The following is a 71,915-nucleotide window of genomic DNA, read 5'->3' as shown; positions in this document are numbered from 1 at the left end:
CCCGTCCTGTCTTGTAGTACCACTTGTAACCTGTTAGGCGATAGTGAGTCACTGAAGCGTCCAGTCTGTCCTCAGTCCAACATGAGAGGACAAGACAAACAGCTGAGAGCTTGTCAATCACGCTCAAAGAACGTTTTTCTGGTGCGTTTATTTGATAAAAATCCCCAAAATCCAAACTCCCCCCATCGCCAGGAGAGAACTTCACCAGAAGGGCAGCGGGTTCAAACCCCAGCGCCGGGGGTTACAGCGGGCAGTGTAACGGCAGCAACAGAGAGGGAGTCAGACCTCCGGTACCGGGATTGGCACTGGTTGAGTTTGAGTTTCTACAGCTACCTGAAGGTCTGTCGCCCTGAGCTTCTGCACGCTCTCCTCCCTTCCGCCAGAAGAGTCTCCTAAAGTCATCAATGCATGTTGTTTTACCGTTACTTCCACTTTGGATTCAATCCAGATAAACTATGAAAACATACTCGGACCGAAGAACCAACGTGAGTGACTCAGAGTGTCGACGCCTCACATGAAGATTAGAAGACAGACGGTTATTTGGACTTTTGTGGATTTCTTTTCTGAGGTTTTATTGATTTTTAATAACCAATTACTGTAAATTTAGATTACCTGGACCCAGAGACAGAGGTGAGAGGCTGCCCCCTATTGGTTAAGAGCATGTGGACAAGTATTACACATGCTAACAGAACATCAGACAGGTGAACCATCAGACAGGTGAACCATCAGACAGGTGAACCATCAGACAGGTACGCTTACTTTGTTTCCATTCATATACATTTCCATCATTTTATGGATGAAAAAATAATATTGATGACAAACTGAAACAAAGTGTTTCTATTGGTCGACTGCTAACATCACTGAGCATCAGTGTTATCTATTGGTGGGTTAAATTTGCCCAGACAGGTTTCAATAGATGTGAATGGGAATCTAATGAATATTAGTTGGACAGAAGTGTAATGTGTGCGTACCTTTACCTGTACAGGTATTGCTAAATACCTCACCTGGGTGTCAGCGGGCTGAGTGCTGCAGGTCCTCCAAGTAAACTCCACCCACTCTTGGGCTTGTTCTGTTTAGCCAACAAGGAGCCAGCTGACGCCATGGAAACCGAGTTACCCAATAGGGAGCCGGTCTCAGGGGAGATTAGGGAGGAGTCAATGTAGGAAACCGACAAATCAGACATCAGCTTTCCGTTAGACGATTCTAGATTCAGGCGATTCAACTCCTGGGGAGAGAAAAACAACATATTACAACACTGATGATATTATTAGTCTGATCAATTAATCTGATTATCAGACTACAACCTCCTCAACGATGCTATTATTTGATTACATGACTAGGTGTGTTCAGAGAGTAGTGGAGGTGTGTTTTACGTACCAGAGTGTCCTGGGGCGTCTCCATGAGGGCGGTGTCTAGGCGGTGGGAGGGGTTCTGGGCGGGGCTAACGGATGGAGGGAGCGGTGCTATAGAGGAGTTGTGTAGAGAGGACAACCTAAAGACTTGATCTGGATCTGGTTTCTCTCCTGGAACACAGACCACAACAAGTAAATCCAATGATCACATGATGAGGTTAAACAGTGGGAAGACTCACCTGGTCAGTGTGTGTGTGTGTGTGTGTGTGTGTGTGTGTGTGTGTGTGTGTGTGTGTGTGTGTGTGTGTGTGTGTGTGTGTTACCTGGTGACAGAGGTTCTGGTGACAGGTTCTGGAAAGGCGACCAGAGGAACGGGTTGAGAGTTAAACTTCTCTGGAAACACTCTGCACCTTTAGCAACACGATCTGTCTTACTGCTCAGACAGACAGACAGACAGACAGACAGACAGACAGACAGACAGACAGACAGAGTCGGGTCAGTAAGCAGTGTGTCTCATTTACACCATTAGCAGACTGGTTGAACTGTTAGCTGATGACAGACAGCTCCGTCATGTAAACATAGAAATGTGAGTAGGAGGCATTGATCTCTTAACGTGATCGATTGAACAGTGCAAAGGATAATGGAGAATGTTTATAGTTGTCATGGTGACGCCACACGTCAATGTGGTTTGGAGCTCGCCGTTGTTGCGTTTCTACTCCACTGCTCGTCTAAGTCGTTCTGCTAAACCTCACCTCCCCTACAGTCGGGGTAGTTTATATCAAAGATAGCCCCCTACAACGGTCGCCATGGTAACGGTTCACGTGAATATGGCCGCCGCTCTGACCGTATAGCACTGTTGAGTTGAAAGGGAATCTTTTTATTTCTATGGTTAACACCAGTAACAAACTGTTACTGGTGATCTGGTTTTAACAATTAATGAATTCATTCATACGATTTTAATATTAACTTCTATTAATTACATAGGACTTAAATTAGATATCGGTGACTATATAAGTCAATATATATGAACAATTAGAGTTGTGTTAATGAATTATGGTTGGAACGACGAGTGTAGACACGCCCCTTTAACAATCAGCTGATATTAGAGCGGAGCTGTTTTCCGTGTGTGTGTGTGTGTGAGTGTGTGTGTGTGCGTGAGTGTGCGTGTGTGTGAGAGAGTGTGTGAGTGTGTCTGCGTTTGTGAGTGTGTCTGTGTGAGTGTGTGCGTGAGTGTGCATATTGGTAATAGTCTGGCGGCTCCAGATACCAGCCCAAAGTTGTTTTTTTACCAGTAAATGTGTCCCAGTAACGAAAGTGTGAAGGGGGCAGAGTCTCCAAACTCTGTGATGATGTCATCCTGACTCTTCTGTTTGTTCAGCACTCCACCAATCAGGACCTGTTCTCCTTCAGCCAGCCTGAGAGACAGACAGGTAGATAGAAAGGAAGACATTTTGTTTCAATTTCAAATGCGTAAGAATTACGAGCTCTTTTGAAAGACATAATAAATGTCAGTTTCTACTGGTATGAAATGGGTTAGTTAAAAGGTTTACTGGTTTACATGAGTTCTTACTTGCTAAGTTCGACGCAGCACTTTGCCAACAAGAATCGAACCTGCGGCGTGGAGCAACTGTGAGCCTTCAGCAGCCAGTACGCTTTATATGGCTTCCCCGAGCGGTAGTAGCATGTAGCCAACAGGTACAGGGCCTCCTCGGACCTCACTGAGAGACAGACAGGTAGACAGACAGGTAGATTGTTAGGTCAGCTTGTAGCCAACAGATAGATGGCCTCCTCGGACCTCACCGAGAGACAGACAGACGGACGTAGGGATCGAGGCGTAGGGATAGGGGCGTATGGATCAAGGCGTGGGGATAGGGGCTTATGGATCAAGGCGTAGGGATAGGGGCGTATGGATCAAGGCGTAGGGATAGGGGCGTATGGATCAAGGCGTGGGGATAGGGGCGTATGGATCAAGGCGTGGGGATAGGGGCGTATGGATCAAGGCGTAGGGATAGGGGCGTATGGATCAAGGCGTGGGGATAGGGGCGTATGGATCAAGGCGTGGGGATAGGGGCGTATGGATCAAGGCGTGGGATAGGGGCGTGGATCAAGGCGTAGGGATAGGGGCGTATGGATCAAGGCGTGGGGATAGGGCGTATGGATCAAGGCGTGGGATATATGGATCAAGGCGTGGGGATAGGGGCGTATGGATCAAGGCGTAGGGATAGGGGCGTATGGATCAAGGCGTAGGGATCGGGGCGTATGGATCAATGCGTAGGGATCGGGGCGTATGGATCGGGGAGTAGGGATCGAGGCGTAGGGATCGGGGCGTATGGATCGGGGAGTAGGGATCGAGGCGTAGGGATCGGGCGTATGGATCAAGGCGTAGGGATCGGGAAATGACCCTGAAACCTGTTGTAGTTGTTCCGGTGTACTGCAAATAAGTGTAAACTGCAGATCGGTGCATAGACGTATTTAAGGATGGATTGTAGACATTTCCCATACTGGTGTCGGTATGAGAACAACTCTACAGATAGACAGACAGACAGGTAGAGGGCATCTGTATGAGGGTTACCTTCAGCGTAGAGTCTCTCAGCGAGGAAGACAGCATCCAGGTAGGCGTAGTGGTTTAGAGCCTGCCAGACTGCAGCCTGAACACAAACAGAAACATGCTTTATTCAAACTCCACAGAACCTAAGTTTAACTCACCTAAACACCAACACTTGGTTGAAATAAACCCCTAGTTAATTTGGTCAGCTGTGAGAAACAAACACAGAGGATGAATCAATCTGAAAACAGGTACAATAAAGTAGAGCATAGATATTTATTCGGTGGAAAAGTCACAAGTGGAGCTTACAAGGTTATTAATTGTCATTGTGCAACAGGGCTGTTAAACCAAATGCAGTTTGTTGTCCCATTTTGTACAAAAGAAAAACACACAAAAAAGATCCTATGTGGAGGATGAACGAAGAGGAGAGAAGCTGCTCTGGTTTGCTGTTTTTTTATCCAGACCTCATCAGGTGAACAGCTTGTCTTTTAATATCTTTGAGATCTTCTCACCAACATCACCAAGGGCGGCTGTGGCGTAGTGGAGAGCAAGATAGTTCTCCAATCAGAGGATCGGCGGTTTGATACCCAGCTTCGGCAGTCCATGTTGATGTGTCCTTGGGCAAGACACTTAACCCCAAGTTGCTCCTGAAGGCCATCGGTGTGGACTGGATGATGAATGTTAGTTAGAGTCTGATGGTGGCACCTTGATGGTAGCCTGTCATCAGTGTGTGAATGGGTGAATGATATGTAACATACTACTGACTGTAAGTCGCTTTGGATAAAAGCGTCTGCTAAATGACTGTAATGTAATGTAACCACTAATGAACCAATGATGTTCTGGATTAAATCCCCTGCTGTAGAGCTCTCTGTCTCATGTTTGTACAGTTTGTATTGCTCTTCTTCAGTTTCCTTCAGAAGTAAAGCCATTGATGACCTTTCTTCAGCAGGATGGAGTTGTGAGGACCCTGTCAGGTTGTTGGTGATGCTGATTCTCAGGTCTATTGATGTAGACATGGGTGTGTGTCTTCATCTCCTTCCTCTCCTTGGTTTTACTGACGTTTAGCAGCTGGTTGTTGTCTGAGCTCAACTCTGAAGACTGATGATTGGCTCTCTAGAGGATATGTATTCCTCTCTGCACAGAGCGCTGCTATGTTAATTCAAAGTGCATAAATATTAAACGTAGGTCGGATTAACTGTTCTCCAGACAAATGACCGGTCTACACAGGCAGAAAGAGATTCCTTGCTTCATAGTTTGATTGTGTCATTGATGAAAGACATTCATTAGGCTTGATGTCCTATGAAAGCCAAAGTATAGAAAAACCCACGTCATTCTGGTGCACATAAAGTAGCACAACAGTCTACTGTGCCTCTTTGGAGTGAGTTCCATCTACAGTCCAAACACACAGACTTCTGCTTGTATAAAAGCTTGTTATTACATTGACATGTCTGAAGTTATGCCTGAGCATTCCAATTCAGAGATAAAGTAATCAAAAAGTGTGAGTTTTTATATAGATTTTACAAGAAAAAAGAAATGACCATTTTAAGTGTAAGAACAGTTCTTTGCTTTTGTGATGTCATCTTTGTGTACAGATGTTGATATATTCTTTCTGCATAGAAACATGGTGACTAAAACATATGCATGAAACACATCTTCACCCGTGATCACCTGGTTAGTGTTCAGCTGATCAGTCAGCAGAGACCAGTGACCAGAGACCAGAGACCAGTGAGCAGAGACCAGTGAGCAGAGACCAGAGACCAGAGAGCAGAGACCAGTGATCAGAGACCAGTGAGCAGAGACCAGAGACCAGTGAGCAGAGACCAGTGAGCAGAGACCAGTGATCAGAGACCAGAGACCAGTGACCAGAGACCAGTGAGCAGAGACCAGTGATCAGAGACCAGTGAGCAGAGACCAGTGAGCAGAGACCAGTGAGCAGAGACCAGTGATCAGAGAGCAGAGACCAGTGAGCAGAGACCAGTGAGCAGAGACCAGTGATCAGAGACCAGTGAGCAGAGACCAGTGAGCAGAGACCAGTGAGCAGAGACCAGTGAGCAGAGACCAGTGATCAGAGACCAGTGAGCAGAGACCAGTCAGCAGAGACCAGTCAGCAGAGACCAGTCAGCAGAGACCAGTCAGTGTTCGTGAATCTATCGATCATTCAGTTTGATCAAAGGAATCACATTTATGGACTCTAGTTAACTCATCACAGTGTATGAAGCAGCAGCCATGTTACTGAAGCCTGCTTCTGATGACGTCACAGTAAACAGTGGTGTATGTATACTGATGATGTCACAGTAAACAGTGGTATATGTATACTGATGATGTCACAGTAAACAGTGGTATATGTATACTGATGATGTCACAGTAAACAGTGGTATATGTATACTGATGATGTCACAGTAACCAGTGGTATATGTATACTGATGATGTCACAGTAAACAGTGGTATATGTATACTGATGATGTCACAGTAAACAGTGGTATATGTATACTGATGATGTCACAGTAAACAGTGGTATATGTATACTGATGATGTCACAGTAAACAGTGGTATATGTATACTGATGATGTCACAGTAACCAGTGGTATATGTACACTGATGATGTCACAGTAAACAGTGGTATATGTATACTGATGATGTCACAGTAAACAGTGGTATATGTATACTGATGATGTCACAGTAAACAGTGGTATATGTATACTGATGATGTCACAGTAACCAGTGGTATATGTATACTGATGATGTCACAGTAACCAGTGGTATATGTACACTGATGATGTCACAGTAAACAGTGGTATATGTATACTGATGATGTCACAGTAAACAGTGGTATATGTACACTGATGATGTCACAGTAAACAGTGGTATATGTATACTGATGATGTCACAGTAAACAGTGGTATATGTATACTGATGATGTCACAGTAAACAGTGGTATATGTATACTGATGATGTCACAGTAACCAGTGGTATATGTACACTGATGATGTCACAGTAAACAGTGGTATATGTATACTGATGATGTCACAGTAAACAGTGGTATATGTATACTGATGATGTCACAGTAAACAGTGGTATATGTATACTGATGATGTCACAGTAAACAGTGGTATATGTACACTGATGATGTCACAGTAACCAGTGGTATATGTACACTGATGATGTCACAGTAAACAGTGGTATATGTATACTGATGATGTCACAGTAAACAGTGGTATATGTACACTGATGATGTCACAGTAAACAGTGGTATATGTATACTATGATGTCACAGTAACCAGTATACTGATGATGTCACAGTAACCAGTGGTATATGTACACTGATGATGTCACAGTAAACAGTGGTATATGTATACTGATGATGTCACAGTAACCAGTGGTATATGTATACTGATGATGTCACAGTAAACAGTGGTATATGTATACTGATGATGTCACAGTAAACAGTGGTATATGTATACTGATGATGTCACAGTAAACAGTGGTATATGTATACTGATGATGTCACAGTAACCAGTGGTATATGTATACTGATGATGTCACAGTAAACAGTGGTATATGTATACTGATGATGTCACAGTAAACAGTGGTATATGTATACTGATGATGTCACAGTAAACAGTGGTATATGTATACTGATGATGTCACAGTAAACAGTGGTATATGTATACTGATGATGTCACAGTAAACAGTGGTATATGTATACTGATGATGTCACAGTAACCAGTGGTATATGTATACTGATGATGTCACAGTAAACAGTGGTATATGTACACTGATGATGTCACAGTAAACAGTGGTATATGTATACTGATGATGTCACAGTAACCCTAACCCTGGAGTCCCCCTTTAACTGAACCCTGATGAGGTTTATGTTCACATGTGGACTTTAGAGGGACGTATGCTGACGGACCCGCTCCGCTAGCCGCGGTGTTAGAACTGTTAGCATTGTTAGCCTGGTTAGAACTGTTAGCATTGTTAGAACTGTTAGCCTGGTTAGCATTGTTAGCATTGTTAGCCTGGTTAGAACTGTTAGCCCGGTTAGCATTGTTAGCCTGGTTAGCATTGTTAGCCTGGTTAGAACTGTTAGCCTGGTTAGAACTGTTAGCCTGGTTAGAACTGTTAGCCTGGTTAGCATTGTTAGCCTGGTTAGCATTGTTAGCCTGGTTAGCATTGTTAGCCTGGTTAGAACTGTTAGCCTGGTTAGAACTGTTAGCCTGGTTAGCATTGTTAGCCTGGTTAGAACTGTTAGCCTGGTTAGCATTGTTAGCCTGGTTAGAACTGTTAGCCTGGTTAGCATTGTTAGCCTGGTTAGAACTGTTAGCCTGGTTAGAACTGTTAGCCTGGTTTGGTTAGAACTGTTAGCCTGGTTAGCATTGTTAGCATGGTTAGCCTGGTTAGAACTGTTAGCCTGGTTTGGTTAGAACTGTTAGCCTGGTTAGCCTGGTTAGAACTGTTAGCCTGGTTTGGTTAGAACTGTTAGCCTGGTTAGCCTGGTTTGGTTAGAACTGTTAGCCTGGTTAGCCTGGTTAGAACTGTTAGCCTGGTTAGCATTGTTAGCCTGGTTAGAACTGTTAGCCTGGTTAGAACTGTTAGCCTGGTTTGGTTAGAACTGTTAGCCTGGTTAGCATGGTTAGCCTGGTTAGAACTGTTAGCCTGGTTTGGTTAGAACTGTTAGCCTGGTTTGGTTAGAACTGTTAGCCTGGTTAGCATGGTTAGCATTAGCGGAGCGGACAGTGCTTCACTCTGAAGACTTTTAACCAGAGAACTCATCCAGTCACACTAAACACAGACCAGGACCAGGACCAGGACCTGGACCAGGACCAGGACCAGGACCTGGACCAGAGTCTGTAGCGACGACACAGTGAGCAGAACCCAACAACAGACCAGCAGCCTGTGAAGCCACCGACGGCCCGGAGCTCCTGTAGCCCGGTTACCCTGCTGTCCCGGGTCAGAGCCGAGGCCTGGCCGGGCTGTCTGAGGCCGCAGCCCGGCTCCGGGTCCGGGTCCGGGTCAGGGTCAGGGTTCACCCGCAGTGTTTACCTGCACAGGTTCCTGCAGCACCGTCATTCCTCCGCTTCTTCTTCTCTTCCTTCTCTTCGTCTCCAGGAGGAGCTGCGGCCGAAGATTTGAACACACCGACCGTTACCAACCGAAAACACCCGAAGAATCCCGAGGAATCCCGAGGACGGGTTCGGCTTCTTCTTCTGCTGCCACAGAACGGTAGTCGATCCCATCGGGTGCGTTACTGCCATCTTCCGGTCAGTCCCGTTAGTGTTTAGTCCTCCTCCTCTCTCCTCCAGTGTTACCTCCATCATGGTCCTCCTCTCTCCTCTAGTGTTACCTCCATCATGGTCCTCCTCTCTCCTCTAGTGTTACCTCCATCATGGTCCTCCTCTCTCCTCTAGTGTTACCTCCATCATGGTCCTCCTCCTCTCTCCTCCAGTGTTACCTCCATCATGGTCCTCCTCTCTCCTCTAGTGTTACCTCCATCATGGTCCTCCTCTCTCCTCTAGTGTTACCTCCAGTGTTACCTCCATCATGGTCCTCCTCTCTCCAGTCTCTCCTCTAGTGTTACCTCCATCATGGTCCTCCTCTCTCCTCCAGTGTTACCTCCATCATGGTCCTCCTCTCTCCTCTAGTGTTACCTCCATCATGGTCCTCCTCTCTCCTCTAGTGTTACCTCCATCATGGTCCTCCTCCTCTCTCCTCTAGTGTTACCTCCATCATGGTCCTCCTCTCTCCTCTAGTGTTACCTCCATCATGGTCCTCCTCTCTCCTCTAGTGTTACCTCCATCATGGTCCTCCTCTCTCCAGTGTTACCTCCATCATGGTCCTCCTCTCTCCTCTAGTGTTACCTCCATCATGGTCCTCCTCCTCTAGTGTTACCTCCATCATGGTCCTCCTCCTCTAGTGTTACCTCCATCATGGTCCTCCTCTCTCCTCTAGTGTTACCTCCATCATGGTCCTCCTCCTCTCTCCTCTAGTGTTACCTCCATCATGGTCCTCCTCCTCTAGTGTTACCTCCATCATGGTCCTCCTCTCTCCTCTAGTGTTACCTCCATCATGGTCCTCCTCCTCTAGTGTTACCTCCATCATGGTCCTCCTCTGTGTTACCTCCATCATGGTCCTCCTCTCTCCTCTAGTGTTACCTCCATCATGGTCCTCCTCCTCTCTCCTCTAGTGTTACCTCCATCATGGTCCTCCTCCTCTCTCCTCTAGTGTTACCTCCATCATGGTCCTCCTCCTCTAGTGTTACCTCCATCATGGTCCTCCTCTCTCCAGTGTTACCTCCATCATGGTCCTCCTCCTCTCTCCTCTAGTGTTACCTCCATCATGGTCCTCCTCCTCTCTCCTCTAGTGTTAACTCCATCATGGTCCTCCTCCTCTAGTGTTACCTCCATCATGGTCCTCCTCTCTCCTCTAGTGTTACCTCCATCATGGTCCTCCTCCTCTAGTGTTACCTCCATCATGGTCCTCCTCCTCTCTCCTCTAGTGTTACCTCCATCATGGTCCTCCTCCTCTCTCCTCTAGTGTTACCTCCATCATGGTCCTCCTCCTCTCTCCAGTGTTACCTCCATCATGGTCCTCCTCCTCTCTCCAGTGTTACCTCCATCATGGTCCTCCTCTCTCTCCTCTAGTGTTACCTCCATCATGGTCCTCCTCTCTCCAGTGTTACCTCCATCATGGTCCTCCTCTCTCCTCTAGTGTTACCTCCATCATGGTCCTCCTCTCTCCTCTAGTGTTACTCCATCATGGTCCTCCTCCTCTCTCCTCTAGTGTTACCTCCATCATGGTCCTCCTCTCTCCTCTAGTGTTACCTCCATCATGGTCCTCCTCTCTCCTCTAGTGTTACCTCCATCATGGTCCTCCTCTCTCCTCTAGTGTTACCTCCATCATGGTCCTCCTCTCTCCAGTGTTACCTCCATCATGGTCCTCCTCTCTCCTCTAGTGTTACATCCATCATGGTCCTCCTCCTCTAGTGTTACCTCCATCATGGTCCTCCTCCTCTCTAGTGTTACCTCCATCATGGTCCTCCTCTCTCCAGTGTTACCTCCATCATGGTCCTCCTCCTCTCTCCTCTAGTGTTACCTCCATCATGGTCCTCCTCCTCTAGTGTTACCTCCATCATGGTCCTCCTCTCTCCAGTGTTACCTCCATCATGGTCCTCCTCCTCTAGTGTTACCTCCATCATGGTCCTCCTCTCTCCAGTGTTACCTCCATCATGGTCCTCCTCTCTCCTCTAGTGTTACCTCCATCATGGTCCTCTCCTCTCTCCTCTAGTGTTACTCCATCATGGTCCTCCTCCTCTCTCCTCTAGTGTTACCTCCATCATGGTCCTCCTCCTCTAGTGTTACCTCCATCATGGTCCTCCTCTCTCCAGTGTTACCTCCATCATGGTCCTCCTCTCTCCTCTAGTGTTACCTCCATCATGGTCCTCCTCCTCTCTCCTCTAGTGTTAACTCCATCATGGTCCTCCTCCTCTAGTGTTACCTCCATCATGGTCCTCCTCTCTCCAGTGTTACCTCCATCATGGTCCTCCTCCTCTAGTGTTACCTCCATCATGGTCCTCCTCCTCTCTCCTCTAGTGTTACTCCATCATGGTCCTCCTCCTCTCTCCTCTAGTGTTACCTCCATCATGGTCCTCTCTCCTCTCTCCTCTAGTGTTACCTCCATCATGGTCCTCCTCCTCTAGTGTTACCTCCATCATGGTCCTCCTCTCTCCTCTAGTGTTACCTCCATCATGGTCCTCTCTCCTCTAGTGTTACCTCCATCATGGTCCTCCTCCTCTAGTGTTACCTCCATCATGGTCCTCCTCTCTCCTCTAGTGTTACCTCCATCATGGTCCTCCTCTCTCTCCAGTGTTACCTCCATCATGGTCCTCCTCCTCTCTCCTCTAGTGTTACCTCCATCATGGTCCTCCTCCTCTAGTGTTACCTCCATCATGGTCCTCCTCTCTCCTCTAGTGTTACCTCCATCATGGTCCTCCTCTCTCCTCTAGTGTTACCTCCATCATGGTCCTCCTCCTCTAGTGTTACCTCCATCATGGTCCTCCTCCTCTCTCCTCCAGTGTTACCTCCATCATGGTCCTCCTCCTCTCTCCTCTAGTGTTACCTCCATCATGGTCCTCCTCCTCTCTCCCCTAGTGTTAACTCCATCATGGTCCTCCTCCTCTCTCCTCTAGTGTTACCTCCATCATGGTCCTCCTCCTCTCTCCTCTAGTGTTACCTCCATCATGGTCCTCCTCCTCTAGTGTTACCTCCATCATGGTCCTCCTCTCTCCTCTAGTGTTACCTCCATCATGGTCCTCCTCCTCTAGTGTTACCTCCATCATGGTCCTCCTCCTCTCTCCTCTAGTGTTACCTCCATCATGGTCCTCTCTCCTCCTAGTGTTACCTCCATCATGGTCCTCCTCCTCTCTCCTCTAGTGTTACTCCATCATGGTCCTCCTCCTCTCTCCTCTAGTGTTACCTCCATCATGGTCCTCTCTCCTCTCCTCCATCATGTGTTACCTCCATCATGGTCCTCCTCTCTCCTCTAGTGTTACCTCCATCATGGTCCTCCTCCTCTAGTGTTTCCTCCATCATGGTCCTCCTCCTCTCTCCATCAGTGTTTACCTCCATCATCCTCTCTCCTCTAGTGTTACCTCCATCATGGTCCTCCTCTCTCCAGTGTTACCTCCATCATGGTCCTCCTCCTCTCTCCTCTAGTGTTACCTCCATCATGGTCCTCCTCCTCTAGTGTTACCTCCATCATGGTCCTCCTCTCTCCTCTAGTGTTACCTCCATCATGGTCCTCCTCTCTCCTCTAGTGTTACCTCCATCATGGTCCTCTCCTCTAGTGTTTCCTCCATCATGGTCCTCCTCCTCTCTCCTCCAGTGTTACCTCCATCATGGTCCTCCTCCTCTCTCCTCTAGTGTTACCTCCATCATGGTCCTCCTCCTCTCTCCCCTAGTGTTAACTCCATCATGGTCCTCCTCCTCTCTCCTCTAGTGTTACCTCCATCATGGTCCTCCTCCTCTCTCCTCTAGTGTTACCTCCATCATGGTCCTCCTCCTCTAGTGTTACCTCCATCATGGTCCTCCTCTCTCCTCTAGTGTTACCTCCATCATGGTCCTCCTCCTCTAGTGTTACCTCCATCATGGTCCTCCTCCTCTCTCCTCTAGTGTTACCTCCATCATGGTCCTCCTCTCTCCAGTGTTACCTCCATCATGGTCCTCCTCCTCTAGTGTTACCTCCATCATGGTCCTCCTCCTCTCTCCTCTAGTGTTACCTCCATCATGGTCCTCCTCTCTCCTCTAGTGTTAACTCCATCATGGTCCTCCTCTCTCCTCTAGTGTTACCTCCATCATGGTCCTCCTCCTCTAGTGTTACCTCCATCATGGTCCTCCTCCTCTCTCCTCTAGTGTTACCTCCATCATGGTCCTCCTCTCTCCTCTAGTGTTACCTCCATCATGGTCCTCCTCTCTCCTCTAGTGTTACCTCCATCATGGTCCTCCTCTCTCCAGTGTTACCTCCATCATGGTCCTCCTCCTCTAGTGTTACCTCCATCATGGTCCTCCTCCTCTCTCCTCTAGTGTTACCTCCATCATGGTCCTCCTCTCTCCTCTAGTGTTAACTCCATCATGGTCCTCCTCTCTCCTCTAGTGTTACCTCCATCATGGTCCTCCTCTCTCCAGTGTTACCTCCATCATGGTCCTCCTCCTCTAGTGTTACCTCCATCATGGTCCTCCTCTCTCCAGTGTTACCTCCATCATGGTCCTCCTCTCTCCTCTAGTGTTACCTCCATCATGGTCCTTCTCCTCTCTCCTCTAGTGTTACTCCATCATGGTCCTCCTCCTCTCTCCTCTAGTGTTACCTCCATCATGGTCCTCCTCCTCTAGTGTTACCTCCATCATGGTCCTCCTCTCTCCAGTGTTACCTCCATCATGGTCCTCCTCTCTCCTCTAGTGTTACCTCCATCATGGTCCTCCTCCTCTCTCCTCTAGTGTTACCTCCATCATGGTCCTCCTCTCTCCTCTAGTGTTAACTCCATCATGGTCCTCCTCCTCTAGTGTTACCTCCATCATGGTCCTCCTCTCTCCAGTGTTACCTCCATCATGGTCCTCCTCTCTCCTCTAGTGTTACCTCCATCATGGTCCTCCTCCTCTCTCCTCCAGTGTTACCTCCATCATGGTCCTCCTCTCTCCTCTAGTGTTAACTCCATCATGGTCCTCCTCCTCTAGTGTTACCTCCATCATGGTCCTCCTCTCTCCTCTAGTGTTACCTCCATCATGGTCCTCTCTCCTCTAGTGTTACCTCCATCATGGTCCTCCTCCTCTCTCCTCTAGTGTTACCATCATGGTCCTCCTCCTCTCTCCTCTAGTGTTACCTCCATCATGGTCCTCTCTCCTCTCTCCTCTAGTGTTACCTCCATCATGGTCCTCCTCCTCTAGTGTTACCTCCATCATGGTCCTCCTCTCTCCTCTAGTGTTACCTCCATCATGGTCCTCCTCTCTCCTCTAGTGTTACCTCCATCATGGTCCTCTCTCCTCTCTCCTCTAGTGTTACCTCCATCATGGTCCTCTCTCCTATAGTGTTACCTCCATCATGGTCCTCCTCCTCTAGTGTTACCTCCATCATGGTCCTCCTCTCTCCTCTAGTGTTACCTCCATCATTGTCCTCTCTCCTCTCTCCTCTAGTGTTACCTCCATCATGGTCCTCCTCTCTCTCTAGTGTTACCTCCATCATGGTCCTCTCTCCTCTAGTGTTACCTCCATCATGGTCCTCCTCCTCTAGTGTTACCTCCATCATGGTCCTCCTCTCTCCTCTAGTGTTACCTCCATCATTGTCCTCTCCTCTCTCCTCTAGTGTTACCTCCATCATGGTCCTCCTCTCTCCTCTAGTGTTACCTCCATCATGGTCCTCCTCCTCTAGTGTTACCTCCATCATGGTCCTCCTCTCTCCTCTAGTGTTACCTCCATCATGGTCCTCCTCTCTCCTCTAGTGTTACCTCCATCATGGTCCTCCTCCTCTAGTGTTACCTCCATCATGGTCCTCCTCCTCTCTCCTCCAGTGTTACCTCCATCATGGTCCTCCTCCTCTCTCCTCTAGTGTTACCTCCATCATGGTCCTCCTCCTCTCTCCCCTAGTGTTAACTCCATCATGGTCCTCCTCCTCTCTCTCTAGTGTTACCTCCATCATGGTCCTCCTCCTCTCTCCTCTAGTGTTACCTCCATCATGGTCCTCCTCCTCTAGTGTTACCTCCATCATGGTCCTCCTCTCCTCTAGTGTTACCTCCATCATGGTCCTCCTCCTCTAGTGTTACCTCCATCATGGTCCTCCTCCTCTCTCCTCTAGTGTTACCTCCATCATGGTCCTCCTCTCTCCAGTGTTACTCCATCTGGTCCTCCTCCTCTAGTGTTACCTCCATCATGGTCCTCCTCCTCTCTCCTCTAGTGTTACCTCCATCATGGTCCTCCTCTCTCCCTCTAGTGTTAACTCCATCATGGTCCTCCTCTCTCCTCTAGTGTTACCTCCATCATGGTCCTCCTCTCTCCTCTAGTGTTACTCCATCAGGTCCTCCTCCTCTCTCCTCTAGTTTACCTCCATCATGGTCCTCCTCTCTCCTCCAGTGTTACCTCCATCATGGTCCTCCTCTCTCCTCTAGTGTTACCTCCATCATGGTCCTCCTCCTCTAGTGTTACCTCCATCATGGTCCTCCTCCTCTCTCCTCTAGTGTTACCTCCATCATGGTCCTCCTCCTCTCTCCTCTAGTGTTACCTCCATCATGGTCCTCCTCTCTCCTCCAGTGTTACCTCCATCATGGTCCTCCTCCTCTCTCCAGTGTTACCTCCATCATGGTCCTCCTCTCTCCTCTAGTGTTACCTCCATCATGGTCCTCCTCTCTCCTCTAGTGTTACCTCCATCATGGTCCTCCTCTCTCCTCTAGTGTTACCTCCATCATGGTCCTCCTCTCTCCTCTAGTGTTACTCCATCATGGTCCTCCTCCTCTCTCCTCTAGTGTTACCTCCATCATGGTCCTCCTCTCTCCTCTAGTGTTACCTCCATCATGGTCCTCCTCTCTCCTCTAGTGTTACCTCCATCATGGTCCTCCTCTCTCCTCTAGTGTTACCTCCATCATGGTCCTCCTCTAGTGTTACCTCCATCATGGTCCTCCTCTCTCCTCTAGTGTTACCTCCATCATGGTCCTCCTCCTCTAGTGTTACCTCCATCATGGTCCTCCTCCTCTAGTGTTACCTCCATCATGGTCCTCCTCTCTCCAGTGTTACCTCCATCATGGTCCTCCTCCTCTCTCCTCTAGTGTTACCTCCATCATGGTCCAGTGTTACCTCCATCATGGTCCTCCTCTCTCCAGTGTTACCTCCATCATGGTCCTCCTCCTCTAGTGTTACCTCCATCATGGTCCTCCTCTCTCCAGTGTTACCTCCATCATGGTCCTCCTCTCTCCTCTAGTGTTACCTCCATCATGGTCCTCTCCTCTCTCCTCTAGTGTTACTCCATCATGGTCCTCCTCCTCTCTCCTCTAGTGTTACCTCCATCATGGTCCTCCTCCTCTAGTGTTACCTCCATCATGGTCCTCCTCTCTCCAGTGTTACCTCCATCATGGTCCTCCTCTCTCCTCTAGTGTTACCTCCATCATGGTCCTCCTCCTCTCTCCTCTAGTGTTACTCCATCATGGTCCTCCTCCTCTAGTGTTACCTCCATCATGGTCCTCCTCTCTCCTCTAGTGTTACCTCCATCATGGTCCTCTCTCCTCTAGTGTTACCTCCATCATGGTCCTCCTCCTCTCTCCTCTAGTGTTACTCCATCATGGTCCTCCTCCTCTCTCCTCTAGTGTTACCTCCATCATGGCTCTCTCCTCTCTCCTCTAGTGTTACCTCCATCATGGTCCTCCTCCTCTAGTGTTACCTCCATCATGGTCCTCCTCTCTCCTCTAGTGTTACCTCCATCATGGTCCTCTCTCCTCTAGTGTTACCTCCATCATGGTCCTCCTCCTCTAGTGTTACCTCCATCATGGTCCTCCTCTCTCCTCTAGTGTTACCTCCATCATGGTCCTCCTCTCTCCAGTGTTACCTCCATCATGGTCCTCCTCCTCTCTCCTCTAGTGTTACCTCCATCATGGTGTTACCTCCATCATGGTCCTCCTCTCTCCTCTAGTGTTACCTCCATCATGGTCCTCCTCTCTCCTCTAGTGTTACCTCCATCATGGTCCTCCTCCTCTAGTGTTACCTCCATCATGGTCCTCCTCCTCTCTCCTCCAGTGTTACCTCCATCATGGTCCTCCTCCTCTCTCCTCTAGTGTTACCTCCATCATGGTCCTCCTCCTCTCTCCCCTAGCGACTTAACTCCATCATGGTCCTCCTCCTCTCTCCTCTAGTGTTACCTCCATCATGGTCCTCCTCCTCTCTCCTCTAGTGTTACCTCCATCATGGTCCTCCTCCTCTAGTGTTACCTCCATCATGGTCCTCCTCTCTCCTCTAGTGTTACCTCCATCATGGTCCTCCTCCTCTAGTGTTACCTCCATCATGGTCCTCCTCCTCTCTCCTCTAGTGTTACCTCCATCATGGTCCTCTCTCCTCTAGTGTTACCTCCATCATGGTCCTCCTCCTCTCTCCTCTAGTGTTACTCCATCATGGTCCTCCTCCTCTCTCCTCTAGTGTTACCTCCATCATGGTCCTCTCTCCTCTCTCCTAGTGTTACCTCCATCATGGTCCTCCTCCTCTAGTGTTACCTCCATCATGGTCCTCCTCTCTCCTCTAGTGTTACCTCCATCATGGTCCTCTCTCCTCTAGTGTTACCTCCATCATGGTCCTCCTCCTCTAGTGTTACCTCCATCATGGTCCTCCTCTCTCCTCTAGTGTTACCTCCATCATGGTCCTCTCTCCTCTAGTGTTACCTCCATCATGGTCCTCCTCTCTCCAGTGTTACCTCCATCATGGTCCTCCTCCTCTCTCCTCTAGTGTTACCTCCATCATGGTCCTCCTCCTCTAGTGTTACCTCCATCATGGTCCTCCTCTCTCCTCTAGTGTTACCTCCATCATGGTCCTCCTCTCTCCTCTAGTGTTACCTCCATCATGGTCCTCCTCCTCTAGTGTTACCTCCATCATGGTCCTCCTCCTCTCTCCTCCAGTGTTACCTCCATCATGGTCCTCCTCCTCTCTCCTCTAGTGTTACCTCCATCATGGTCCTCCTCCTCTCTCCCCTAGTGTTAACTCCATCATGGTCCTCCTCCTCTCTCCTCTAGTGTTACCTCCATCATGGTCCTCCTCCTCTCTCCTCTAGTGTTACCTCCATCATGGTCCTCCTCCTCTAGTGTTACCTCCATCATGGTCCTCCTCTCTCCTCTAGTGTTACCTCCATCATGGTCCTCCTCCTCTAGTGTTACCTCCATCATGGTCCTCCTCCTCTCTCCTCTAGTGTTACCTCCATCATGGTCCTCCTCTCTCCAGTGTTACCTCCATCATGGTCCTCCTCCTCTAGTGTTACCTCCATCATGGTCCTCCTCCTCTCTCCTCTAGTGTTACCTCCATCATGGTCCTCCTCTCTCCTCTAGTGTTAACTCCATCATGGTCCTCCTCTCTCCTCTAGTGTTACCTCCATCATGGTCCTCCTCCTCTAGTGTTACCTCCATCATGGTCCTCCTCCTCTCTCCTCTAGTGTTACCTCCATCATGGTCCTCCTCTCTCCTCTAGTGTTACCTCCATCATGGTCCTCCTCTCTCCTCTAGTGTTACCTCCATCATGGTCCTCCTCTCTCCAGTGTTACCTCCATCATGGTCCTCCTCCTCTAGTGTTACCTCCATCATGGTCCTCCTCCTCTCTCCTCTAGTGTTACCTCCATCATGGTCCTCCTCTCTCCTCTAGTGTTAACTCCATCATGGTCCTCCTCTCTCCTCTAGTGTTACCTCCATCATGGTCCTCCTCTCTCCAGTGTTACCTCCATCATGGTCCTCCTCCTCTAGTGTTACCTCCATCATGGTCCTCCTCTCTCCAGTGTTACCTCCATCATGGTCCTCCTCTCTCCTCTAGTGTTACCTCCATCATGGTCCTTCTCCTCTCTCCTCTAGTGTTACTCCATCATGGTCCTCCTCCTCTCTCCTCTAGTGTTACCTCCATCATGGTCCTCCTCCTCTAGTGTTACCTCCATCATGGTCCTCCTCTCCAGTGTTACCTCCATCATGGTCCTCCTCTCTCCTCTAGTGTTACCTCCATCATGGTCCTCCTCCTCTCTCCTCTAGTGTTACCTCCATCATGGTCCTCCTCTCTCCTCTAGTGTTAACTCCATCATGGTCCTCCTCCTCTAGTGTTACCTCCATCATGGTCCTCCTCTCTCCAGTGTTACCTCCATCATGGTCCTCCTCTCTCCTCTAGTGTTACCTCCATCATGGTCCTCCTCCTCTCTCCTCTAGTGTTACCTCCATCATGGTCCTCCTCTCTCCTCTAGTGTTAACTCCATCATGGTCCTCCTCCTCTAGTGTTACCTCCATCATGGTCCTCCTCTCTCCTCTAGTGTTACCTCCATCATGGTCCTCTCTCCTCTAGTGTTACCTCCATCATGGTCCTCCTCCTCTCTCCTCTAGTGTTACTCCATCATGGTCCTCCTCCTCTCTCCTCTAGTGTTACCTCCATCATGGTCCTCTCTCCTCTCTCCTCTAGTGTTACCTCCATCATGGTCCTCCTCCTCTAGTGTTACCTCCATCATGGTCCTCCTCTCTCCTCTAGTGTTACCTCCATCATGGTCCTCCTCTCTCCTCTAGTGTTACCTCCATCATGGTCCTCTCTCCTCTCTCCTCTAGGGTCCTCTCTCCTCTAGTGTTACCTCCATCATGGTCCTCCTCCTCTAGTGTTACCTCCATCATGGTCCTCCTCTCTCCTCTAGTGTTACCTCCATCATGGTCCTCTCCTCTCTCCTCTAGTGTTACCTCCATCATGGTCCTCCTCTCTCCTCTAGTGTTACCTCCATCATGGTCCTCTCTCCTCTAGTGTTACCTCCATCATGGTCCTCCTCCTCTAGTGTTACCTCCATCATGGTCCTCCTCTCTCCTCTAGTGTTACCTCCATCATTGTCCTCTCTCCTCTCTCCTCTAGTGTTACCTCCATCATGGTCCTCCTCTCTCCTCTAGTGTTACCTCCATCATGGTCCTCCTCCTCTAGTGTTACCTCCATCATGGTCCTCCTCTCTCCTCTAGTGTTACCTCCATCATGGTCCTCCTCTCTCCTCTAGTGTTACCTCCATCATGGTCCTCCTCCTCTAGTGTTACCTCCATCATGGTCCTCCTCCTCTCTCCTCCAGTGTTACCTCCATCATGGTCCTCCTCCTCTCTCCTCTAGTGTTACCTCCATCATGGTCCTCCTCCTCTCTCCCCTAGTGTTAACTCCATCATGGTCCTCCTCCTCTCTCCTCTAGTGTTACCTCCATCATGGTCCTCCTCCTCTCTCCTCTAGTGTTACCTCCATCATGGTCCTCCTCCTCTAGTGTTACCTCCATCAGTCCTCCTCTCTCCTCTAGTTTACCTCCATCATGGTCCTCCTCCTCTAGTGTTACCTCCATCATGGTCCTCCTCCTCTCTCCTCTAGTGTTACCTCCATCATGGTCCTCCTCTCTCCAGTGTTACCTCCATCATGGTCCTCCTCCTCTAGTGTTACCTCCATCATGGTCCTCCTCCTCTCTCCTCTAGTGTTACCTCCATCATGGTCCTCCTCTCTCCTCTAGTGTTAACTCCATCATGGTCCTCCAGTGTTACCTCCATCATGGTCCTCCTCTCTCCTCTAGTGTTACTCCATCATGGTCCTCCTCCTCTCTCCTCTAGTGTTACCTCCATCATGGTCCTCCTCTCTCCTCTAGTGTTACCTCCATCATGGTCCTCCTCTCTCCTCTAGTGTTACCTCCATCATGGTCCTCTCTCCTCTAGTGTTACCTCCATCATGGTCCTCCTCCTCTCTCCTCTAGTGTTACTCCATCATGGTCCTCCTCCTCTCTCCTCTAGTGTTACCTCCATCATGGTCCTCCTCTCTCCTCCAGTGTTACCTCCATCATGGTCCTCCTCCTCTCTCCAGTGTTACCTCCATCATGGTCCTCCTCTCTCCTCTAGTGTTACCTCCATCATGGTCCTCCTCTCTCCAGTGTTACCTCCATCATGGTCCTCCTCTCTCCTCTAGTGTTACCTCCATCATGGTCCTCCTCTCTCCTCTAGTGTTACTCCATCATGGTCCTCCTCCTCTCTCCTCTAGTGTTACCTCCATCATGGTCCTCCTCTCTCCTCTAGTGTTACCTCCATCATGGTCCTCCTCTCTCCTCTAGTGTTACCTCCATCATGGTCCTCCTCTCTCCTCTAGTGTTACCTCCATCATGGTCCTCCTCTCTCCAGTGTTACCTCCATCATGGTCCTCCTCTCTCCTCTAGTGTTACCTCCATCATGGTCCTCCTCCTCTAGTGTTACTCCATCATGGTCCTCCTCCTCTAGTGTTACCTCCATCATGGTCCTCCTCTCTCCAGTGTTACCTCCATCATGGTCCTCCTCCTCTCTCCTCTAGTGTTACCTCCATCATGGTCCTCCTCCTCTAGTGTTACCTCCATCATGGTCCTCCTCTCTCCAGTGTTACCTCCATCATGGTCCTCCTCCTCTAGTGTTACCTCCATCATGGTCCTCCTCTCTCCAGTGTTACCTCCATCATGGTCCTCCTCTCTCCTCTAGTGTTACCTCCATCATGGTCCTTCTCCTCTCTCCTCTAGTGTTACTCCATCATGGTCCTCCTCCTCTCTCCTCTAGTGTTACCTCCATCATGGTCCTCCTCCTCTAGTGTTACCTCCATCATGGTCCTCCTCTCTCCAGTGTTACCTCCATCATGGTCCTCCTCTCTCCTCTAGTGTTACCTCCATCATGGTCCTCCTCCTCTCTCCTCTAGTGTTAACTCCATCATGGTCCTCCTCCTCTAGTGTTACCTCCATCATGGTCCTCCTCTCTCCTCTAGTGTTACCTCCATCATGGTCCTCTCTCCTCTAGTGTTACCTCCATCATGGTCCTCCTCCTCTCTCCTCTAGTGTTACTCCATCATGGTCCTCCTCCTCTCTCCTCTAGTGTTACCTCCATCATGGTCCTCTCTCCTCTCTCCTCTAGTGTTACCTCCATCATGGTCCTCCTCCTCTAGTGTTACCTCCATCATGGTCCTCCTCTCTCCTCTAGTGTTACCTCCATCATGGTCCTCTCTCCTCTAGTGTTACCTCCATCATGGTCCTCCTCCTCTAGTGTTACCTCCATCATGGTCCTCCTCTCTCCTCTAGTGTTACCTCCATCATGGTCCTCCTCTCTCCAGTGTTACCTCCATCATGGTCCTCCTCCTCTCCCTCTAGTGTTACCTCCATCATGGTCCTCCTCCTCTAGTGTTACCTCCATCATGGTCCTCCTCTCTCCTCTAGTGTTACCTCCATCATGGTCCTCCTCTCTCCTCTAGTGTTACCTCCATCATGGTCCTCCTCCTCTAGTGTTTCCTCCATCATGGTCCTCCTCCTCTCTCCTCCAGTGTTACCTCCATCATGGTCCTCCTCCTCTCTCCTCTAGTGTTACCTCCATCATGGTCCTCCTCCTCTCTCCCCTAGTGTTAACTCCATCATGGTCCTCCTCCTCTCTCCTCTAGTGTTACCTCCATCATGGTCCTCCTCCTCTCTCCTCTAGTGTTACCTCCATCATGGTCCTCCTCCTCTAGTGTTACCTCCATCATGGTCCTCCTCTCTCCTCTAGTGTTACCTCCATCATGGTCCTCCTCCTCTAGTGTTACCTCCATCATGGTCCTCCTCCTCTCTCCTCTAGTGTTACCTCCATCATGGTCCTCTCTCCTCTAGTGTTACCTCCATCATGGTCCTCCTCCTCTCTCCTCTAGTGTTACTCCATCATGGTCCTCCTCCTCTCTCCTCTAGTGTTACCTCCATCATGGTCCTCTCTCCTCTCTCCTCTAGTGTTACCTCCATCATGGTCCTCCTCCTCTAGTGTTACCTCCATCATGGTCCTCCTCTCTCCTCTAGTGTTACCTCCATCATGGTCCTCTCTCCTCTAGTGTTACCTCCATCATGGTCCTCCTCCTCTAGTGTTACCTCCATCATGGTCCTCCTCTCTCCTCTAGTGTTACCTCCATCATGGTCCTCTCTCCTCTAGTGTTACCTCCATCATGGTCCTCCTCTCTCCAGTGTTACCTCCATCATGGTCCTCCTCCTCTCTCCTCTAGTGTTACCTCCATCATGGTCCTCCTCCTCTAGTGTTACCTCCATCATGGTCCTCCTCTCTCCTCTAGTGTTACCTCCATCATGGTCCTCCTCTCTCCTCTAGTGTTACCTCCATCATGGTCCTCCTCCTCTAGTGTTTCCTCCATCATGGTCCTCCTCCTCTCTCCTCCAGTGTTACCTCCATCATGGTCCTCCTCCTCTCTCCTCTAGTGTTACCTCCATCATGGTCCTCCTCCTCTCTCCCCTAGTGTTAACTCCATCATGGTCCTCCTCCTCTCTCCTCTAGTGTTACCTCCATCATGGTCCTCCTCCTCTCTCCTCTAGTGTTACCTCCATCATGGTCCTCCTCCTCTAGTGTTACCTCCATCATGGTCCTCCTCTCTCCTCTAGTGTTACCTCCATCATGGTCCTCCTCCTCTAGTGTTACCTCCATCATGGTCCTCCTCCTCTCTCCTCTAGTGTTACCTCCATCATGGTCCTCCTCTCTCCAGTGTTACCTCCATCATGGTCCTCCTCCTCTAGTGTTACCTCCATCATGGTCCTCCTCCTCTCTCCTCTAGTGTTACCTCCATCATGGTCCTCCTCTCTCCTCTAGTGTTAACTCCATCATGGTCCTCCTCTCTCCTCTAGTGTTACCTCCATCATGGTCCTCCTCCTCTAGTGTTACCTCCATCATGGTCCTCCTCCTCTCTCCTCTAGTGTTACCTCCATCATGGTCCTCCTCTCTCCTCTAGTGTTACCTCCATCATGGTCCTCCTCTCTCCTCTAGTGTTACCTCCATCATGGTCCTCCTCTCTCCAGTGTTACCTCCATCATGGTCCTCCTCCTCTAGTGTTACCTCCATCATGGTCCTCCTCCTCTCTCCTCTAGTGTTACCTCCATCATGGTCCTCCTCTCTCCTCTAGTGTTAACTCCATCATGGTCCTCCTCTCTCCTCTAGTGTTACCTCCATCATGGTCCTCCTCTCTCCAGTGTTACCTCCATCATGGTCCTCCTCCTCTAGTGTTACCTCCATCATGGTCCTCCTCTCTCCAGTGTTACCTCCATCATGGTCCTCCTCTCTCCTCTAGTGTTACCTCCATCATGGTCCTTCTCCTCTCTCCTCTAGTGTTACTCCATCATGGTCCTCCTCCTCTCTCCTCTAGTGTTACCTCCATCATGGTCCTCCTCCTCTAGTGTTACCTCCATCATGGTCCTCCTCTCTCCAGTGTTACCTCCATCATGGTCCTCCTCTCTCCTCTAGTGTTACCTCCATCATGGTCCTCCTCCTCTCTCCTCTAGTGTTACCTCCATCATGGTCCTCCTCTCTCCTCTAGTGTTAACTCCATCATGGTCCTCCTCCTCTAGTGTTACCTCCATCATGGTCCTCCTCTCTCCAGTGTTACCTCCATCATGGTCCTCCTCTCTCCTCTAGTGTTACCTCCATCATGGTCCTCCTCCTCTCTCCTCTAGTGTTACCTCCATCATGGTCCTCCTCTCTCCTCTAGTGTTAACTCCATCATGGTCCTCCTCCTCTAGTGTTACCTCCATCATGGTCCTCCTCTCTCCTCTAGTGTTACCTCCATCATGGTCCTCTCTCCTCTAGTGTTACCTCCATCATGGTCCTCCTCCTCTCTCCTCTAGTGTTACTCCATCATGGTCCTCCTCCTCTCTCCTCTAGTGTTACCTCCATCATGGTCCTCTCTCCTCTCTCCTCTAGTGTTACCTCCATCATGGTCCTCCTCCTCTAGTGTTACCTCCATCATGGTCCTCCTCTCTCCTCTAGTGTTACCTCCATCATGGTCCTCCTCTCTCCTCTAGTGTTACCTCCATCATGGTCCTCTCTCCTCTCTCCTCTAGCGTTACCTCCATCATGGTCCTCTCTCCTCTAGTGTTACCTCCATCATGGTCCTCCTCCTCTAGTGTTACCTCCATCATGGTCCTCCTCTCTCCTCTAGTGTTACCTCCATCATTGTCCTCTCTCCTCTCTCCTCTAGTGTTACCTCCATCATGGTCCTCCTCTCTCCTCTAGTGTTACCTCCATCATGGTCCTCTCTCCTCTAGTGTTACCTCCATCATGGTCCTCCTCCTCTAGTGTTACCTCCATCATGGTCCTCTCTCCTCTAGTGTTACCTCCATCATTGTCCTCTCTCCTCTCTCCTCTAGTGTTACCTCCATCATGGTCCTCCTCTCTCCTCTAGTGTTACCTCCATCATGGTCCTCCTCCTCTAGTGTTACCTCCATCATGGTCCTCCTCTCTCCTCTAGTGTTACCTCCATCATGGTCCTCCTCTCTCCTCTAGTGTTACCTCCATCATGGTCCTCCTCCTCTAGTGTTACCTCCATCATGGTCCTCCTCCTCTCCTCCAGTGTTACCTCCATCATGGTCCTCCTCCTCTCTCCTCTAGTGTTACCTCCATCATGGTCCTCCTCCTCTCTCCCCTAGTGTTAACTCCATCATGGTCCTCCTCCTCTCTCCTCTAGTGTTACCTCCATCATGGTCCTCCTCCTCTCTCCTCTAGTGTTACCTCCATCATGGTCCTCCTCCTCTAGTGTTACCTCCATCATGGTCCTCCTCTCTCCCTCTAGTGTTACCTCCATCATGGTCCTCCTCCTCTAGTGTTACCTCCATCATGGTCCTCCTCCTCTCTCTCTAGTGTTACCTCCATCATGGTCCTCCTCTCTCCAGTGTTACCTCCATCATGGTCCTCCTCCTCTAGTGTTACCTCCATCATGGTCCTCCTCCTCTCTCCTCTAGTGTTACCTCCATCATGGTCCTCCTCTCTCCTCTAGTGTTAACTCCATCATGGTCCTCCTCTCTCCTCTAGTGTTACCTCCATCATGGTCCTCCTCCTCTAGTGTTACCTCCATCATGGTCCTCCTCCTCTCTCCTCTAGTGTTACCTCCATCATGGTCCTCCTCTCTCCTCTAGTGTTACCTCCATCATGGTCCTCCTCTCTCCTCTAGTGTTACCTCCATCATGGTCCTCCTCTCTCCAGTGTTACCTCCATCATGGTCCTCCTCCTCTAGTGTTACCTCCATCATGGTCCTCCTCCTCTCTCCTCTAGTGTTACCTCCATCATGGTCCTCCTCTCTCCTCTAGTGTTAACTCCATCATGGTCCTCCTCTCTCCTCTAGTGTTACCTCCATCATGGTCCTCCTCTCTCCAGTGTTACCTCCATCATGGTCCTCCTCCTCTAGTGTTACCTCCATCATGGTCCTCCTCTCTCCAGTGTTACCTCCATCATGGTCCTCCTCTCTCCTCTAGTGTTACCTCCATCATGGTCCTCCTCCTCTCTCCTCTAGTGTTACTCCATCATGGTCCTCCTCCTCTCTCCTCTAGTGTTACCTCCATCATGGTCCTCCTCCTCTAGTGTTACCTCCATCATGGTCCTCCTCTCTCCAGTGTTACCTCCATCATGGTCCTCCTCCTCTCTCCTCTAGTGTTACCTCCATCATGGTCCTCCTCTCTCCTCTAGTGTTAACTCCATCATGGTCCTCCTCCTCTAGTGTTACCTCCATCATGGTCCTCCTCTCTCCTCTAGTGTTACCTCCATCATGGTCCTCTCTCCTCTAGTGTTACCTCCATCATGGTCCTCCTCCTCTCTCCTCTAGTGTTACTCCATCATGGTCCTCCTCCTCTCTCCTCTAGTGTTACCTCCATCATGGTCCTCTCTCTTCTCTCCTCTAGTGTTACCTCCATCATGGTCCTCCTCCTCTAGTGTTACCTCCATCATGGTCCTCCTCTCTCCTCTAGTGTTACCTCCATCATGGTCCTCTCTCCTCTAGTGTTACCTCCATCATGGTCCTCCTCCTCTAGTGTTACCTCCATCATGGTCCTCCTCTCTCCTCTAGTGTTACCTCCATCATGGTCCTCTCTCCTCTCTCCTCTAGTGTTACCTCCATCATGGTCCTCTCTCCTCTAGTGTTACCTCCATCATGGTCCTCCTCTCTCCTCTAGTGTTACCTCCATCATGGTCCTCCTCTCTCCTCTAGTGTTACCTCCATCATTGTCCTCTCTCCTCTCTCCTCTAGTGTTACCTCCATCATGGTCCTCCTCTCTCCTCTAGTGTTAACTCCATCATGGTCCTCCTCCTCTAGTGTTACCTCCATCATGGTCCTCCTCTCTCCTCCAGTTTTACCTCCATCATGGTCCTCCTCCTCTCTCCTCTAGTGTTACCTCCATCATGGTCCTCCTCTCTCCTCCAGTGTTACCTCCATCATGGTCCTCCTCCTCTCTCCTCTAGTGTTACCTCCATCATGGTCCTCTCTCCTCTCTCCTCTAGTGTTACCTCCATCATGGTCCTCCTCTCTCCTCTAGTGTTACCTCCATCATGGTCCTCCTCTCTCCTCTAGTGTTACCTCCATCATGGTCCTCTCTCCTCTCTCCTCTAGTGTTACCTCCATCATGGTCCTCCTCTCTCCTCTAGTGTTAACTCCATCATGGTCCTCCTCCTCTAGTGTTACCTCCATCATGGTCCTCCTCTCTCCTCCAGTGTTACCTCCATCATGGTCCTCCTCCTCTCTCCTCTAGTGTTACCTCCATCATGGTCCTCCTCCTCTCTCCCCTAGTGTTAACTCCATCATGGTCCTCCTCCTCTCTCCTCTAGTGTTACCTCCATCATGGTCCTCCTCCTCTCTCCTCTAGTGTTACCTCCATCATGGTCCTCCTCCTCTAGTGTTACCTCCATCATGGTCCTCCTCTCTCCTCTAGTGTTACCTCCATCATGGTCCTCCTCCTCTAGTGTTACCTCCATCATGGTCCTCCTCCTCTCTCCTCTAGTGTTACCTCCATCATGGTCCTCCTCCTCTAGTGTTACCTCCATCATGGTCCTCCTCTCTCCTCTAGTGTTACCTCCATCATGGTCCTCCTCTCTCTAGTGTTACCTCCATCATGGTCCTCCTCTCTCCTCTAGTGTTACCTCCATCATGGTCCTCCTCCTCTAGTGTTACCTCCATCATGGTCCTCCTCCTCTCTCCTCTAGTGTTACCTCCATCATGGTCCTCCTCCTCTCTCCTCTAGTGTTACCTCCATCATGGTCCTCCTCCTCTCTCCTCTAGTGTTACCTCCATCATGGTCCTCCTCCTCTCTCCTCTAGTGTTACCTCACATGAGACATCCTCTGTCCTTAGACCCTCACATCCTCTGTCCTTACACCCTCACATCCTCTGTCCTTACACCCTCACATCCTCTGTCCCAGAACCCTCACATCCTCTGTCCTTAGACCCTCACATCCTCTGTCCTTACACCCTCACATCCTCTGTCCTTCCCTCACATCGGCACAGGAAAAACTCCCCTAAAAAACCCTTTAACAGGGAGAAAAAAGGAAGAAACCTCTGGGAGAACGACAGAGGAGGGATCCTTCTCCCAGGATGGACAGAATGCAATAGATGTCATGTGTACAGAATGAACAGCATAACAGAGATACAACACATTCAATGTATATGACATAAATGATTCATACAATAAGACTACTTATAATAACAGCAGCAATTATTACAGTAGAATTATAGTTATGAAAATAGGGATAGTAATGTGATTAATAATAATAATCGAAGTAGCAGTGGGTGTCAGCCGGGTCACAGCAGGAGGCACGACTACGGTCCAGGTACCACAACGATTCATGGAAACCTGCAGAGCGAGAAAGCAAAAGGGCTTCAGGGTGGAAGTAAAGCTAAAATGCTTAATGGTACAGGTAATAGTAATAGTAATGTGACTAGTAATAATAATGGTGGTAGCAGTCGGTGTCAGCAGGGCCGTAGCAGGATGCACATCCACGGTCCAGGTACAGCCACGATTTATAGAAGCCTGCGAAGCGAGAAAGCACAAAGACTCCAGGGTAGAAGCAAAGTCAATAAGCGTAATAGTACAGGCAATAATAATAGTAATGTGACTAATAATGATAGTGGTAGTAGTAGTGGGTGTCAGCAGGGCCTCAGCAGGTGGCACGATGACAGTCCAAATATAACCCCGATTCCTGGGAACCTGCGAGGCGAGAAAGCACAAGAACTCCGGGGAAGAAGCAAAATCAGTAATGTGCATAAATAGGAGATTAATACATAAAGATGGAGGGAGAGAAGAGGAGAGAGGAGCTCAGTGTATCCTAGGTAGTCCCCCGGCTGTCTAGGCATATAGCAGCATATCTAGGGGCTGGACCAAGGAGAACCTGAACCAGCCCTAACTATAGACCTGAACCAGTCCTAACTATAAACCTGAACCAGTCCTAACTATAAACCTGAACCAGTCCTAACTATAAACCTGAACCAGTCCTAACTATAAACCTGAACCAGTCCTAACTATAAGCGCTATCAAAAAGGAAGGTCTTAAGCCTGCTCTTAAATGTAGTGAGTGTGTCTGCCCCCCGGACTGAAACTGGAACCTGGTTCCACAGAAGAGGAGGCTGATAACTGAAGGCTCTGGCTCCCATCCTACTTTTAGATACTCTAGGAAGCACAAGTAACCCTGCATTGATGGAGCGCAGCTCTCTAGTTGGGTAATATGGAACTATAAGTTCCTTAAGATAAGACGGTGCCTGGCCAGTTAGAGCTTTGTAGGTAAGTAAAAGAATTTTAAATTCTATTCTTGATTTAACAGGGAGTCCGTGCAGAGAAGCTAATACTGGAGTAATATGATCTCTTTTCTTAGTTTTTTTTTGTTACCTCCATCATGGTCCTCCTCCTCTCTCCCCTAGTGTTACCTCCATCATGGTCCTCCTCCTCTCTCCCCTAGTGTTACCTCCATCATGGTCCTCCTCTCTCCTCTAGTGTTACCTCCATCATGGTCCTCCTCCTCTCTCCTCTAGTGTTACCTCCATCATGGTCCTCCTCCTCTCTCCCCTAGTGTTACCTCCATCATGGTCCTCCTCCTCTCTCCCCTAGTGTTACCTCCATCATGGTCCTCCTCCTCTCTCCCCTAGTGTTTGCGTTACCTCCATCATGGTCCTCCTCCTCTCTCCCCTAGTGTTTGCGTTACCTCCAGCATGGTCCTCCTTTCTTCTCCTTGCAGTGATGGGAACATGTTCTCCGGTTCCTGGTGCCCGGCAGTGCTCACAGAGACCAGTTGGACCAGATGCTCCTCTTGCTGGTGAAACATTCTGGTCTGAGCTCCATGTGTGGGGGTCGCTGGTACCACCAGCCATTATTTAAATCACTTACTATGCATTATTTTATGCAATGAAATGGGTTTAACTTGTTTAAACAACATATTTCGGCAAATAGAAACTTGTTTTCAAGGAGAAGTACAAACATAACCTCTTGTGCATGATAGAATGACTGCTCCTAATCCAAGCCACCAGCTGCACAGCAGACTTATGAGCCAACTTTATATTAATGTGGAGTTATGTTTGTACTCATTATATATAGAATAGAAAGTAGCCCAGTGGTTTCTAGCTACCATGGTCAAAAAGGATTAGGCCTTCTAACCACTTTTCCCTGACCTCTAAGGAAGGGTTAGAATAACAAAAGGAATAAATGTACAAGTAACAAATGTTTATATGATCAATATTGAGTTAAATGTTTCCTTTGCTAAAGGAGATAAGAAAGGAGGCATTGAGGAACCTTTACTGTGCAGTGAGAGGACTCCACCAGCTCCTGTGATGACTTCCTCTTCCTTTCTCTCCGTTAGGAAACCTTCCTGAGCTAAAGACACTTCTCCTCCACAGCCTTTAGATGCGGTGTCATGTGATGTCATGGGGCCATAAAATACTTTCCCCATAGACTTACAATGGGAAAGATCATTTTCTTTGAGGTGCATCAACTTCCTGTATTAACACTTGAATGGCTCTTATTTGAATCATCAGGTCCTAAAAGTAGTAAAATGAGTTATTTTACCTCCTGCGTTCATGTGAATGAGAACTGGGAAGAAGATCCGGGTTATTAACTTTGAGCACCTTTCATAGGAACGAACGGGGTGCTGCCTCCAAGGCTTCACCCACTTCTCTTTATACGTGCAGCCGGCTGGCTCCAAAGACATGCTGAACTAAGAGAAACAAAGATGACATTCATTCTGACGGCCATTTTTTAATGTATACTCTGATAATCCACATTTTAAAGCTGATATTAAAATAATGTGTCTCAATGAAAACTCCACAACCGTGTACACTGTAGTCCAGTTCTGTGGAGTTCTTTTGCCCGATTAATAGTAGGGTATTATTTAGCTCTTTTAGAGGTATTGAAAAGGTCTTAAATGAGTCATCTAATCTGTGCTTAAACATCTGGAGATACCCTGAATGACAGCTGGCACTAGCTTTGGTGCTATGGAGGATGCTAGCTGTGCTAGCTGGGACGGTTCAGAGGAGGAGCAGGATGAGGAGGCCGACGACGGGGCAACCAGGACAGAACCGAGGACCCGGTCAGTGAAGATCCTGGAGAACGGTGATTCTGAAATGAATCCAAGACTCTCCTTCTTTCTAGGAAAAGGTTTGGAACGTGTTTGGCGGATGTCTGGATCCATGAGACGCTGTGGTCAAAAGGATTGCTCATGAACGAGCTGTGAATGAGCAAAGAGCTTCAGAAGAGAGTTTGTTTAAGAGACAGGCTGCTAACACAATTTAAATCATTATGAGACTTAATGAGATGAACGGATCATAAATGCGTGAGCAGCAGAGAAAACAAAGAAATGTAGCTTGTGGCTGCCATTAGATTAAAATGATGGAAAGAAAAAACAGATGTTCATGTGTTTCACAAGTAAACATATAGTAGCACTCTTTATTTGAATCTAAGAATGGCAGAAAATGCCCCAAAGTAATCTGTTCCCTATAATAAAGCAACAAAAAAGCTATTCTATAATAGGTAAGTTGGATAAACTTAATAAACGTGTTTGTAATTCTATAACAATCATAAGAAATATTAAGGTTATTGAGCAGACTATAAGCCGTTAACAAGTGTTTATAAATGTGTTTTGATCTAATGACAAATATGATAATGCTATCATTAACACTTCTAAAAACGATTAACACATGATAATGTTAATAAGTATCTTAGAATGATTTACACAGGCTTTATAATCTATTAATTAGACAGGCTTTATAATCTATTAATTACAAAAGCTTTATAATCTATTAATTAATGCTTTTTACAGGGAGCTTCTTATTTGTGTTTGTTAGGAGGAAGTGTTCTATTAAGGCTAAACGTAAATACAGTACGATTGTTATTCACGTCGCCGAGCGATTATGTCGCTCGGAGGTCACTAAAGTTAACGTGGAATCGGTGTGTTCATACGCAAAGACAATGTCGGACTCCGTAGTGGCCCTCTCCCTAATCTGATCAATGATGAGATGTATAACCTGATCAATGATGAGATGTATAACCTGATCAATGATGAGATGTATAACCTGATCAATGATGAGATGTATAACCTGATCAATGATGAGATCAATTTCAATCAATCAATTTATTATTTAAAGTGCAAAATCACCATGGTACATGGTCTCAATACACTTTACAAAATATCAAGTACAATAATAACAATATTAAAACAATATTAAAACACCACAGGAATATGATAAAACAGTTAAAAATTAGTTTAAACCAAAGTATTGAGTAAAAAGGTATGTTTTAAGACGGGACTTGAAAATTGCAGTGGATGAAGCTTCTTTGATACATAGTGGGAGGCCATTCCATAGAAAAGGAGCACGGTAGGAAAAGGCCCTGCCACCAGCAGACTTTTTATTGATTGGTGGGATGACAAGGAGGTTAGAACTAAGAGAACGGAGTGGACGTGGCGGAATGTAGGGAAAAAGTAGATCAGTTAAATAAGAAGGTGCAAGTCCATTTAATGCCTTATAAGTTAAGAGAAGAACTTTAAAATCGGCTCTAGCCTGAATGGGCAGCCAATGTAATGATGCCAGGACAGGAGTTATGTGACAGTACCTACTTGTTTTTGTTAAGAGTCTGGCGGCTGAATTTTGCACAAGCTGAAGGCTCCTAGTAGAACAGATGGGGAGGCCAGAAAAAAGGACATTACAGTAATCCAAACGGGAAGACACAAGGGCATGGAGAACCACCTCGGCGCTACGCCGGGACAGAGCAGGGAGGATTTTAGCAATGTTGCGCAGATGAAAGAAGGCCGACCTGGTGGTTTCCTTGATGTGAGTCCGGAAAGTCAGGGTTGGGTCAAAAGTAATGCCTAGGTTTCTAATGTGCGTGCTTTCAGAGATTGAACAGCCATCGATATTAAGACAGAGACTCTCAGAGAAGTACTTGTAGTTATTGGGCTTAATCACCAGCAAATCAGTCTTAGCAGTATTAAGCATGAGAAAGTTTTGACTCATCCAGGTCTTGATTCGGCGAACACATGATTCCAGATTTTGTATATGGGAGGGGTCATTAGGCTGTAGTGGGATGTACAGCTGTGTGTCGTCAGCATAGAAATGGAACTTTATACCATATTCGGCAATTATCATACCCAGAGGGAGCATGTAGATACAAAACAGCAGGGGCCCCAGGACAGACCCCTGGGGCACACCAGTGGTAACCGTAGAGCATTCTGACAAAGAGTTATTGAAACTGACACATTGGGATCTACTAGATAAGTAGGACTGGAACCAGGAGAGCGCCAGCCCGTGAATACCAACGTAATGCTCCAGTTGGTGTAGAAGCACACAATGATCTACTGTATCGAAGGCCGAACTTAAGTCAAGAATTAAAAGTAAGGAGGCTGATCCAGAGTCAGCAGTGACAAGTAGGTCGTTAACTACTCTAGTTAGGGCAGTCTCAGTAGAGTGGCAGGAGCGGAAACCAGACTGAAAATTGTCAAAGAGATTATTGGCAGAAAGGTGGAGAGTCAGTTGATCAGCAACAATTCTCTCAAGTATTTTAGATAAGAAAGGCAGAGTGGAAACAGGTCGATAATTTGCAAGAACCAGTGGATCGCTATTGGGTTTCTTGAGGAGTGGTTTAATGATAGCAGATTTATAGGTTAAGGGGACACACCCCTCAGAGAGGGAGATGTATAACCTGATCAATGATGAGATGTATAACCTGATCAATGATGAGATGTATAACCTGATCAATGATGAGATGTATAACCTGATCAATAATGAGATGTATAACCTGATCAATGATGAGATGTATAACCTGATCAATGATGAGATGTATAACCTGATCAATGATGAGATGTATAACCTGATCAATGATGAGATGTATAACCTGATCAATAATGAGATGTATAGCCGCATGTCATCATTCCGCTGGCTGTCGAGGTGGTGTCCTGCAAACAATGTGGGCTTCGTAGACGATTGGCATACTTTCTGGGGAAAGCCTGGTCTGATGAGGAGAGACGGCATCCATCCTACTTTGGATGGAGCGGATCTCATCTCTAGAAATCTGACCCGGTTCATTAGTGGACCTAATCCATGACCCAGAGTTCAGACCAGGAAGCAGAAGCAGAGTCGCAGTCTTTCACACTTCTCTGTGCTTCCACTAGAGCAGTTACCCACCCAGTTACCCACCCAGTTACCACCCAGTTACCCACCCAGTTACCACCCAGTTACCCACCCAGTTACCCACCCAAAACCCTATAGAGACTGTGTCTGCCCCACGGCCACTTCAATTATTTAAAGTCAACAGAAGAGGAGTTATACAAAATAACTTAATAAAAGTTAAGGCAACCAATGCAACAGTGCATCAAAACAGGACAGTTAAATGTGGACTCTTAAATATCAGATCTCTGTCATCTAAGGGTGTACTTGTAAATGATTTAATATCAGATAATCATATTGATTTATTTTGTCTTACTGAAACCTGGCTGTCATGAAGAGTACGTTAGCCTTAATGAATCAACTCCTCCAAGTTATATTAATACTCATATTCCTGGAGGCACAGGCCGAGGAGGTGGAGTAGCCGCCATCTTTAACTCAAGCCTATTAATAAACCCTAAACCTAAATTAAATCACAACTCATTTGAAAGCCTTGTTCTTAGTCTTTCAAACCCGACCTGGAAAGCATTACAGTCAACTCTCTTTGTTATAGTGTACCGCGCACCAGGTCTGTATTCTGAATTCATATCTGAATTCTCAGAGTTTTTATCAAGTTTAGTCCTGAAAACAGATAAAGTTATTATTGTAGGGGATTTTAATATTCATGTGGATGTGGATAATGATAGCCTTAGTACTGCGTTTGGTTCATTACTAGATTCTAGTGGCTTCTGTCAGTGTGTACAGAAACCCACTCACTGTTTTAACCCTCCACCTTGTTCTGGTTTATGGTATTGAAATAGAAAATGTAATTGTCTCTCAACAGAACTCTCTTTTATCGGACCATTATCTGCTGTGGTGCAGTGGAGAGCAAGGTAGTTCTCCAATCAGAGGGTCGGTGGTTCAATACCCGGCTTCAGCAGTCGATGTGTCCTTGGGCAAGACACTTAACCCCAAGTTGCTCCCGAAGGCTTTGCCATCGGTGTGGACTGGATGTTGTATGAATGCTAGTTAGAGTCTGATGGGCAGGTGGCACCTTGCATGCTAGTCCTGTCATCAGTGTGTGAATGTGTGAATGTGTGAATGGGTGAATGATATGTAATGATATGTAATATAAGCTTTGAGCTACTGATTGTAAGTCGCTTTGGAAAAAAGCGTCTGCTAAATGGTTGTAACGTAATAACTTTTGAATTTTTTCTACCAGAGTGTACGCCATTAGGCAAAAGTTTCTACACTAGATGTCTATCTGATAGTGCTGTAGCTAAATTTAAAGAAGCGATTTCTTCAGGGTTTTATTCATTAACATGTCTCCATAACAGAGGACTCCTACTCTAACTTTAGTCCGTCTCAGATTGACCATCTTGTTGATAGTGCTGCATGCTCACTGAATGACACTAGACTCTATAGCTCCTCTAAAAAAGAAGCTAATAAAAGAAAGGAGGTTTGCTCCATGGTATAACCCTCAAACCCGAGAATTAAAGCAAATATCGCGAAAACTTGAAAGGATATGGTGTTCCACCAATGTGGATGAAGCGCGGTTAGTCTGGTGAGACAGTCTTAAAATATATAAGAAGGCACTCCGTAATGCTAGAGCAGCCTATTATTCAGCATTAATAGATTTAAATAAGAACAAGCCCAGGGTTCTCTTCAGCACTGTAGCCAGGCTGACAGAGAGTCACAGCTCTGTTGAGCCGTGTATTCCTGTAAACCTCAGTAGTAGTGACTTCATGAACTTCTTTAATGATAAGATTCTAACTATTAGAGACTAAATGAATAATCTACTGCCCTCAACCAGTACCCATCGATCCACAGCTGTAGAACCTGAAATATATTTAGATGGCTTTTCTCCCATCGACCTTCAACAATTGACTTTAACTATTTCTAAGTCTAAACCTTCCACCTGTCTCTTAGACCCGATCCTGGCTAGGCTGCTTAAGGAAGTTTTACCTTTAATTAGCAATTCTTTATTAGAAATGATCAATCTGTCTTTACTGACGGGCCATGTAGCACAGGCCTTCAAACTAGCTGTAATTAAACCTCTTCTTAAGAAACCTACTCTAGATCCAGAGGTGTTGGCTAACTATAGACTATATCTAACTATAGACTATATCTAACTATAGACCTATATCTAACTATAGACTATATCTAACTATAGACTATATCTAACTATAGACCTATATCTAACTATAGACTATATCTAACTATAGACTATATCTAACTATAGACCTATATCTAACTATAGACCTATATCTAACTATAGACTATATCTAACTATAGACTATATCTAACTATAGACTATATCTAACTATAGACTATATCTAACTATAGACCTATATCTAACTATAGACCTATATCTAACTATAGACTATATCTAACTATAGACTATATCTAACTATAGACCTATATCTAACTATAGACTATATCTAACTATAGACAATATCTAACTATAGACTATATCTAACTATAGACCTATATCTAACTATAGACTATATCTAACTATAGACTATATCTAACTATAGACTATATCTAACTATAGACTATATCTAACTATAGACTATATCTAACCTTAGACCTATATCTAACTATAGACTATATCTAACTATAGACCTATATCTAACTATAGACTATATCTAACCTTAGACCTATATCTAACTATAGACTATATCTAACTATAGACTATATCTAACCTTAGACCTATATCTAACTATAGACTATATCTAACCTTAGACCAATATCTAACTATAGACTATATCTAACTATAGACTATATCTAACTATAGACTATATCTAACTATAGACCTATATCTAACTATAGACTATATCTAACTATAGACTATATCTAACTATAGACTATATCTAACTATAGACCTATATCTAACTATAGACTATATCTAACTATAGACTATATCTAACTATAGACTATATCTAACTATAGACTATATCTAACTATAGACTATATCTAACTATAGACTATATCTAACTATAGACCTATATCTAACTATAGACCTATATCTAACTATAGACTATATCTAACTATAGACTATATCTAACTATAGACTATATCTAACTATAGACTATATCTAACTATAGACTATATCTAACTATAGACTATATCTAACTATAGACTATATCTAACTATAGACTATATCTAACTATAGACTATATCTAACTATCTAATCTAACTAGACTATATCTAACTATAGACCTATATCTAACTATAGACTATATCTAACTATAGACTATATCTAACTATAGACCTATATCTAACTATAGACCTATATCTAACTATAGACCTATATCTAACTATAGACTATATCTAACTATAGACTATATCTAACTATAGACCTATATCTAACCTTCCGTTCCTCTCTAAGATCCTTGAGAAAGCAGTCTCTAATCAGCTGTGTGACTTTCTGCATAACAATAGTTTATTTGAGGATTTTCAGTCAGGATTTAGAGTGAATCATAGCACAGAGACAGCACTGGTGAAAACTACCAATGACCTTCTAATAGCTTCAGACAAAGGACTTGTCTCTGTACTTGTATTGTTAGACCTTAGTGCTGCATTTGATACCATTGACCATCAAATCTTATTACAGAGATTGGAGCATCTTATAGGCATTAAAGGAACCGCACTCAGCTGGTTTAAGTCGTATTTATCAGACCGATCTCAGTTTGTATATGTAAACAATGAAACCTTGATGAAAACCAAAGTCAGTCACGGAGTTCCACAAGGGTCTGTTCTTGGACCAGTTTTATTATCAGAAAACACTCAGTAAACTTTCATTGTTATGCAGATGATACCCAGTTATATCTATCGATTAGGCCAGATGAAACTAACCAGTTCTCTAAACTTCAACGGTGCCTGGCCAGCTCTAACTGGCCAGGCACTGTCTTATCTTAAGGAACTTATAGTTCCATATTACCCAACTAGAGAGCTGCGCTCAATCAATGCAGGGTTACTTGTGGTTCCTAGAGTATATAAAAGTAGGATGGGAGCCAGAGCCTTCAGTTATCAGGCTCCTCTTCTGTGGAACCAGGTTCCAGTTTCAGTCCGGGGGGCCGACACACTCACCACTTTTAAGAGCAGGCTTAAGACCTTCCTTTCTGATAGCGCTTATAGTTAGGGCTGGTTCAGGTCTATAGTTAGGACTGGTTCAGGTTTATAGTTAGGGCTGGTTCAGGTTTATAGTTAGGGCTGGTTCAGGTCTAGTTAGGACTTTCATTTATAGTTAGGGCTGGTTCAGGTTTATAGTTAGGGCTGGTTCAGGTTTATAGTTAGGGCTGGTTCAGGTTCTCCTTGGTCCAGCCCCTAGACACCCACTGCTACTACCATTATTATTATTAATCACATTACTAACCCTATTTCATAATTATAATTCTACTATAATAATTGCTGCTGTTATTATAAGTAGTCTTAATTATTATTATTATTATTAATATTTATTTATTTATTTATTTTTTCCTTCGTTACTCTGCTTACTACTCTTATTATATGGATAATTTATGTCATATACGTTGAATGTGTTGTATCTCTGTTATGCTGTTCATTCTGTACACATGACATCTATTGCATTCTGTCCATCCTGGAGAAGGATCCCTCCTCTGTCGTTCTCCCAAAGGATTCTTCCTTTTTTCTCCCTGTTAAAGGGGTTTTTAGGGGAGTTTTTCCTGTGCTGATGTGAGGGAAGGACAGAGGATGTCTCATGTGTACAGAGCCCTCTGAGGCAAATTTGTAATTTGTGATTCTGGGCTATACAAAATAAACTGAATTGAACCACATAAACCTGAGACGTGAAAAACAGACCATGACCACCAGCAGAGGGAGTTTACAGATCAACAAGAGGCATTGAATGCAACACAGCACACTTTATTTCACATGCTATTATATGACATCACTTCCACAACTGTAATCATAATAACATCAGAAAACAATTCATCATCAGAACAGAGACACTGAACTGAGGCTAATACTAATGCTAACGCTAGTAAACAGAGTCAGATGACATGGAGGCGGGGCTACAGAACACACAGGATTACATCATCCACCCGGGGGCTACAGGGTGCAGTTGGCTTCTGGAGAGAGTCGACATTTAGCCACCGTCAGATAGGTCTCGACCTGTAAACACAAACATCATCATCATTACATCAACATTACATCATGATCATCATCATGACACCAAACATCTCCTCTTCCTCACCTTGTGCATGTCCTTCTTGAAACAGGCCAGTAGTTCGTATGTTCTTCTCAGCGGCTCGTCGGATCCCAGACTTTGATAGTAGTTTCCATAAGGAGCCAGCTGAAGGGCGGAGCTATCAGGGAAGAGCTCTGCTCCGTCCTGATTGGCCTGCAGGGTCAGGTGGTAACTCACACGTATGCTGGTTGTTTAGATCAGATAAATGTTTAATATTTCACCTATCTGTGTGTTCTTACCTTAATCAGCAACAGGATCCCCGTCTTCAGCTCGGACAGTTTGGGGGAAATCTGGATTCTAGGAGCTGAACCTCCAGACAGGGAACGACTGGGGAACTCCCAAGACTCAACCAATCGATAGGAGATAGATAACAGCTTCAACACCTAGAACCAATCAGACAATAGGAGATAGATAACAGCTTCAACACCTAGAACCAATCAGACAATAGGAGATAGATAACAGCTTCAACACCTAGAAGTATAGTGTAGTATTACGTAGTATAGTGTAGAAGTGTATAGTAGTATAGTATAGTATTTTGTCGTGGTATAGTGCAGTATACTGAAGTAGTACAGTGTAGTAGTACTAGTACTCTCACAGAGCTGCGTTGGGTCTCGTGCTTGTCTATGGGGCTGATGATGTAATCAGAGTTGCAGAAATCTTGCAGGAAGATTTTGTTGAGTTGACGTTGCTCTTCGGTTTGCAGAGAAGTCTCCTACCAAACACAAATACACAGTAATACACACAGTAATACACACCTTAATACACACAGTAGTACACACAGTAGTATGCACTCGTATTAGTTGCTGCACTTACTGTATTCGTATCAGTTCGCTGCACTTATTGAATTTGTATTCGTTTACTGCACTTATCCTATTCGTAGTAGTTTGTAGCACTTACTATATTCGGATTAGTCTGTTGCAATTATTGTTTTCGTAGTAATTTGCCTCTGCACTATACTTTTGCTCTGGTTTATGCTTTAAGATGCTTGTTTAAGAAAGGAGATGCACTGATGACTTCTGGTGACTAGTAGTTCTCTTGAATACCTATGTTGAAGACACTTCCTGTAAGTCGCTTTGGATAAAAGCGTCTGCTAAATGACTGTAATGTAATGTAATGTAATGTAGTACACACACTGATAGTTCATATTTCTGTCTCTGTTGTCTCTTTTTGTCCCTGCGAGCTGCTCTTGACTTACAAAGTCAGAGAAGAGTCTCTGAGCGAGCAGGTGGAGGTGCTGAACTCTGCCCACAGCGATGGAGAACAGACGGCCGTCTGTGATTGGCTGAGAGGAGACGCCAAGACACACCAACGACAGCAGGAGGACAACTGAGAGACAGACAGGTAAAAATAAGTGAGGGAGACAGACAGGTAAGACAAACAGGTGAAGGAGACAGACAAGTAAGACAAACAGATGAGACTTATAAAAAGTAAAATAAAACATAACAAAATGAAACAAAATGCGTTCTGTCTCCAAAGCACTAACTACACCTCTCATGTCTTACTTCTGTCCATGGCTGGTCTGGGATCAGTTCTGCTTCAGGTTACGGTTCTGCTGAATCTGATCAAAGGTCAGTTGTTCAATGTGTTCTGATGTTTTCAGCTCAGAGTTTAGTGGTTTTATAGAAGAAAACGTGATGTTTATATTCATCAACAGAAACATGAAACGAACAAACAACTCTGTGTGTGTGTGTGTGTGTGTGTGTGTGTGTGTGTGTGTGTGTGTGTGTGTGTGTGTGTGTGTGTGTGTGTGTGTGTGTGTGTGTGTGTGTGTGTGTGTGTGTGTGTTGACCTCTATTTAACATTAACGCCCTAATAATTAATATTTATTGAACAAAAGAAACTGGGTCGTGACGTCTAATTGATTTTGAGGTGAAAATATTTCAATATAATGAACAAAACAAAGTGTAAAATCATAATAATGATTATTATTATTATTATTATAGTTATAATAATATATTGTAAAATGTAAAAAAAAATGTTTAGCAGACAAGGAAGCCAAAATGATGGTGGAGCTTTCAGGAAAAAAACGATTCAAATACTGGTTATGATTCATTTCTTTAAAAAATGTTCTGGAGAACACTCAGTACTGAGAGTAACAAGTACAATACAGAACAGTAGAGTACAGTAGAGTACAGTAGAGTACAGTAGAGTACAGTAGAGATTGATAAAGTACAGTAGAGTACAATAGAGACCAGTAGAGTACAATATAGTACATTAGGCTACATTAGAGTACAATATAGTACATAAGGCTACAGTAGAGTACAGTAGAGTACAGTAGAGACCAGTAGAGACCAGTAGAGATGGTGCTGGCTTTAGCAGTTTTACAGGAAGCACGTTGCTTTTGTTCAAAAACAAAGTCAGATGTTTTTGTCTTCAGAGATGTGAATTTATTCACAGCTGTCACTGATCTGAGGTCAGACATTTAGCAGAGAGGAGTTACATCACACTGGAAAATGAATGTATTCAACGCTCCGTGAAACGGATACGAGCAGAGAGAGATCATTTCAGATACATGTGGAACAGGAGAGGTGACACAACGAACAGCATGAACAGGTTGATCTTGTTATCCACGTTAACAAGCAGCTTCTTACAAAACACTTGTTAACACAACTGGTTAAAAACAGCTAGTAAACAAACTGCTCGTTAACAAACTGCTTGTTAACATACAGCTAGTAAACAAACTGCTTGTTAACATACAGCTCGCTAACAGACAGCTTGTTAACAAACTGCTCATTAACAGACAGCTTGTTAACAGAGAGCTCGTTAACAAACTGTTTGTTAACAGACAGCTCGTTAACAGACAGCTCGTTAACAAACTGCTCATTAACAGACAGCTCGTTAACAGACAGCTCGTTAACAGACAGCTCGTTAACAAACTGCGCGTTAACAATGGGTATGTGGATAAACGTCTGGTTAGGGTTAGGGTGAAATCGTATTCCAATAGATCTCCCCACGTCGTCCGTCGACTTCACGGTTGAATAGAGACCTAAGGCAGACACGGGCCAGCGCCTGAACTTTGACCCAAGTGTTAGGAGAGAGGGGTCACCATCGACTGCCTCCCACTACACCTCCTATCTCTCACTGAGGCCTTTGGGGTGTATTCCCTCTGGGGTCTGATTGTATGACTGTAGTTTGTACAGCATTCCCTCCTTGGTGTGTGAAGTGTTGGACTAATGGTGTGTGTGTGTGTTTTTCTTTTTCAAACATTAAACCTGTGTTGTGTAAATCTAGTTAATAATGTGTAGTCCACATTGATTGCATTGGATGAGGTAAATACAATTTTTAGACTTGGGGCTGCCTTGGGTTACAGTCTGAAAGACATTTTTGTTATGTTGGTTGTGTAACCATTTTCTGTGTTTGAAGAACTGCCCATGTCCCCTTTCTTTAGGGTAAGTTATGGGACTGAGTTTAGCTTTTACAAGAACATCCTGTAGGTTTTTGTTTCTCCTGTAAGCTGTTTGAATGTTGGTGGTGTGAGTCTTAAAGTTGTTTCTGATCACTCTGACTAACTTGACAGCTGAGGATGAATATGTGATGACAAAAGGGAGGATAGAGGAGGGCACAGTAGGTTTGGTCTGTGTGTATGTCATAGACATTTTCTCAGAAAGGTCCTAGAGCAGCCTCTGCTGGCCAGAGCTGTGAACAGCACTTTGACGGCATGTTTAAAATCCTCATGTCTGGTGCATATTTTGTGATTTCACCAGACCAGCATAAGTGTGTTTCGTAGAGTAGAGCGTGTGTGTAGAGCGTGTGTGAAGACTTTAATGTCCAGTGTGTGTGTCTGTTGGAACAGTGCACCTTTAAAAGTGGTGGTGTCCAGAAGGTCCACAGAGGTCAAGCTGCTCGTGGATTTGAGTTTGATAGAGCTGTTGTGGTTGTTCAGAGTGGTCAGAAACACATCAAAATCCTGTCTCGAATGAGGCCACACCCCCCATATGTCATCCAGAAACCTGTAATAATGTGAGGGTTTCTTTTGACACGCTGCTAAGGCCGAGGCATATGGGTTAGGGTTGGCATATGCAGGGGCGAATTTCTTCCCCATAGCTGTGCGTTTGGTTTGTAGGAAGAATTCAACATTCAACTGGAAGTCATTTTTGGTCAGATTAATGTCCAGTAGTTGTAGTCATTCTTTTTCTGGTCTTTTTTTGTCTGGGTATTTCTGAAACACATATTTCATGGCTTGAATGACTTCTCCAATGTCAGGTATGAAAGTATAAAGGTATTAAAGTATGAAGGTATAAATGTGTGCAGGTATAAAGGTGTACAGGTATAAAGGTGTACAGGTATAAATGTGTGCAGGTATAAAGGTGTACAGGTATAAATGTGTACAGGTATAAATGTGTATAAAGGTGTACAGGTATAAATGTGTACAGGTATAAATGAATACATGTATAAATGTGTACAGGTATAAATGTGTACAGGTATAAATGTGTACAGGTATAAATGTGTACAGGTATAAATGTGTACAGGTATAAATGTGTACAGGTATAAATGTGTACAGGTATAAATGTGTACAGGTATAAATGTGTACAAGGTACATATAAATGTGTACAGGTATAAATGTGTACAGGTATAAATGTGTACAGGTATAAATGTGTACAGGTATAAATGTGTACAGGTATGAATGTGTACATATATAAAGGTGTACAGGTATAAATGTGTACAGGTATAAAGGTGTACAGGTATAAATGTGTACAGGTATAAATGTGTACAGGTATGAATGTGTACAGGTATGAATGTGTACATATATAAAGGTGTACAGGTATGAATGTGTACAGGTATAAATGTGTACAGGTATGAATGTGTACAGGTATAAATGTGTACAGGTATAAATGTGTACAGGTATGAATGTGTACAGGTATGAATGTGTACATATATAAAGGTGAATGTGTACAGGTATAAATGTGTACAGGTATAAATGTGTACAGGTATAAATGTGTACAGGTATGAATGTGTACAGGTATGAATGGTGTACAGGTATAAAGGTGTACAGGTATAAATGTGTACAGGTATAAATGTGTACAGGTATGAATGTGTACAGGTATAAATGTGTACAGGTATGAATGTGTACAGGTATAAATGTGTACAGGTATAAATGTGTACAGGTATGAATGTGTACAGGTATGAATGTGTACAGGTATGAATGTGTACATATATAAAGGTGTACAGGTATAAATGTGTACAGGTATGAATGTGTACAGGTATGAATGTGTACAGGTATGAATGTGTACAGGTATGAATGTGTACATATATAAAGGTGTACAGGTATAAATGTGTACAGGTATAAATGTGTACATGTAGCAGAAACATTTTCAGAATGGTTTGGAGCTTTAATCACTTTATTTTCATTGCAGGTCACAACTGTCACTCATTATCGTCAAACATTCAAAATCTACCAATCAGCAGGCTGATGACGTGACACCCATCCACCAATCACATAAAGCGTTGTTCTTTTATCAACAACAAGCGACAGATTGACAAAGTTAGTGTACAATTGAATTCAATAAAGAAACAAAAGATGGATAAAGATTACTGCACAGATTGAGAAAAATAAATAATAATATAATAATAAACACTGATTTAACACAAATAATAGAAAAATACATGAAATAACAAAGAAAACAAAAAAGTTGATCAAGAAAGAAAGAAAACAAACTGTGGCTCAGTGCAGAAAAGAAGGCTGCAGGTTAATTCGGTCATTAATGGTCAATTTTAATTATTTCAACTTTTTCAACACGTTTCATGGACTTTATTCATTTCTACTTTATTGACAATTGAGTTTGTCTGATTTCGCTCCATTTTTTATTTGGAAGCAGCCGTCCTGATTCACAGACTAGAAACAACACATCGGTCTCACAGTAGCTCCGGTTGAAGCCTGGACTTCAGAAATAACACCACGATATGTTCCACTGTTTAATGATTGTCCTAATACAATCAGGTATTGAGTAGTCATGGCGACCAGCCACGATGAACACATGTGGAATCATGTTATTGTCACAGTTAGAGTTTGTTTGTTTCATGTTTTATGATTGCAGCATTAATTCCTTTGTAGTTCATCAGAAATAATCATCAAATGAAGAGAAAGTGATCTAATGCAGTGGTTCTTGTTAATGTCACGATTTCAATTTGTACCATGAATACCATAGAATTCAAGCTTGAACCCGTAAACACAATACAAAGTAGTTCTTCATATTTGTGTACATTCTAAGTATAACTTAGTAGTATTATGTTGGTTTCTTCTGAACACATGTGAGCTTTCCAACTTCTTGTCCTTGTAAAATGTTTTTTTTGATGTGAACCGAGGGTTCTGGGACACTTTGTGATGTTGAACTGTTTGATTTAAAGTGACTTGACATTTCTTTATTAAAATGACATTATTATTATTGGGTTTTGACTAAGAAGTTAAAGACAATCACAAATCTTGGCGTCATTGATCTGAAGTTCCTTGTGTTTGAATCGTTTCATATCTCTGGACCAGAACGACTGATATTTATGTTTGATTTACTCTGAAAGACTCTTTTAAACCTTTTTATTTGTCTTTGTTATGATTATTATAATTTTTTTACTTTTTATTTGTTATTATTATTCTCTTTTGTTCTTTAATCTTGGCTTTAGCAGCTACGTTTCACTTCCTCATGTAACTATGTTACCATGGCAACAGAGAATCCTACTAGAGCTGTTACTATAAGAAGATATCAGTTTTCATTTTATTGATTAGGGAATTGAACTAACCTTAACCCGAACTTGTGTATCGACCTGAAACAAAGTATTGATCTGATACCGGTGCATCAACAACAAAAGACGACATGTGATAATTCGCTCTCTCATATGTAAAAACTGCATTCATTCAAGTTTCCCACCAAAAAATACATTTTGCAAGATTATATTTAAACACATGATAAAAATGTTATTTACCTTTGCGCAATATTAAATTTTACTCAATGGACTTTGAATGCCTCATAATGTAACTCAATGGAACCTCCATTAACGTTATTTAGTCAATCAGGACTGTGCTGCTAACAGCTAACCGCTAATGTTAACGAGCTCTTCTCTTGACGATTTCAATCCAGATCTGTTGTTCAGAAAGTAGCATTGTAAAAGTAAATTTAAGCTTGCGTGTCTGTTTTTCCTGCAGCGGAGACGTAGTCATCAGTAACGTGTTGTCAGCACTTCACATTCCCCTCCGTGTACACCGGTGGCCTCACTTGCTGATCCTTCAGTTTTATTTCAGAATGCAGCAGAACGTTCCACAAATGCTTGAAAAAATGGGGCTTTTGTTAAGCTGCTGAAAAGCTGGATTCAGGAAACAGCAACGCTACCACTGTGATAGTAATTAAATGTAGTTACACTAGCTACGCTACTGCCCAACACTGATAACATTCTACTAAAGTTGATCTGTAAAGTGTGAAATATGAAAACACAGTGAGAAAACATATGGCGTTAAAAGCCATGAAGAGCCATCTATTGTTCAGGATCCATCAGTCTGCAGTCTTAACAGAAGCTAAGAGAGAGATTAGTGCAAGGCTCCTCGGACAGCTGAGTCCTTACGGTGCAGAGGAAAACAGGAAGGAACAGGAGACACATGTTAAACATCAGACAATAGACTCCCTCAGGTTCTCATCCAGCAGGAAGTTGGAGGTGTTGAGGGGAGGAGCAGCGTGGAGGAGAAACTCGCTCTGAAGCTCCACCCGGGTGGGAGGATCCTCACCTGAAACCCGTGAGACGGGCTCCTCTGTGTCCTCGCTGTCTCCATACAGCTGAGTGATTCGTTCACAGAGAAGTCCTTTTGTCTCAGGCGGCGACTCCTTGTTTCGCTTTCCCTCCGTCTTCTCTCGGTATTTGTAGGATGCCAATTTGAGCGTCCGCTTCAGGAGGTGTTTCCTGTACGCTCTCTGGATCACCGTCGCGGCCACCTCTTCCTGTTTCCTCCTCAGAGTGCTGCTGATTGGTTCATACGACACCTGTAGGTAACAATGGTTATCTGTGACTTCAGTACACGTTGATAAATGAAACAAAATCTGTCTCTTTTAGAACATGACAATAGTTGTATAAAATAACAGAGTAAAACCTTGGAGGGATTGTTGGCCATGAACTTCTCCTCCATGCTGGCTTTGAGAGCATCCATCTCTCCTGAATCACCCAAAACCTACGCACATAAAATACATATAATATAATACAATGTGATTTCATACAACACAACATCCGATGATATGAAACATGTATAATAATAATATCACAAATAATATGTGATCAGCTCATGTTACCTGTGCAGTGAGAGCCAGCAGGATGTCCAGACAGTGGATCTTGTCTCCAGGAACCAGAGGCAAATCCATGTGGATCAGTTTGATGGTGTTTGGTTTAGAGATCCTCAGGGGATCCTTCAGAGTGTCGCAGAAATCTGACAGCTTACTGTGGAACACAGGAGAATCTCTCAGAGCTCCGTAGAGTTGTTGAACACATCGGAGTCAGATTAGGATCCATTACTACCAGATTTAGACTCACCTGTACTGTATGAACTGAGAAGCATCGGGGTCGAACTTCTCCCAGGTTTCATAAAACATCTCAAAGTCGTCCTCACACAGCGGGTCAGCGCTCTCCTCTGTAGCCACGTTGAAGTTCTCCAGGATGATGGCGATGTACATGTTGACCACCACTAGGAAGGACATGATGATGTAGGTGGTGAAGAAGACGATGCCCAACGCCGGGCTGCCACAGTCCCCTCTGACCATGGATCCGGGGTTCTCTACATTGGGGTCGCAGTCCGGCGGCGTGTTCATGATGGGATTCAGCAGACCGTCCCATCCGGCTGACGTGGTGATCATAAACAAACAGATCATGCTGTTCCCAAATGTCTCAAAGTTAAACATGTCGTCTATCATGGCTTCCTTCCTCACGTACGCAAAGTTAGACATGCCAAAGATGGAGAAGATGAACATGATGAGGAAGAGGAGGAGGCCAATGTTAAAGAGGGCAGGAAGTGACATCATCAGGGCGAACAGCAGCGTCCGGATCCCCTTGGCTCCACGAATGAGACGAAGAACTCGGCCGATCCGAGCCAATCGGATGACACGGAACAGTGTTGGAGAAACAAAATATTTCTCTATGATGTCAGCAAGGAGGAGGCCTGAAGGGATGGAAGTAAGGAAGTAAGACAACATGTTTTTCTTCTGGGTTAAAGAGAACATGGCTGTTACATTTAACACAAAACTGCACTTAAATTAACTTCTGATCATATTAAATACCCCATAAAATAAATACCCCAAACCTTAATATGATTAAGGACATTTCTACACTTTGGCACAACAATGAAGGATCAAACTATGACATTATTCGATGAGACAATGACATCAGCAGACACCGATTCGCTGACTCACCTACAATGGAAAGGATGACGACAACAAAGTCAAAGATGTTCCAGCCGACAGCGAAGTAGTGCTGTCGGAGCGCGATCATCTTCAGCGTGCACTCGGTGGTGAAGACGATGATGAAGACCAGGTTGACCCAGTACAGGATCATTTCTTTCTCCTCGCTCTGCTCGTCCGTCTCCACCATCATGGTCACCATGTTGAGGCAGATTAACACCATGATGAAGATGTCGAAAAGCTGAGTAGTCACCAGGTCAAAAACCAGAGCCTGGAACTTGTTCTGTTGAGACAGGATGATGGACTGGACGCTGCATCGGACGGATCTCACCTGAACTTTTCGCACCTGTTTTTAACGAAGTCTGGCAGGAAGTAAGTGAACTTACCTGAGGTCGTGGAACAGGTTTCTGAGGTTTCTTAGAGCCCAGTTTCTTCATGGCGTTGTAATATTTCTTCTGCTCCTCTGTCATGAAAATATCTTTTCCTCCCAAGTGAAGACAAAAAACAGAGGAACAGATTAATATCTTTTATCACCACTGAGTCTGGAGTTTAAGATAATGTCCGAGAATAGAAACATATCTTAGATTTCTGCTGGTTGAAGTTGTCTATGATGACCCCGATGAAGAGATTGAGGGTGAAGAAGGAGCCGAATATGATGAAGATGACAAAGTAAATGTACATGTACAAATTGGACTCGTACAGCGGCTGGGACTCCACCTACACAAAGGCACAAGGTATGGTGATCATGATAGACATGGTAACTACAATCAAGTCACTTTAAAGGTAGTTGTATTTGTATTAAATCCAAAATCCTGGAATTCACACAAATGTCTTCATACAACATGTGACACTCAATAAAATATAAGATTGAACCAGTACCAGCATCTGTCCCACTACAGTATCTGTTAGTACCAGTATTAGTACCAGTACCAGCATCTGTACCACTAAAGTACCTGTTAGTATCAGTATTAGTACCAGTACCAGCATCTGTCCCACTTTAGTACAGTTAGTACCAGTATTAGTACCAGTACCAGCATCTGTCCCACTTTAGTACAGTTAGTACCAGTATTAGTACCAGTACCAGCATCTGTCCCACTTTAGTACAGTTAGTACCAGTATTAGTACCAGTACCAGTATCTGTACTTTAGTACAGTTAGTACCAGTATTAGTACCAGTACCAGTATCTGTACCACCATAGTACCCGTTAGTACCAGTATTAGTACCAGTACCAGCATCTGTCCCACTTTAGTACAGTTAGTACCAGTATTAGTACCAGTACCAGCATCTGTCTCACTATAGTACCTGTGAGTACCAGTATTAGTACCAGTACTAACATCTGTACAACTATGGTACCAGTATCAGTATAAGTATCAGCTTCATGTCCAGAACTAGTACTATTATTAGTTCCAGCATTCGTAATAGTATTAGTAGCAGTGTCAAGTCAAGTGTTAGCACTTGTATTAGTAACAGTATTAGAACCAGGAGCAGTATTAGTACTTGTAAAAGTATCAACTTAAGATATGATAAGATAAGATAAGATAATCCTTTATTAGTCCTGCAGCGGGGAGATTTGCAGGGTTACAGCAGCAGAGAGGATAGTGCAAACAAGAGACATAGTAAAAAAAACAAGATCAAAACAAGTATTATAAATAAGTAAATAAGTAATAACACAGTAAAGAATATTGAACAAGTAAAAAAAAAAGTAAAAGATCCACAATAACTGAAATATTATATATCGAGCAGAATAATTGTAGTACTGTACAGTGTATTGCACATATTTTTACATTGCACTTCATATCCAGTATTAGTAGCAGTATTAGTACCAGTGTCAGGTGCAGTATCAGAACTAGTATTTGTTCCAGTATTAGTACCAGCATCAGTATCTGTCCTTAAACAAGTATGAACTTTTGGTTCAGTAATAATATCAGTATTAGTACCAGTGTCAGTTCATGTATTGAAACTAGTATTAGTTTCAGTATTACTACTCGTATTAGTAGCAGTGTCAGGTCCAGTATTAGCACTAGTATTAGATCCAGTATTAGTACCAGTGTCAGGTCTAGAATAAGTTCCAGTATGAGTTCCAGTATTAGTACCAGTAGCAGAATTAGGACCAGTAGCAGTATTCAGCTTTGGGTCGAGTATTATTATCAGTATTTGTACCAGTGTCAGGTATACTTATAGTTCCAGTATTAGTACTAGTAGTAGTAGCAGTGTATAGAGTAAAAGTATTGGTCGGTGCACTGACGTCTCTGGAGTCCACGGCTGCGTACATGATGTCCATCCAGCCTTTAAAAGTGGCCTGAAAGAGACACATTAACTTGACCTTTAATGGAGACAACTGAATACAAAAAGTCTAGTCGTCTGCATACAGTGAAACAAGAAACAACCAGAAAACAACAGAGAACACAGCTCAGATTAAATCAGCTGTCGTAGCTTTGAAGTGAGATTCAGTTCATAGTAGGGGTTGGGTGGTGTATCGATATGACCGTGGTGTTGGAGGGATTGTTCTGATGATACAAGCCGCCATGTCTGATGGTTTTAATGTTTAATTCATCAGACTGAATCACTGAAGCCGTCACACTCACCACTTGCAGCAGTGACAGGTAGCCCATCCCCACATTGTCGTAGTTGACCTTTATGTTCTTCCAGCGGACCTCAGTGAAGTTGGCCTCAATCAGAGCGAAGCACTCGCTCTTGTTGTTGACGTCTTCAGTTCGAAATTTCTCCTCAGACGTCTCGTTAAAACAGTAATAAAACTTTCCTGCAAACAGATTCACTCCCATGATGCTAAAGATCAGCCAAAAAATCAGACAAACCAGCAGCACGTTAAAGATAGACGGGATCGCTCCAACCAGGGCGTTCACCACCACCTGCAGAAAGACAGACAGGTACAGGGAGAGAGACATGAAGACAGGCAGACAGGTCAATACACTAAATCTACCTAGAACAAGACCTCTAATAAACACTCATGTGGAGCTGTTAAGATTTGTATCATGTGCATTATATTGTTGGATACAGGGAGTCTGGACCAGTTGAAGCTTAGACAGGTTTTACTGACTCAGACTGACATGTAGCTCGTTACAGGATTTAATAAAAGCATGGAAGACAGACTGGACAACAGATATTATAGGAATGTCAAAATAAAGCTTTTTAACAGACATAATTGTACAATAGACCGTTGATAAATATATAAAAAATATCTGAGACAGACTAATAGACAGAGACAGGGAGAGTTAAATAGACGGTTAACACCCTCTGGTGACAGAGAGACAGTTACCTATTGGTAAACCTGTCTGTCTATGTGTCAGTGTTTAAAATGCCTGTCTCACCCTCATGCCCTCGAAGCGAGACAGGGCCCTCAGGGGCCTCAGAGCTCTCAGAGTCCTCAGAGACTTGATGGCTCCCAGCTCAGAGTATCCCAGGATGTTTGCTGTGAGAGACACTAGAGACACCTGGAAGACACAACACACCTGGTGATGACATCACACATTCTCACTCCCGATTGGTCAGAAACAAGAACTATACTATTATGCTACGATATGTTTGTATGACATATGTTTGTCTATCAGAAAAAATCCTACAGAGACACCACTGGAATGTAAATCTACTAATCAAATAATAATAATAATGTTAGTGGAGCAGGATCTTTATCTTAGCTTTTTCTTACAGATGATAAAAGCTGCATCGCTATCGGACGCCACAGACCCAGCATTGGTATTTGATGAGGAGAACAGGTTGTTACACTGTAATCACTTTGCCTATTCACTTAGCTCACTGAAGCGTCATTGCTGTTGCGTTTGTGGCACTGGGTGTTTGAGAAGACAGGGAATTATTAGCCCCCCCCTATTTTGGGGAATTCAGTAAAAGCTAAGGTCTCAGAAACATATACTATTTCTCTGTCACTTACCTGTATCATTCTATCATTGGGTCTTTGACTGGGATTTGTGGTGTTTTTATTTCTGCTAATCCCAACATGGCCAGCAGAGGGCACTGTCTATATTATACTGAGCATCAGCAGCTCACGCCAGTAGAGAAAGAAAGCCGTCAGTACCTGAAGAGCGAAGTGTAATCGGAACCGAGAGCGCTTCTGACCTGATTGGTATTTTCATATATATTTCCAGGAAATTAAATGTTTTGCACCAGAGTGAGCTTCATGTCATTCTTGGTCCTGTAACACGTTACCAGCAGGTATTAATGTTCTTACATCTACGATGAGGAAGTCGAGCCAGCACCAGGCGTTGGTGAAGTAAGTCTTGAATCCATAGGCGACCCATTTGAGAATCATCTCCAGCACAAACACGTAGGTGAACACCTGGTCTGCGTACTCCAGAACCGTCTTTATGACCTGCCTTTGCTCCAGGTAGATGTCCTCAAACGCCTGTTCAGACACAGACTAATGTTACCACATGGACACGGATATTTATCTCATGTTATAATGTATCATGGTGTGTTATTCAATTTCAATTCAATTTAATTTATTTATAAAGCCCAAAATCAAAAATTTGCCTCAGAGGGCTTAGAATCTTGTGTCCCAGGACCCTCACATCAGAACAGGAAATATTCTCCACAAAAAAATTAAACAAGAAACCTCAGAGAGCGTAACAGAGGAGGGCTCCCTCTATCAGGATGGCCTGAAATGAAGCTCTAGCGCAAGTTCAGTCAGGAAGACAATACTCTCGTATGCTTAGTCTTGTAGTCCGTACTATCGAGCTGATCTATTGGACTAAGGCCGTACTATCCAGCTGATCTATTGGACTAAGGCCGTACTATCCAGCTGATCTATTGGACTAAGGCCGTACTATCGAGCTGATCTATTGGACTAAGGCCGTACTATCCAGCTGATCTATTGGACTAAGGCCGCTGATCTATTGGACTAAGGCCGTAGCTGATCTATTGGACTAAGCTGATCTATTGACGGCCGTACTATTGAGCTGATCTATTGGACTAAGGCCGTACTATCCAGCTGATCTATTGGACTAAGGCCGTACTATCGAGCTGATCTATTGGACTAAGGCCGTACTATCGAGCTGATCTATTGGACTAAGGCCGTACTATCGAGCTGATCTATTGGACTAAGGCCGTACTATCGAGCTGATCTATTGGACTAAGGCCGTACTATCCAGCTGATCTATTGGACTAAGGCCGTACTATCCAGCTGATCCATTGGACTAAGGCCGTACTATCCAGCTGATCCATTGGACTAAGGCCGTACTATCCAGCTGATCTATTGGACTAAGGCCGTACTATCCAGCTGATCCATTGGACTAAGGCCGTACTATCCAGCTGATCCATTGGACTAAGGCCGTGGAGGACTAAGGCCGTACTATCAGCTGATCTGTTGGCAAAATGGATGATGGAGGCATCTGTAGTTATGAAAAGTTGGGTTAGTTCTTTTTCTGTTTACTAAGTCACTGTTTATTTTTTTTTTGTACTTTAGTTTTTATTGAGTTTTTAGCACATCTCAACTACACATAGTAAGATCAACTTGCAGATGTTAATTCAGTGCAGATAAAACAAACATACAGTAATGTACAAACAATTATAACAAAAACAAACAAAAATCGGATCCTGTGGTGAAAAATCTTGTTTGTAGATAAAAAGATGAAATACATACCTATGTAAATAAGTCACTGTTTATTAAGGGTTAATAAGAGTTAAAAAGTTCTGAGTTAGGTAAAGATAATCTCACCTGGGTCTCACCATGTTAGTAGTCCTGTAGTCAGTTTATCAGTCTGCTGCTGTCAGCCATGTTGTCTCCACAGGTTAGTAGTCACACAGAATGCGTTTTTGAGAACCAATCAGATCAGATGTGCTCGGCCACGTGATCACATTAAAGAGACCACCCTGCATTCAGCAGTCAGACTTTTGGTGTATTTTAAAACAAATATGACAAAAACCCATCATGTATAAATCAATAATCTACAATGTCAAATAACAATATTTACCAGAGCTCCACTGCTCATCAGGATCATGAAAATGATGAAGGTCTCAAAGTAGTTGTGTTCTACGATGGAGAAACAGGTTCTCCTGATGTTAGACCAGACCTTCCCTCTGCTCTGGGACGTGTCTATGTCCAGGAATGGACAGCGTCTGTAACACTCTGAAATATGCACATGCAACAAATGTTGTATTTGAATCAGCCAATTATATTAGAATGTCTACAGACAGGAACAACATTTCTCCTGCTGTCTTCTTCTTCTGTTAACCTGCTGATATCCTTTCACACTCATCTCCTGTGCACTCATATCCTGCTCTGACACACTGACTCTATTTAAAACACAACCTATCTCTAAACACACTGATTCCCTCCATCCAACACTCAGCTTCTTCATCCGTCTCTTTTCTCAGGGAACAGAAAGATCCTCCAGAAAACTCAAATCTACAACTTTATTACTATTCAAACATTAAATTAGACATAAATGCTGAATGTACATTTATTCCAGTTTATATAAACAGTGGCAACAGCCGACAGTTCAGTCTCCCAGTTAGTTTGTCATTGGTTAATTAATGTTGATAACAATGGGTTTCATACTTCTTCAAAAAGTGGAACGGAGCGGCTCATAGTTTGGGATACATTTATTGATCGACGTACAAACAGGGTCAGCCTCTAAGTGTGAGCTCCTGATTGGCTGCCCAGTCAATCTGTTTGCACCAGTTCACCTGTATCAGATGGAGGTGGAATCAGGAGGAGACTGATGCTGATTAAAGTGTGTGTGTGTGTGTGTGTGTGTGTGTGTGTGTGTGTGTGTTTGTTTTCGTACTTTCACTGAAACAGTCCTCAGGTGTGTTTGCTTCGTGCTCTTCTTCTTCTTCGTCCTCATGAGCTTCAGGAAGTTTCTGTACGGTGCTGCAGACTGACGACTCGTCACACTGAACAAACACATCAAACAGCGTTGATATTCATGTGACAGACAGCCCAGTAGTTCTGTTCACTCTCTGAACATGTTTCATCAGAATTAAGCTCAATTCCAAAATCCATTTTCCAGATGTGGTCTAACTTTTACTGGGACTAAATTATTCTCAGAACAATCCATAGATTTAAGAAATTAATTCATTTTTTAAAGTCTTATTCATACCTGGTAACACGACTTTTAATCAGCAACTGGCTCTAAACATCTCAATACTGTATCCATCTTGCCTTGCTTCTCAAAGTATTTGAGACATTGGTTAATTAACAGCTCACCCACCACCTGGAGTCACAGTATTTTCACCGTACATGCGCTTCTCTCTCCTTTAGAATCGGCCATGGATGTGACTCACAAGATAAGAAAAGAGTATTGTTTGGCCATTTCAATATGCCGTCTCCAACCTTACCTTCTTCTGAATTCTAATAAAACAAAATGCATTGTCTTCCCCCTTACCTTACCTTAAGTGGCCTTCTCCCCTCTAAATTTCCTCCCGAGATGGGTCAGAACTTTAAGGTGTCATCTCCAATAGATACCTGGGTATCTAGCTCTACATTTCACTCTCCTTTCAAACTCACATCAAGACACTATGTTGATTGGCAAACCTCTCCATATCTCTGCACACTACTCATTATCTCCAACAGTAGCCCCAATGTATGTTCTAGCAGAATCCTTGGTATGGTCCTCCCTAAAGTCAGCTCCTCCTGTGATCGTCACATATTCCAGTTTGCAGCTTCTACTGACTGGAAGAGTTGATAAACATAGTCGGCACGTTCATTCCCTGTTACCCTCCTCTTAAAAGTCAGAGGAAGTAATAGTTTCTTATCACTGCACACAGTCCATATGGCTATTGTTGTATATACTGTATGATTTGTGATGTTTTCATGTTGTTTTACTGCGATAGTTGTATTTATGTTCCAATAACTTGTATTGACTTCCCTTCTATTCCTGGCCAGGTCGTCACTGTAAATGTGAAATAGTTCTCAATTGACTGACCTGTTTAAATAAAGGTTAACATAACTGAATAATAATAAATGTTCAGTTTTAGGTGAGATGCCGCAATAGAATAACATAAATTGGAATAGAATAGAATATAGTCGAATAATATTCACATGAGAGTGCTTTTCGTCCTCCTTATCTTCTTCTTCTTCTTCCTCTTCATCATCATTGTCAGGCGTCTCACAGTCGGACTCGGTCTCGGCCTCAGCGATAGGGACCCTCAGGCAGGGAATGTTGTGGTAGTTGCTTGTCAGGTTGTCATGGTTACAGTCGAGGGAGGTGACCTCTGACACCGACTGGTCTGAGGTCACAAAGTTCAAAGCTAAAATCTCCTTCGTCGTCCTATTGTCTTCCTCACTGTCGACTGCTAACGATGAAATTCACAAACATGAAAAATCAGTAAGACACACAAAATACATTCAGTCATAAAATCTGTGATTTACAGAACTTCAACTATTTGAAATCATAGTGAATATTTAATTTGAATATAACTACTCAACACCTGGAACACTGGATAAATACTAAACCTTAACAAATAAAATCAAGAAAAGAACACAGATACATAGTTACATAGGTAAATGGATAAATTCAGTCTTTGCTGTAGTTCCAGGTCTGGTCCTACCAGTGTGGTCTGGGTTGACATTCTTCTTTCCCATGATAATCCAGATTTGTTCCAGGATCAATTTCTTTGCCCAAGCAACAGCCCTACCGATCCTGTTTATGGCGATCTGCAAGTTGTTTTCGCCTTCATCTTCTGGAGCAGCAAGATTATCACCACTGAATGAGCTCAGCAACAAGGCCAGGAACAGATTCAGGACCTGAAGCAAGCCCAGAGACAGATTCAAGACCCGAAACATGATTAGGAACAGATTCAGGAATTGAAACAAGACAAGGAACAAATTCAATACCTAACAGATGACCAGATTTGGGTTGTTAGAGGGCAGAGCAAGATTCAGGACCTGTACCGTGATTGGTCTAGAAATATCAGACTTGGTTTTCAGAGTTACCAATAAAGTCCAGTAAAGGGCTTAGCCTGTTAGAGTTCAGGCTCAGATCAGAGAGTATCTTTGTGCCTGCAGGGACTCACCACCAGGTTTCCGATGACGAGGACCATCATAAAGACAATCAGACACATAGTCTGACCTGAGACCTCCATGCAGTCCCACATGGTCTCAATCCACTCTCCACAGAGGACCCTGAAGATGATGAGGAAGGCGTGGAAGAAGTCGTACATGTGCCACCGGGGAAGTTCGCAGTCAAGTGCGATGCGACAGACGCATTCTTTGTAGTTCTTCCCGAACAGCTGCATGCCGACGACGGCAAAGATGAAGACGATGATGGCCAGGACCAGAGTCAGGTTTCCCAGGGCACCTACCGAGTTTCCAATGATCTTTATCAACATGTTGAGGGTTGGCCACGACTTGGCCAGCTTAAACACTCGCATCTGGACATGAGACAGGCAAGGAGACAGGTGAGAAGACAGACAGATAGACTGACAGGTGGTCAGTAATTTGATTGGTTTTATATAATAAGTGATGAGTTCACACTGACCAATCGGAATGAGCGCAGAACAGATAAGCCCTGAACGTTAGCCAATCCCAGCTCTACCAGACTCATGGTGACAATGATGCTGTCAAAGATGTTCCAGCCCACCTGCAGACATGGCAACAGAACAATCACTGACGAGTGTTACCATGGGAACAGATGTCTATCATCATCACTGAGTTGGGTTCAAAAAAGGACGACAAAAAATGATGTGTTTTCCTGACTCTTTCTTGACTTTGATGTTTAATGTCATGAGGTGAAGGAAAATGTAAATTGGGATTCTTAAGAACTTAGAAAAAGACACTCCCTTTTACAAACAAAAACACTTTTCGACTGCAGCACTGTCAACAAACAGGAAGACTGACCTGGAAGTAGTAGTACGGGTCCATGGCCAGAAGTTTGAGGACCATCTCAGCAGTGAAAATCCCTGTGAAGACCTGAGAGGGGTCAGAGGTCAAGGATCAGGTGTCAGAAGTGAGCAGAATAAGCTTAGCAGCAAGGCTATTGAAAGATAGCTTGGACACAGTCCTGAGCGAAGGGGTTCGACACCTCACAGAACTAGAGCTGGAGGTTTACAGCAGATGGCGGCACAAATAAAGGGATGGTGTCCGCTTTAGGGTGCGCTCGGCCTGACAGAACCTTTGTGTGAGAATGAATGGCGGCGGCTATACAAAAGACCATTTTCAAATGGAAAGCATTTTTTGGTTCAAGATCTTTTTAATAATTGCAGAAATGTAATTCTCAGCCATAAAGTAGGCAGCCACTCCTCTGTTAGCAAGTAACGTCTTACTTATTATTTTAGCTCCATTACATTTGAATACTTTAATTTATGTAATCATTATTTTATGAATTTCTGCACATTAAGAACCTGGTGGTCTGCTGATCCCAGGTCACCTTCATTAATCTGTTCATAGCAGAATAGCAGACGAAGCTGAGGCAGCAGATTCTCTTGAGATTCAGCTACATTATGGCTAGCTTCAGTTCATCAGAGAACTAAAAGCTACAACTCCTTATGTCTATAATGTTCTGTAATAAACTCACAGTTTTAGTGATTGTCAGCCATTAACAAAAGTTCTGTCTTCGACTGGGGGTTGTTCAGGAACCGGTGAAAAGAGACGCAAAATTAAAATGAATAAAAAGGTGTTTTATTTTTCTGACGTGTGATATCATGCAGATGTATCTCAGACGATAATTAAACATCACCTCATCATCTCCTAATGAGCCTGATGGTACAAACATTAGACCGATACAGTAAAGTGATTTGATTGGACAGAACCAGATCGTGATGGGAAACATACTAAGATGATTAAAGACACTGTAACATGCTGACAGTCTTTTATTGACTTTGTGACAGAATAGACACAGAACCCTCTTTGTATTTTATAGAGTATAATACACACATAGGATTTATGGCTTATTTTGTGGTCACACTTTTGAGAAACAGTTATGTAGCAGATAAACTGAGAATAAATAAAGGTGCATGTTCACTTATTCACAAGAAAGATCACCTGTGTATTTTTAGTTACTCGCTCACTATGGAAGTTAGTTTTCTAGTGGATACTTTGGTAGCCCTTTCTAGGACGGTCGTGTCTACGATGATCTATGAACATATGTGTAATGCATTAAAATCTGCCTATAGCACTGTATTATTGTATAGTTATAAGCACCTATTAATATACATAATGATAAATAACAATAATCAAGGTCAAGTATCATAGTACTCCATAATTGCTGGGGACTCATTAATATCTTTTGCAAGGATCATAGTGTATTATGATTTTCATAGATGTAATACGTTATGATCTATTTATAATATATTACAATCATCATAAGCTACTCAAAGAGGTGATTGGGTGCTTTGAGTGAAGTGAAACTAGAACTACTACCAGCCAGTCATGTTGCAGTTTACATCAATGTCCATCCAAAGTGAGATCAATTCATCTTTTTATCTTATAAGACATTTGTGGGAAATTATCATAAGGAGCATATTAGTTATTGAGTTATGGCCTACATTGTGTTTTGTGAGGTCATAGTTCCCTTCTGCAACCAAAATGTAATATGTTCATCTTTGAGTCCAAGTGGAAGCTTGTGCCAGCTTTGAAAAAATTCCCAAAAGGCGTTCCTGACGTCTCTACACACAGATGGTTGTAGAGGGTTGACTCATGCTGGATGCTGGATATACTGGTGTTACAACTGGACTCTTCTTCACTTACCTGGAGTCAACGTGAGCGGACCGCCAACTGGAAGCAGAATCGAACCAGTGTACTTCACCAATGTGACCGAGAGTAAGCCGACCTGGTAAGTAACTAGGACTGTAATTCCTTTGTGTAAAACTTGATACTAATTTAGAACACTAATAACGTTACAGCCAGCAAAAGTCTTCAGCTAAAGAAATCCATGCTCTACTTTAAAAACATGCTGGTTATCTCAAAGCAAGCCGCTAACACCACTGTTAGGAAATCCCCTCAGCCAAATCTATTCCACTGAAGGTTTCTTACACTCTAACTTATGACTGCCTATTACTGTAATTATACAGTGCTATAGGCAGATCATGATGCATTACAAGTTTGTTTGTATGCAATATAGACATGGGCGTCAGAGAAAGTGCTTACCATACCTTTACTTCTACTCAGTACTTGTTTTACAAATCAACAGTTCTTTGACCTCAGCACAGTTTTCTCTGCACCAGATGTTAAGCTTGTGTTGAAGCGGTGCTCTCATTGGAAAAGAAATGGACTCTCTGACTTTTCTTCATCACTGACCAGATTTCCAATGCTCAGAAGCTCCTCGAACTCCTCAGTCATCGGATAATGCTCCATGGCCATGAAGACGGTGTTGAGGACGATACAGATAGTGATGCCGAGGTCAACGAAAGGGTCCATGACGATGATGTACAGGTACTGTTTGAGCCACCGCCAGCAGCCACAACAGTTCCACTTCAGGAAGATGTCGGAAAAGACGTACCAACATGGAGGACACGGCCTCTGGTCGTCTGCAAACTCTGAAACACACACAGCCGGTTGGTGAGAGGATTCAAATGGAGGGTTGTGTTGCTGAGTTGAACACTTTTGTTGCCAGTTGAGTTTGAGATGAAACTAAGTCTGCAGGTGGACAGTGTTGATCATTGTAGTAAAGCAGCTGGACTTACATCACAATGTTACCTCATCGTTCTGCCTCCTCTCTTCATCTCCCCTCTTCCATCTGTTTAATCTCCTCGTCGGTGAACTCTCGTTCCAAATAAACATGTCAAGCGTCGAAGTGAAAGGATCGATATCTGTTGCGTATCGATCCTTAGTGATTGGCAGGTTGCTTTAATGTCTCCAGGAACCCTGTGTGGTGGATCTGTTGTGTGTCTGTCTTCATAGTGTTCTTTTGATTTTCAGTGAGAGTTTCCCACCAGGACTGAACATGTTTTATTACATTTATTTAGCTGACACTTTAATCAAGCAACTTAAAACAGGTGTCATGTTTAACTTAATAATTCATCTTTATTATAATAAATAGAAAATAATTGAACTTCTCGCCGTTTATTTTGATTCACAAAACGAGGATTCACTGTGATGTTAAATAAAATGTTGGATAGAGCTGTCCCTTTGTCCAGTGTTTTTATTGGCTGTGAGAGCATTGAGGCGTCAGATTTCCTGTGATGTCATTAGTGCGTTATACTTCAGGTTCATAATGTTAAAATGACTTGAATCTGTCTGTGTGTACATGTATGTGTATACCTTCCATGGCTGTGTGTTCTTGCTCGTGGCCCTTTATTTCTGCAGATGAATCCTTCTTCTCTGGTGCCGTATCTTGTTCCTCTGAGAGCTGCGCCCTGCAGGCCGCCTGCTGGAATAACAACCAGAACAAATGTTGAGCTGTTTGTTTTCACTGTCCTCTGATTCAATGTTGTTTCATCAGATCAGACCTCCTCCTCTCTCTTCTTCAGCATCTCCAGGATCTGAGCGTACTCTTCCTCCTTCTGTTTGGCCTCTGCCATGGTGGCCTCGTTCTGCTCGGCATACGCCATGGCGACCACGGCCAGGATGAGGTTAATGAGGTAGAACGAGCCGAGGAAGATGACGACCACGAAGAAGATCATGTAGGTTTTACCAGCTGCTCGCAGCGTCTGCAGTCAGACAAGTGAGACAGGTGATGTACAGACAGGTGATGTACAGACAGGTGAGAGACAGACAGGTGATGTACAGACAGGTGAGAGACAGACAGGTGACAGACAGACAGGTGACAGACAGACAGGTGATGTACAGACAGGTGAGAGACAGACAGGTGACAGACAGACAGGTGATGTACAGACAGGTGAGAGACAGACAGGTGATGTACAGACAGGTGATGTACAGACAGGTGATGTACAGACAGGTGATGTACAGACAGGTGACAGACAGACAGGTGATGTTCAACAGCTGCAACAGGTTCTCGTCAGTCAAAGACCAGTGAGGACCAGTTAGTACTGGGACCAGTGAGTTACTGACCAGCTGGAACAGGTTTTCCCAGAAGTCCTGGGTCATCAGTCTGAACAGAGACAGGTACGCCCAACCAAACGAGTCGTAGCTGGTGTATCCGTAGTTTGGGTTACTCCCTGCTTTCAGACAGACGTAACCCTCAGGACAGACCCTGAACACATCATCATCATCATCATCATCATCATCATCATCATCATCATCATCACCATCATCATCATCATCATCATCATCATCTTCATCATCATCATCATGTCCACCATCATCATCATCATCATAATCATCATCATCTTCATCATCATCTTTATCATCATCATCATTATCATCATCATCTTCATCATCATCGTCATCATCATCATCATCATCATCATCATCACCATCATCATCATCATCATCATCACCACCATCACCACCATCATCTTCATCATCATCACCACCATCATCATCATCATCATCATCATCATCATCATCATCATCATCATCACCACCATCATCTTCCTCATCATCAGTAATATCAGTATAGAGTAGGTGTTGTGAACGTACCCGGCATCAGAGCTGTTTCCACACAGAAGAGCATCCAGTTGACCAGGCTGGTAGTAGTAGTTGTCTATGTGACAGACAGACAGACAGGCAGACAGATTTTATACAAATTAGCTGATACAGTCGCAAAAAACTAAATGAGGTCATCACAACGGCATCCTCCCATAATAATCATAATAATACTCCTAATAATACTCCTAATAATACCAATAATAATACTGATAATATATAATGAATACATCATCTCCTGGCAGCTCTACAAGCTGCTCTATTAAACTAAACCCTGTCTACTAAAGCTTGTTTATCATTTACTTTATTGTTTAAAGCCTCGTATGATTGTTTGTGTCAAACATGGCTGACACCAAATGTTTTCCTAGCATTAATAACGTCACTGCTCGGGTCGCTTAACAAGGTGGACGTGTTGAAGATATGTTTAATCTCATCCGGATATTAAATTCAGCCCATTTGAGGCTCTTTTATTTAAATGATCTCGATCTAATATGAATCACTGATCTGGTCCAAATTATACAATAAGTCACACTCTTCTTCTTGTTCTTGTTCTTGTTCTTGTTCTTCTTCTTCTTCTTCTTCTTCTTCTTCTTCTTCTTCTTCTTCTTCTTTTCCTGTCCAAGTATTTGTACCTTGGACAGGTCTTTAATGATGTATTGTAGTTTTTGTAGTAGTAGTAGTAGGTAATAGTACAAGTAGTAGTGAGGTATTCTAGTATAATTAGCAGAAGTAATAGTCATATTTGTATCTTGGATAGGTCGTCAATGAGGTATTGTAGTATTGGTATAACTTGTATTTGTAGCTTGGACAGACTGTAGTTAAGGTATTGTAGTATTGGTATTAGTATTATTTGTACCTTGGGGAGGACGTCAATGAGGTACTGTAATATAACCAGCAGTAGTTATAGTAGTATTTGTATCTTGGATAGTTCATCTATGCGGTATTGTAGTATTAGTAGTAGTTGTATTTGTAGCTGTGACGGGCCATCGATGAGCTATTCTAGCATTAGTATTAGAAGAAGTAGTATTTCTCCCTTTGGCAGGTCATCTATGAGGTATTCCAGTATTAGTAATAGTATTTGTATTCCTACCGAATATTGTATTGTATTTGTACTAGTATTTGTACCTCCAACTTGTCATTGATGAGATATTGTAGTATTTGTATTAGTATTTGTAACCTAGAAGGATCATCAATGAAGTATTGTAGTATAAGAAGTAGTAGTAGTAATATTTGTAGCTTGGACAGGTTGTAGATGAGGTATTGTCGTAGTAGTAGAAGAAGTATTTGTACATTGGACAGGTAGTTGATTAGGTATTGTAGTAGTACTAGTAGAAGAAGTATTTGTACATTGGACAGCTTGTTGATGAGGTATTGTAGTATTAGTGATAGTAGTATTTGTAACAAACCAGCCATACCTGGGTTGTTGATGTACTTGGAGTAATCAAAGTCGTTGCTTCCTGTATTGTTGCTTTGGGTGTCGTTGCCATGGTAACCGGTGCCGAGGTTGATGTCAGACGTGTTGTTACCAAGCAACAGCGGTGGTATCAGAACACATTTCTGCCGCAGGTTTCCCATGAAAAGCTGCAGACCAATCAGAGCGAAGACACTGAGGCAGAACACGGTCAGAATCATGACATCAGCCAGCTTCTTCACTGATTGGATGAGAGCTCCGACAATCGTCTTCAGACCTGACAGTGGGGGGGGGGGGGGGGGGGGGGCATTAAAAACTGACAATCGGAAACGTAAACTCACATAACCGAAACACACACACACACACACACTGACCAGGGATAACTGTGATGGTCTTCAGAGCTCGAAGAACTCTGAACGTTCTCAACACAGAAACATTTCCCAAATCTACAAACTCTGTCAGGTATCTGAAACACAGAGAGACATCATCATCATCATCATCATCATCATCATCATCATCATCATCATCATCATCATCATCATCATCATCATCATCATCATGGGGCGGCTGTGGCACATGAGGTAGAGCGCTTATCCCGTAACCACAAGGTTGGTGGTTCAAACCGGCACATGCCGAGGTGTCCCTGAGACACCTAACCCCAAGTTGCTCCCCGGGCGCTTCTTTGCAGCCCACTGCTCCTCCGGGATGGTTAAATGCAGAGAAGTAATTTCCCCATTGTGGGACTAATAAAGGATTGATTATTATTATTATTATTATTATCATCATCATCATCATCATCATCATCAAGGAGAAAAGTCACAACGACAAACAGACGACTTCTAAATTAAAAAGTTAATCTTAACTGTTGTAAATAGACAATAGCTTAGGTTCTTAATAAACTATTTCTAATTTCAATTAAAACTTCAAGTGGAGATGAATTAGCTCTCGAACATCCCTGCACCGGCCCGTTGGACGCCTGCACACACCCTCATGTAAATGTGATGATCTCTGACTTCCTGTTGCCAAATGGTAACGCAATGACTGCAAGTGAACATGGCGTGTAGATGTCTTCAGGTTTGGACAGGTTGTAAATGAGGTATTGTTGTAGCAGTAGTAGTATAAATAGAAGTATCAATACCTTGGACAGGTTGTTGATGTGGTATTGTTGTAGCAGTAGTAGTAGAAGTAGAAGTATTAGTACCTTGGACAGGTTGTAGATGTGGTATTGTTGTAGCAGTAGTAGTAGAAGTAGAAGTATTAGTACCTTGGACAGGTTGTAGATAAGCTATTGTGGTAGTAGTAGCAGCAGTAGTATAAACGCTATGACTGTAAGTGAACATGGCGAGTAGATGTCTTCAGGTTTGGACAGGTTGTAAATGAGGTATTGTTGTAGTTGTAGTAGTAGTAGTATCCTCCAGTCTATTGGTATGAAAAAAGTGACAATACTATTTGCTGACCGCTTTCTAAATGATCTTATAGGTCTTCTGTTAGCCGACACAAACAACGTCAAAATATTCACTCCATCTAACTTTCATGAGCTTTCCGGCATCACAAGCACCAGAAGATTTTGAATGCACATCAGAATAACAATGATAATTATAATAACAATAGTTATAATCATAATCATCATAATCATCATAAGAAAACAATAGGTTAAAGTGTGTGTATCACAGGTGTGTTTTGAGTATTACGCCATGCTGATGACCATGAAGTCCAACCAGTTCCACGGGTCCTTCAGGAAGGTGAAACCTCCAACGCAGAATCCTCTGGACAGAACTTTGACCGTTGCTTCAAATGTGTAGATGAATGTAAACACGTATCTGTTCAACGACATTGACACGTTAAAAAGGGAAACATAAAAACTACAGACGGAGTGGACAGTAAATCAACCGATAATCAACATACAATCAACATACAATCAACAGACAATCAACAGACAATCAACAGACAATCCACAGACAATCCACAGACAATCAACCGACAATCAACCGACAATCAATCGACAATCAATCGACAATCAATCGACAATCAATCGACAATCAAGCACAATCAACAGACGATCAACAGACAATCAATCGACAATCAATCGACAATCAATCGACAATCAATCGACAATCAATCGACAATCAATCGACAATCAACAGACAATCAATCGACAATCAATCAACAATCAATCGACAATCAACCGGCAATCAACAGACAATCAATCGACAATCAACAGACAATCAACAGACAATCAACAGACAATCAACAGGCAATCAACAGACAATCAACAGACAATCAACAGACAATCAACAGACAATCAACAGACAATCAATCGACAATCAACAAACAATCAACAAGTAATCAACCGACAATCAACCGACAATCAACCGACAATCAACCGACAACCAACAGACAACCAACAGACAACCAACAGACAATCAACAGACAATCAACAGACAATCAACCGACAATCAACAGACAATCAACAGACAACCAACAGGCAATCAACTGACAATAAACCGACAATCAATCAACAATCAACAGACAGTCAACAGACAATCAACAGACAATCAACAGACAATCAACAGACAATCAACAGACAATCAACAGACAATCAACAGACAATAAATCGACAAGCACAGGCAATCAACAGACAATCAACCGACAATCAACCGACAATCAACCGACAATCAATCGACAATCAACAGACAATCAACAGACAATCAACAGACAATCAACAGACAATCAATCGACAATCAATCGACAATCAATCAACAATCAACAGACAATCAATCAACAATCAACAGACAATCAACAGACAATCAACAGACAATCAACAGACAATCAACAGGCAATCAACTGACAATCAACCGACAATCAACAGACAATCAATCAACAATCAACAGACAATCAACAGACAATAAATCGACAAGCACAGGCAATCAACCGACAATCAACCGACAATCAACCGACAATCAACCGACAATCAATCGACAATCAACAGACAATCAACAGACAATCAATCGACAATCAACGACAATCAACGACAATCAATCGACAATCAATCGACAATCAATCGACAATCAATCGACAATCAACAGACAATCAACTGACAATCAACTGACAATAAACAGACAATCAACCGACAATCAACCGACAATCAATCGACAATCAATCGACAATCAACAGACAATCAACAGACAATCAACAGACAATCAACAGACAATCAACAGACAATCAACAGACAATCAATCAACAGACAATCAATCAACAGACAATCAATCAACAGACAATCAACCGACAATCAACAGACAATCATGTTGATCAGGTTGATCATGTTGATCAGGTTGATCATGTTGATCATATTGATCAGGTTGATCATATTGATCATGTTGATCAGGTTGATCATGTTGATCAGGTTGATCAGGTTGTTCATGTTGATCATGTTGATCATGTTGACCATGTTGGGTTGATCATGTTGATCAGACACGGTAACATGAATCAGTCATTAAGATTATCAATAAACTTTAGTGTCCTACAGTGTTGGCTCAGTCTCTGTAGTTCGGGTCGGCCGTCGGACAGCGAGTCTTTGGGCGGTTTTCCTAAATCTAGGGTTATCATGGAGACACAACCCCCCGCCGCTGTGAGTGTATTTGTGTGTATTCTGGTGTGTGTGGTTCTCACTCCACAGTCTTGCTCCACGCTGGGGGATCACTCAGAGTCATGAACGCACAGTTGGCCAGAATCGTCACCATGATGAACAAACTGAATAAAGTTAGGTTATAAGGAACAAAAAACATCATCAGCTGATCATTTAGCAACAACCTGCTAATCTAAGCTCATTCTGTTTCTTCAGGTTTCACTGGCCAATGAGGGAAAAGCACAGTGTGACCTCATAAAGTGTGACATCATAAAGGATATGAGTGAATGAGGATCTTGATGGCGAAGGTCCTCAGCGGGTTGAACGGACTCAGCAGGTAACAAGCCGGCTCGGCATTGAACCTGTAGATGATGTTTCCTTTACCAAGCACGATGAACGTCTGCAGAGAGACAGACAGGTCAGAGAGACAGACAGGTCAGAGAGAGACAGAGAGAGACAGACAGGTCAGAGAGACTGAGAGAGACAGACAGGCCAGAGAGAGACAGAGAGAGACAGACAGGTCAGAGAGACTGAGAAAGACAGACAGGTCAGAGAGAGACAGAGACAGAGAGACAGACCGGTCCGAGAAACTGAGAGAGACAGACAGGCTAGAGAGAGACAGAAACAGAGACACAGGCCGGTCAGAGAGACGGACAGAGACAGACAGGTCAGAGAGACAGAGAGAGAGAGACAGGTCAGAGAGAGACAGAGAGAGACAGACAGCTCAGAGAGATGGATAGGTCAGAGAGATGGACAGAGACGGACAGGCCAGAGAGACAGAGACAGGCAGGTCAGAGAGACAGAGAGAGACAGACAGGTCAGAGAGAGACAGAGAGAGACAGACAGCTCAGAGAGATGGATAGGTCAGAGAGATGGACAGAGACGGACAGGCCAGAGAGACAGAGACAGACAGGTCAGAGAGACAGAGACAGGCAGGTCAGAGAGACAGAGAGAGACAGACAGGTCAGAGAGAGACAGAGAGAGACAGACAGCTCAGAGAGATGGATAGGTCAGAGAGATGGACAGAGACGGACAGGCCAGAGAGACAGAGACAGACAGGTCAGAGAGACAGAGAGAGACAGACAGGTCAGAGAGATGGATAGGTCAGAGAGACGGACAGAGACGGACAGGTCAGAGATAGACAGAGAGAGAGACATTTATAGGTGTAAATTATTCTTTTATTGATTCATATTGATCAGGGAATATCTTTTTTTATCAAAGAGAGAGACCTTCTGTGATTGGTAGAAGGGATCCAGCTCCTCCAATGGCGTGTTGAGAAGACCAGGGGGCGGGTCTCCGTAGATAAATGGGAGGGGCTTCCCGGCCTCAAGGTCACTGGCTGGTTTAGGAAGATCTTCATCGGCTCTCTGTCAATCAGAGACAGAGTTTTTTTATTTGTCATTTCATTGATGGTATCTTATGTTGCCAGACCGTCACTAGCTGCACTGCCAGGATAAATAGTATCTAATGTTTAAAAAAAACTTAAAAGAGAAGCAGACAGAAGGGTCTACAACAGACCAACAGACCAAAGTGAACCACTGCATCACCGGATGATGGAAACCGGAGGTGAAGTCAGGTAATAAAACTGTTCCTGGTAGGTTTATATTTACTGTTATAATCATTAAACCAGGGAAGGTTTATATTTACTGGTTTATATTTACTGTTATAATCATTAAACCAGGGAAGGTTTATATTTACTGTTATAATCAATAAACCAGGGAAGGTTTATATTTACTGTTATAATCATTAAACCAGGGAAGGTTTATATTTACTGTTATAATCATTAAACCAGGGAAGGTTTATATTTACTGTTATAATCATTAAACCAGGGAAGGTTTATATTTACTGTTATAATCATTAAACCAGGGAAGGTTTATATTTACTGTTATAATCAATAAACCAGGGTAGGTTTATATTTACTGTTATAATCAATAAACCAGGGTAGGTTTATATTTACTGTTATAATCAATAAACCAGGGTAGGTTTATATTTACTGTTATAATCATTAAAAAGCTAAAGCAGCATGTGTACACATTTAGCATTTCTTCTAGCGTAGCATAAACAAACTAATCAATCCAATCTTTAATGTGAGCTCCACTTGTTGTTACGTAGAAATGTATCGTTCTAGAACGAGCTCCAAATACACAAAACCAGCCTGAAAATGAACAAACTGAATCTTTGGAGCACAGACAGATCGTTGTCATGGTGATTGGCCGATCTGCATTTGAGTTTGGAACTTGAAGGGTCTGTTGATTACTTGTTCTCTATGAAGTCATTGCTCATTTTCGGTGTATTGATCACTTGTTTCAGTTTATCGATAACTTGTTCTCAATTTATTGATTACTTGTTTTGATGTATTGATTAATGGTAACTGACAGATGATAGCTATATTTTGTGTACCTCTATGTTCTTCTCCTTCCTCCTCTGTTGCTCCTCCTCCTCGACTTTGTGTCGTCGCTCGATTTCCTCCAGCGAGGACGGCGTGAAGCGTCTGAAGATCTCTGAACCAACAGGGGGCAGCAGAGGTGCCATCCTGGCATCATGCAGCTTTGCTAGACCTCCACCGTCTTCTAGCAGTCGCCTCCTGTAGGTGGAGGGGGGACAAGTCCAATGTCAGCCCAATATCAAGTCAGCTCATGAAAAAGTCATGAAAACCAATCGATTTGTCACATGTACATGGAAACTTTTTTTCTGTTGTCAGGATGCAAACAAAGTCAATTCAAAATCTTTTTCACGATGGACACACAAATTAAACCCATCCATGTGACTATGCAATGATCAGAGCTATGGACTTCGTATGAAATATTGAAAAAAATCCATCAATAGCTGGCGGGACAGAGGTGGATGGGTCAAACAAACACAGGACTTTCCACCAAGCGAAGGTCTGCGACATTTTTTGTTCTGTTTCTTTTGCCTGAGCCTAACCCTAACTGTAACCTTTGTGACGTTTTCCTAAATATAACTAGGTGGGTTTGTTGCCTGAACCTAACTACGTAGCTCAAGTGAAGTTCAATTTTCAAGTCAACCATTGTTTTTTCCTACATTTAACCAAGTGGTTTTGTTGAACATACCGAACTTTTGTTTTTAATAAAATGTTTTGTCCCCCAAAAAAAGTTGTTCCAAGCAACATGAAAAAAAGGGCAATTTGTGTCCCTGTACACAAAACAGATGGATTGCATTTCCTGACTATGTTCGCAACCTGCCGTGAGACTGTGTTGGAAATTTACCTGACACTGAAACAAAGTTGACTTAACGTGGCAACAAACCAAGTTTGCATTGTCCACAAATAACACACTCCCAAAGAAAACAATCAAACTAAAACTCATCATTGAAAAGCCTGCAGATGAAAACTC

The 71,915-nt window shown here is 44.0% G+C and overlaps 3 protein-coding genes across 4 annotated transcripts in view; all 3 read right to left on the bottom strand.

The window, feature by feature from the left end:
* The window catches only part of cdc27 (cell division cycle 27), an 18,982-nt gene extending 9,901 nt beyond the window's left edge, over positions 1-9,081 (bottom strand). Inside the window, exons 1-7 of one of the 2 annotated variants that reach the window (XM_054607378.1) lie at positions 8,941-9,081; positions 3,925-4,000; positions 2,923-3,070; positions 2,642-2,767; positions 1,700-1,785; positions 1,378-1,535; positions 1,005-1,225 (exon numbers count right to left, since the gene is read on the bottom strand). In XM_054607378.1, coding sequence (XP_054463353.1) covers positions 1,005-1,225; positions 1,378-1,535; positions 1,700-1,785; positions 2,642-2,767; positions 2,923-3,070; positions 3,925-4,000; positions 8,941-8,967 — 842 coding nt within the window. In that variant the 5' untranslated portion in view covers positions 8,968-9,081. Of the gene's footprint in view, positions 1-1,004; positions 1,226-1,377; positions 1,536-1,699; positions 1,786-2,641; positions 2,768-2,922; positions 3,071-3,924; positions 4,001-8,940 lie in introns of those variants that run through there. The other variant, XM_054607377.1, reaches the window with a different exon arrangement.
* Positions 9,082-39,564: 30,483 nt separating this feature from the next.
* Positions 39,565-41,215, bottom strand: gh1 (growth hormone 1). Its single transcript, XM_054607108.1, has 6 exons — positions 41,206-41,215; positions 40,899-41,029; positions 40,299-40,415; positions 39,943-40,086; positions 39,710-39,856; positions 39,565-39,627 (listed from the first exon to the last, which is right to left on the bottom strand). Exons 1-6 carry the CDS (start codon positions 41,213-41,215, stop codon positions 39,565-39,567), a joined length of 612 nt encoding a protein of 203 aa, XP_054463083.1.
* Positions 41,216-47,295: 6,080 nt separating this feature from the next.
* On the bottom strand, positions 47,296-71,094 carry scn4ab (sodium channel, voltage-gated, type IV, alpha, b). Its single transcript, XM_054607107.1, has 30 exons — positions 70,963-71,094; positions 69,792-69,929; positions 68,844-68,962; positions 68,607-68,696; positions 66,629-66,757; positions 65,312-65,403; positions 64,942-65,214; positions 63,521-63,584; positions 62,990-63,131; positions 62,428-62,628; positions 62,240-62,348; positions 61,277-61,515; positions 58,880-58,951; positions 58,521-58,622; positions 58,057-58,413; positions 57,592-57,787; positions 57,083-57,336; positions 55,827-55,935; positions 55,011-55,165; positions 53,270-53,443; positions 52,395-52,517; positions 51,651-51,935; positions 51,311-51,364; positions 49,645-49,782; positions 49,452-49,556; positions 49,078-49,348; positions 48,206-48,827; positions 47,968-48,112; positions 47,772-47,849; positions 47,296-47,664 (listed from the first exon to the last, which is right to left on the bottom strand). The coding sequence occupies exons 1-30, from the start codon at positions 71,092-71,094 to the stop codon at positions 47,296-47,298; spliced, it is 5,337 nt and encodes a 1,778-aa protein (XP_054463082.1).
* Positions 71,095-71,915: the final 821 nt, after the last annotated feature.

Source organism: Anoplopoma fimbria, chromosome 11 (assembly GCF_027596085.1).
Source record: "Anoplopoma fimbria isolate UVic2021 breed Golden Eagle Sablefish chromosome 11, Afim_UVic_2022, whole genome shotgun sequence".
Lineage (NCBI taxonomy): Eukaryota > Metazoa > Chordata > Actinopteri > Perciformes > Anoplopomatidae > Anoplopoma > Anoplopoma fimbria.
The sequence above is the reverse complement of the archived record's forward strand: the minus strand, read 5'-3'. Positions and strand labels throughout refer to the sequence as shown.

Excerpts from the sequence above, each read along its gene's own strand:
- gh1 (XM_054607108.1), bottom strand. Across the intron at positions 40,416-40,898 it reads AGAGACTCTTCTCTGACTTT|GAGACTTCTCTGCAAACCGA; the intron begins GTAAGTCAAGAG and ends TGTGTTTGGTAG. Across the intron at positions 40,087-40,298 it reads ACGAGACCCAACGCAGCTCT|GTGTTGAAGCTGTTATCTAT; the intron begins GTGAGAGTACTA and ends GATTGGTTCTAG.
- scn4ab (XM_054607107.1), bottom strand. The coding sequence starts at position 71,094 with ATGGCACCTCTGCTGCCCCCTGTTGGTTCAGAGATCTTCAGACGCTTC. Across the intron at positions 49,557-49,644 it reads TCAACCAGCAGAAATCTAAG|TTGGGAGGAAAAGATATTTT; the intron begins ATATGTTTCTAT and ends TTTTGTCTTCAC. Across the intron at positions 48,828-49,077 it reads CGTCATCCTTTCCATTGTAG|GCCTCCTCCTTGCTGACATC; the intron begins GTGAGTCAGCGA and ends CCATCCCTTCAG.